General features: G+C 35.8%; 1 long non-coding RNA gene across 1 annotated transcript; it reads left to right on the top strand.

Annotated features, from left to right (window-relative positions):
• The first annotated feature begins 12,029 nt into the window (after positions 1-12,029).
• On the top strand, positions 12,030-64,813 carry LOC129529288 (uncharacterized). The gene is made up of 3 exons (XR_008674756.2): positions 12,030-12,082; positions 61,014-61,119; positions 62,837-64,813. It is a non-coding gene; the product is annotated as an uncharacterized lncRNA (long non-coding RNA).
• Positions 64,814-72,089: the final 7,276 nt, after the last annotated feature.

The following is a 72,089-nucleotide window of genomic DNA, read 5'->3' as shown; positions in this document are numbered from 1 at the left end:
GAATTGAGGCCAACTCCACATATGCCTTTGCCTATGAATGCCACAGCGGGAGAGTTTATTGTCCTCCTTGGCTCTTGCTAGGAAAATAATCTCTTCTCCACCAAGTCTAGCATCAGAACTTGCTGCCATTGCAGAAAAGCCCTTTTCTCTTTTGGTTATTTTCTATCTGACAGTATTAAAAGTCCCCCTGGCTACATCTCTTGTTAATAAAAGTTGTCCATTGATTGCAAGCAAAAAATAAAAAATAAAGAAAGTTCACCAATAATTTGACCTTAATTTTTGAATGAGTTATATATATATGTTTGCATTTACTTTTATATTTAATAGTAACAGCATGCCTATGTTCATTCAACATTCATTAATTCAACAAGTTCATTGAACACCTGCTATGTACCAACCATACTCCTATTTGCAGTGAGACAGGTTTACTTTTCTCCTTATGACAGATAAAGAAACAGAGTCAAGAAATCTCACAGAACTATTTATTCCAGAGCACAGACTACAACCCAAAGTTGGGCCTTGCTTTTTTATCCAGTTCAACGGTCCCCGCCTTTTAATTCGAGTGTCTCAGCCCTTTGCATCTAACATAATTATTGATATCATTGGTTTAAGTTTGCCAGATTGCTATTTGTTTTCTATTTACTCTATTGGTTCTTCATTCCCCAGGCATTTATTCACAATTTTAAAAAACATTGTTCTAGGGATTTGAATACGCATCATTACCTTCTCCTATTTGACCTTAAATTATTATAGTACCACTCCACAGTGTAATTCAACACTTCAGACTTCAACAGTGTAATTTCATCCTCCCATTACTCAATTTTAACATATTTTACTATGTATTGACTCCACACTATGTTATGTTAAGTGTCAATTGTCTTTCAAATAAATTAAGAAAAGGAGTAGTTGCTTACCTACATAATGAACATTTCCAGTGAACTTAATTTTTCCCTGTAGATTGGAGTTGAGGTATACTTCTCACTTACCTTGAAGAACTTCATTTAGTGCTTTCTGTAATGCAGGTATGCTGTTATTTTGAGAAGCTCTTTCTCTGGACACAGGATGAAATTCTCTGATAAAATCTTTTTTCTTTCTTTTTATTGAAAAATATTGTATTCCATCATCTTTCAGTTTCCATAATTTCTGGTGAGATGTTCATGATATCTCTTGTAATTGCTTTATTTTATTTTCTTTTTTCCTCCTTTCAGGCTGTTTTTATGATAGATAGTCTCTTTTTGTTTAACTTCAGAGGTTGGACTACAATATTGCCCATTATAGTTTTCTTTGTAGTTATCCAGATTGCTGGTTGATGTCTTTCTTACATATATGGGTTGATTATTTTTCACCAAGTTTAGAAAAATGTTGGCTGTAATTTCTTTATATTTTTCTGCCCTTTCATCTCTTTTTCTATGACTCCAATTATACATATGTTTACTCATTTGATATGGTACCACAGGTCACTGACACACTGATCATTTTTTTAGTTTTCTGTTGTTGTTTCTCTGTGCTTTTGTTCATAGCATTTATGTTGATCCACCTTCAAATGTACAACCCTTTGTTTAACAATGTTCAAGTTTCTGTTAAGATGTTTAATGAATATTTTTATTTCATTTACTATATTTTTAAATTTCCAAATTTTTGCTTGGCTAATTTTAGAGCTTTGTTTTTTTTTAAACATTCATCTCTTCTCTTGTTATATGCATGTTTTCCCATTAATAACTTAGCATGTTTGTGATGAATATTTTAAATTATTTTTCTGATGGTCTTAATACACAAGTTATATGTGGATTTCCTTCTATTAACTCTCTTAACTCTTGATTATGGGTGATATTTTTCAGCTTGTCCACATTTCCAAGTTTTCCTGTATTCCAGATTTTTACCTGTTTGTATTGTCTTCCCAAAAAATTCAAGCCTTTCTCTCTGTATATTGGGAAAGGTCAGGGAATTCTCATTTAGATTTCTCTCAGGTATGAGTAGAAATGGTGCTTGACTACAATTTTAATTACATTAATTTCACTAATCCGCCACAATTTTCATTGGATTAAGTTCTTAATGCTGCCACTGAGGGACTGAAGTCTGATTTTCTGGGCTTTTGATCTGAGAGGAGTTTCAGATGGTTTTGGTTCAATTTTTTTAGTGAATTCTTTTAAGGATATGAAACCCCTGAATGAGGTGTAAAGTCAGTAATCGTGGTAGTCTTATGTTTTTGCTTTCCTTTCCATTCTAATTTTTAATGTGAACCCAGGTCCTTCTAAATTTGAACTGATATTTTTTCTTTTCTAAGTACATTTGTCTTTTAGTCTTCCTGTGATAATATGTACATTTTTATAAAATTTGCATTTTTAAGCATACATGTGGATTTAATTAAAAGTGAACTAGAATAGTTTCATCTTTTAAAGAAGGCAAAATTTTAAAATACACAAAGATCAATAAAGGTGTCATTATTCAAACTGCCAGAATACTTATTATGTCTAATCATACTGTTGGAAAAGACAACCAGATACATCAAATACAAATAACTTTAGAGTAACAGCAGCAAAAAATTAATTACAATGTACCAAGATAATTACAAATAAAATAATCTATACATAAAAAATCAATCTTATATGAAAAAAATCCACTAAGAAAGACTGATTCAATTCATAAAAATCTAGGAATTTTTGTAATATGTTATTTTGATAATGAACACTCCTCTAAAATTTAGTTACATGAGAGAAGAAAAAAGAATTAACACTAACGGAAATGTATATGGATTATTAAGATTTAGAGAAAGAACCTCACAAATATGAAGAAGAGATGAGTCTTGAATTTTGCACTAAAGTGGATGTGTCACCTCAGTCATTCAGAAAACTAAATCTGTCCTCAAGCTTCTGACTATAGAAGTATACATATTTGCCATGATTCAAAACCAGATGAACTATGAATATCAGTCACCACTTTTAAAATTTATCAAAACATGAGTAAATAAGTAGAAATCCAAAATATAATAATGGAGATTGCTTTCTCAAGATCTATTATAATTGCGAAGTTATTATTTGTCAATATGAGAAAATATAAATATTTACATAAGACCTTATTAACAGTGACTCTGACAATACTTAGCTTTTATACAGTGGATTATATACTGAAATAGGTAGAATGCAGATGAAATCCTTTAGAATGATGATGTTCAAATTGGAGGCTATGCGGTCTTTTTGGGTCAAAGGGCATGTACTGACAATAATATAAGCACAGAGAGAGGTAGTAGCAGTGTCATAATTAAGGGCTTAAACTCAGGAGTCAGACTGCCTGGGTTCAAATAAAGGCCGAATTATTATTTTTATTTTATTTTGTTTTGTTTTATTTTTTGGAGACAGTTTTTCACTCTGTTGCCCAGGCTGGAGTCTACGTAGTGGTGTGATCTCAGCTCACTGCAACCTTCTTCTTCTGGGCTCAAGCAATCCTCCCTCCTCAGCCTCACGAGTAGCTGGAACTACAGGCATGTGCTTCCACACCTGTCTAATATTTTGTATTTTTTCATAGAGTCAGGGTTTTGCCATGTTGCCCAGGCTGGTCTCCAACTCCTGGGCTTAAGTGATCCACCCACCTCAGCCTCTCAAAGTGCTAGGATTATAGGAGTGAGCCACCATGCCCAGGATGTATTATTTAATGAATGTGTGATTTGGGCACATTGCCTATCTGAGCTTCAGTTTCCTCATTTGTAAGATAAAGATCAACCTCACAGAGTTATATTCAAGATTAAATAAGTTAATCTAGTATATGCAAAGCATTAGAAATAATGCCTGCAATACAAGAGGCACTATATGTTAATTATTACTATTATTACTATATTATACCTAAATCCCATATATAGCAAAATACATTATAAAGAAAGTTCTATTGCTTGTATTTTTGGTAAGTTCCAAAATTTCTTTACTCCATGGAAAAATAGAACTATTATGTTTATTCTAGTCAGGTACCTGGAACAGACACAATCTTTTATTAATTTTTAAGGTACTTCTGTAAGAAGTAGGTAAGAATTGTGAGTTCTCCACTTAGACGTCAAACTTATAAAGGGATGAGAAAGTTTCAAAGACCGTATTGTATTATCAATTAAAGAAGCCAATCAGTGATACACATCCTTTGCTTTGAATTTTTACATGTTTCCAAGTAGATACGTAAGACCTATGTTTTTTCGGGTATTTTTAAAATTAACATATTGATCTCAGATGGAGTAAGAAACAAAAAGGCTAAGGAAAGCCCCGTCCTTAAGGGATTATGGGCAGAGAACTGCAAGATGCCTAGAGTCAAAGAAGCTGGAAGCTCTCCTCTAGGGATAAAGAAGTGGGAGGCTGGGACAAGCTAATTCATTCTGTCTTCCCTGATGAAGTTGTTCTCACCACTGCTCTGATAAGGGGAAAGGAAGAAGGGTTTTGTCCAACTTTTATAATTGTTGGTCAAATAAAACATACTCTCCTGGAGAATCTTTAAGCTACCTTCTTGTCTTCTATCAGTTCTTTATCCAAGTCAACGATCAATTTTTCTCAAGTCACCAAAATCCATCAGGGTCTCTAAACTTACAAGTTATCCCAATATACCATCCCTGCCCCCACGCCTCTGCCACCCAAGCCGACTCTTACTAATAGAAGCAAATTCTGGCAAAGCTAACAATGACATTCTTTTTCTTGACAAGAAACTCTGAGAAACCCCTTCCTGACCACCTCCTCAATAAACAGCTATACTAGTTTAAAATGCAACATATATTCTCTCATTTATATTACGTAATAGGGAAAATACGTGAAGTCTTGGGCTACTGTAGCCCAACAGAAAAAGTGGGTTTTAATTTATGGTCCTTCACTTGGAATGTTAAAAAGTATCCCCACCAGCCATGAGCCTGCTTTCTGTATTTCAGTCTTAATAGGTAGATTTGGTATTGGTAGAAGAAAGCCTGCTTTTTCTTTTTCTTTTTTTCTTTTTTTTTTTTTTGAGAAAGGCAAACACAGTACATAGCCTGAGCATGCACATAGAAATTACATCTCATATTTGAAAAGAAAAATCAAAAACACTAATGTTGGCCACATTTACCTAAGCAATGTAAACCATGAAATGGAACTTGAGAATGCACAAAGTTTAATTCGATGGCCATTGATACAGACTACTTTTTTTTTTTTGCCTAATTAGTGTAAATAACTTACAGTCACTCACTATGTGTTAGAGATCTTCCAGACCATTTTGACTCCCTCCGTGTTACTGTATGAAGGAGAGGAAGGGATGGAGAGATCATGAGGGCATCTGAGGGCAGAATATTATTGCGTTCTGTGTTTTCTTCCTCCTTTAATGTAACAGAGTATGTACATGGCTTTCATTTTGAAATTATCAGTACCTGGGAAGGAGAATTGCTCATGTAGATAAAGAAAGGAGTCCTCATTATAGACATGGTTACATATCATACAGAATGCCAGGCAGAGAAACAGTTAAAATCTCAGCAGACTAATAATATTTTACTTTTTTCCACCCCCCCACCCCAACAAAAACTATGATTCGTATGGCAAACATCATGTCAGTCTTCCCATTTGTAACAAAATTTTTGACTATCAGTACAAAGCTCCCCTTCTCCCTCTTGGCCGTTTCCATCCTTAAAAAATACAGCAAGGTCTTCCTTATTTGACGGTCATGAGGTCTCACAAGTCATGAGTGTCACAAGTCTCTTCATCCCTGCTGACTACAAATTCTTGGAAAAGATCTTGGGTTGCTTTCATATATAAAAGGAAAAGTAAAATTCAGATGTGTAAAGAAGAAATGGAAGAACTTGAAGCTGTCTGCATTTGAGATGTGCTTCTCTTTTTCCTGAAGTCAGCTGTCAATAAACAAGGACATCATTTTAAAGTTCTGGGTCTGAATTTTCCATAAGAGTATATAACATATTAAGAAACAGTAGTTGATGCTTTCAAACACTAGTTTAAAACAGAAAAAATGGAATTTGAATACCTAAGATTTTATTTTTTTAAAAAAAAATTGCATTGATGAGTTTTCAGTTAAGTCTACATTTTTGTGAGATACATATTAGTAATGATTAACATGCCCTCAAATATTTTTTAGTACTCCATAACGGTAATGTCCCTTTTAAGTTATTTTCTTCCAAAGTCTACAATAAGGACATTGGCATAGGTAGGGTTCAAACTGGCTTCCGCTTATATCAACCCTCCCACTGAAGAGAAAACTGAAGTCCTGTTTGATAGCTCAAGCTAGATAGAAAGAAATCATTTGTATTTCTTATGCTGGTTTTTTTTCTTTTTTTTTTTTTTTTTTTTTTTTTTTTTTGAGACGCAGTCTCACTCTGTCCCCAGGCTGGAGTATAGTAGCGCAATCTCGGCTCAGTGCAACCTCTGCCTCCCGGGTTCAAGCAATTCCCCTGCCTCAGCCTCCCAAGTAGCTGGGACTACAGGCAAGCACCACCACAACCAGCTAATTTTTTGTATTTTAGTAGAGACAGGGTTTCACCATGTTGGCCAGGATGGTCTCTATCTCCTGACCTTGTGATCCACCCGTCTTGGCCTCCCAAAGTGCTGGGATTACAGGCCTGAGCCACTGCGCCCGGCCTTATGCTGATATTTTATTCCCAATAATGTTCATATTTTATTGGACTTTCTGAACAGAAAGAAATTTAGTTTGTAGGAAACTCCAGTTTATAAAAGAATCTCCCTCTTGTCATTTGTGGCCTACTGAATTGTCACTCCCACCTCCACTCATTCTTTCCTTTTTAATATTAAGAACTAAAATCATAGTTAATTTTGAGTATATTGCAAGCCATACAGAGCCCTGGGGATTCCTCTTATTTATGGATAAAAAACATGTGCCATGCTTGTGGCTGCACTGCGGGACTCATGCAGAGATTTACAAAGGAGTGCTTTGGTCAGCAGACACCACGGCAGAGATGAGGCAATTATCTCCACACCATGTGGGCAGGGACCACATTTCTTTTAAGTGGCTTGAACCACTAAGCTCTTTTTTTGATAACTGTTATGGAAAATAAAGTCCATTTCCCAAGGCCCTGAATGCTCTGGTTTAGAGCATTCTGAAGTGACAGGTCACCCTCTCTGCCCAAGGAGCTCTGATAGAGAATCTTCCAATGAAAAGGTCTTTCCAACATGTGGAAAACATGGAACTCTAGGAGTGGAAACACAACAAAATGGGAGTCAGACACGATAGGCTTAAAGATGAAAAAGAAGGCCAGAAGGTGTAAAATCCGTCTTCTGCAACCTAGATATAAAATTATAATACATATGTACCATACAAGTTACAAAATTTTCTAAGCACAAGATGCCTCAGTGATATTGGCAGAAGTAACCTGTAGCTACCCGCTGTCTTCATGTTACTATGGGATTTAGCTAGCCATCTTATAGAGAAGCATCTCCATAAAATACAATAGTGGTTGGTGATTAAGAATTCAATTCAGGGCTAGACATTTTTGATGACTGACAGCTATAGTCTGAATGTTTGTGACCCACCCAACTCCAAATTCATGTTAAAATTCTAACCCTCAAGGTGAGAATATTAGGAGGTGGGACTTTTGGGAGGTGATAAGGTCATGACATTAGAGTGTTCATAAATGGGATTAGTGCCCTTATAAAAGAGGTTCACTGGAGTTCATTCGCCCCTTCTACCATGTGATGACACAGTCAGAAGGCACCATCTATGAGGCAGGAAGCAAGTTTTCACCAGACACCATATCTGCTGGTGCCTTGATGCTGAGCTTCTCAGTCTTCAGAACTGTGAGAAATTAATTTCTGTTGTTTATAAACCACCCCCTCTGTTTATGTTATAAACACCCCCCCAAAGTGTTATAGCACCTTCAATAGACTAAGACAGTCACTGTGGGCAAGGACTTCACCTCTCTGATTGTCTCTTCCCCTTACATAGGGCTGTTGTCAGAGTAAATGCATCAATATGCATTAGCTGTTAGAAGAGGGTCTAGCATAGAGTAAGTGCTTAAGAACAATACATGTTATGCTATATATAGAACATCTATTATTATGCTTAAAACTTCTACAACTCATTATTGTGATTTTTCTCCATATTTCTTATTTTTATTTTTAATTTAGACATAGTTTCACTCTTGTCGCCCAGGCTGGAGTGCAGTGGTGTGATCTTGGCTCACTGCAACCTCTGCCTCCCTGGTTCAAGCGATTCTCCGGCCTCAGCTTCCTGAGTAGCTGGGATTACAGGTGCCTGCCACCACTCCTGGCTATTTTTTTTTTGTATTTTTAGTAGAGATGGGGTTTCACCATGTTGGACAGGCTGGTCTCGAACTCCTGACTTGAGATGATCCACCTGCCTCGGACTCCCAAAGTGCTGGGATTACAGATGTGAGCCACCGTGTCTGACCATATTTCTTATTATTCCTTTTTTCAGTATCCTTTCTGCATAGGTAAATAAGCTCAATCCCTGAATCTTTCAATAGATTCCAGCAATCTCAACTGCAGAGTACACTGTAGGCCTCTGTAAATACGTATTATTCAACCCCTAAATACATCTTTCCTCTTAGTCTCTGTTTTCAGCTGTTAGTGGTTTAGATGACCTTTTTCACTTTAAGGCTGAAAACCCTGCATCTCATTCCCATGGTTAATGAGCATTTATAATTTAATGCAAGAAGAATTTAGAAACTAGGAACACCTCATGAATATTACAATATGAATTTGGGATTTGAAGTCTAATTACATCATCTTATTTTTATATTGTTGTCTCAAATTATTTTACAGAGGGGAAGGAGAAATAATTTTTAAAGTTTAGACTCCATTTAGAAATTGTGGATTTGGCTTTGGGGATCAAATCTGAACTAATTGATTTGTGTGAACATTTGCCTTTAGTAAATTTCACTTCCAATTAATTTTAAATGATCGCATTTCAAGAATTTTTTAGACATCAAAGAACTTTTTAAAAAACTGATCATTAACACCTTTCAAAACCTTATGCTCTGGCTATGAATAGAGTCAGTATGATTGCTTTAAAGAGAAATACTTAATGAAGTACATTTTGGGTTTTAGAATGAACCTTAATGCCAACGGAGTTTGATCCCTGACAGATGCACTCGTGGCAGGGTTTGCCAACTCTGATTTAAAAACGTCTCATCCTCAAAGAAGTAATCAGAGTTTAATCTTGTCTGTTTCCAGCTCTTCATATCAGAACTGATTTGGGGCCATTGGGGAGGAGATGCTGACCTTCTAACTGTAATCCAATTGCACGCAACTATTCTAAAGAAGATGAAAGCATTTTTCACCCCTTTGTTGTGTAATAAATACAGTCTTTATATTTTGTTGCATTTTAAGTTTGATTTTATAATGATCTGTGAAACAAAATTGTTTTCAATAAACAGACTTAGTTGTTGGTTACTTTCTTAAATATTCTGCATCAATCAAACTTACAAACCATTTTCCAGCACTTAAATATGAGAGATAAATTAAGATAATTGTCTATATAACCCATTTTTTGGCTTATGAAGGATCATTTGAAATAAAAGAGGAGGAAGGAGAAGAAGATGAAGAGGAAGAATGGAAGGTGAGGGAAGGGAAGGAGCAAAAGAGCAACCAATACTTTTTTAGAATATAATAAATGTGTCTTTTTCTTCCCCATTCTCATTCCTTTCCATTATTATTATTTTTTGTTTATTTGCTGACTACTTCACCTGATAGACCTGTAGGGCATTGTGAAATGAAAATGAGTAATTAAAAAAAACAGAATAAAACAATGTTAAAGGATTGCATACATTTATGGAAGCAAAATATTTTTTTAATGCTTCACAAATATGTTCCTTATTTTCAGAAAAGACCAGTCCAGAAAGGTAAATTTAAACTCTCTGGGGAATATGGTCACTTTCATACTCTGTAGGTGACTGATTCCCTCTTTTTTTTTAAATAAAACATTTTAAAATTACTTATTTTGTATTGAAAACTATCTCATTAGTAAAGCTACCCAATGTTTCAACACTACCTTATCTGAGATTTTGAAAAAAAACCCATAGACTATTTATAAATGTCACAAAGATATTCTTTGTTGAAATCTGTTCAACGGTGAGAATACAGTAATATTCCTGCAGAATATTGCTTTGGAGCACAATATTCACATCTCAATATATTTTGCAGTTGTAGTTGAGCATGACAGAAGATTTAGTGGTGTTAGAATATAGCATTGTCTGGTTTATTTTATTCATATCCACGTGTGCCTATGTATGTACGTGTATGAAGAGAAAAGACAGCTGTTTATTATTTTATTTATCTTCATTGTTTCCTATGGGATTTTTCTTCTGCTATTTTGTTCTGATTTTATTGTAGCATGTTAGATTTCTAATATTAGCCATTGTTCTATTGCTAAATCAAATCAAAATACTTAATATTATCAGGATGTGTCTGACTGAAAAATGTTGTAACATATGTTCACATTTGACTGTAAACACTTTTTAGAAGAGGGGCTTTATCTTATTCACCACTATTCTTCGTGATCTGCACAGTGCCTGATACATGGAAAGTATTCAATACATATTTGTTAAATGTGTGGTTGAATGGATTAGGAATATAAATAAGAGTTTGTATACATGCAGCCTATGGCTGGATGAGTTTTATAATGTTTTTAAAAACTGAAACAACTTCTAAAATTCAGGGGGATTTTACATTTAAAAAATCAACTTTCTTGTTTATTTACTTATAATACAAACATCTGGCAACAATGAGCCTTGCATTTCTACAGAACAATAATTGACTGGAGCTGAGAAATGGCTGCTCCTTGGCACATTCTGCAGGTGGCAACAGCTGCTCCCATTGTTGCAGTGTAGGCGTACTGCATTACAATTGGCTGATTTAGTCACTAAATTACCAACCTGACCACCATGGACATTTGGATCTACAATCCCTTGTGTAAATGCATAAAAAGACAATTAACAACAATAGTTACATAACTCCAAAAAAAAATGTAGGTTAAACTATCTAATAGGTCGTTTGATATGAACTAGATTTCAGACATTATAGACAAGGAGCCAACATGGAAAGACTTTGACAGAGTTAAATGTGACTTGAACTAACTCTTTATAATAGATACGATTGGACTAGAATCCCTTATGGAAGCATTTCCAGGCATGGGAAATGACGTGAGCAAAGGCATAGCATTTGGACAAAAGCTTTTCAATAAACATTCCACTGGGGATGCATATTCATTGAGAGATGTCAGGAAAGAAAGGAAAAATGCTCGGCTGTAGTCAGAATGGGAAACTTCATAACGGTCAGCCTTAGGAATGGAAATTTAACACCTCAATAGTGGATGAGTTATAGGAAGGAGAATTATAAAATCATATTTAAAAAAATAAGTTGATTACAAAATTCAGATATGCACACAAATTACTCTTGTGAAGCTCTGGCAATGGTTGAAAAGACAGAAATATGCGGAAACTAAAAAATCGAAAATAGGTTGAACAATTGAGCTGTAATTTTGTTTTCCTCGTTAATTAGTGACTCACATAGTAGACATTTATGTATTCTTCTTATAAATAGAGAAGCGTCTTAGAAGTCTTAATAATGTGTCCTGAGAAGAGCATTGTTTTCAGTCTAGATAACAACAAAAAAGTTAAAACAAAAATAAAAGGTTTACTTTGCTAAATACATATAATCAGCACTTTGAGTTATTGAAAATCTTACACATGGGTGCTAACTTCCAAATTTATTCTTCACCCATACTGTCTTCACCATACTGGAGTTACCAGAGGAAAGATCTGCAGCTACCTCATTTCTTGCCTCTTCAGAAGAAAGAATTCGACTGAGGAGTATAAGGCAGAAGAAGAGACCCAGGTGAGTTTCAGAGCAGGAGTGGAAGTTTATCTAAAAAGGCTTTAGAACAGGAAAGAAAGGAAGATATGCTTGGAAAAGACCCAAGCAGGCATGTGAAGGTTAAGTGTCTGAAGGTCAGGTGTCTCGTTTAACTGTGATTCTAGGACTTTATAGGCTCTCCTGTTTCCCATGATTCTTCCCTTAGGCTGGGCTGCCCGCATGCGCACTGCCCTTCTTACCATTGGGAAGTGACAGCATGCAAGTGAGAGCCTCCCAAGTAACTGGGATTACAGGTGTGTGCCACGCTTGGCTATTTTATTTATTTATTTATTTGGTGTTTTCAGTAGAGACAGGGTTTCACCATGTTGGCCAGACTGGTCTGGAACTTCTGACCTCAAGTAATTCACCCACCTCCGCCTCCCAGAGTGCTGGGATAACAGATGTGAGCCACCGTTCCTGGCCGCCATTTTGTCTCCTAATGCACATGACCAGGAAGTTGCTTCTCTCTGGCATCTCTGTTCAATTAAGACTTTTATGTTTATAGCTGTGGATTATCAGGAGACTGTCTTTCCCTGGCGCCTTTGTGCCGGCTGCTGAATTATTATTTTTGGAGAGACAGTGTGATAATTGTCAAACCATCACTTGACATTCCTAGTGGGTAGGGGAGAAGAGCCTTCTCCTCCCCCTGCTCATGCCTATCTACCTACCTGTAACAATGTATTGGGGAGTATAGACACAGACTACCATAACATTAATGTCAGTTCTTTCACTTATTTGTAGGATACAATAATTGCAGCATTTGTCTCTATTTGATTTTCTACATTTAAAAAATGATGGCACTCTTCTTTAAGTGCTGGGCATGAAATATTTAATATTATGTTCCATTGCTCATATTTACGATTATGGTGAACAAAAACAGAGTATGTGGTAAGGCAGCATTAGATAGATGCAGTTTATCTTGGAGATGTTACTAATAAGCAGGTCCATTCTTCTTACAGAGAAATTATCCATCTTAGGTAATAACACAGCTGTGTTTTAGTAAAACTTGTGGGGGAAAAACACTTAGAAGTGCAGTGGTATCTCAGACATATCATTATTGTAAACAACTCGGTGCAATCTCATTTAATGACACATTATAATCGTCTATAGCTTTGTATCTTTCTGTTGAGGTCTCAACACAATGTCCTGTGCTAAAGTAGAGGCTATGTAAGCTTGGGGACCCCTGTCCTTCAATCCTAATGTTAATATAATACAGTATTACTATCATTACCGTATCTTCATCTCCCTCTCTTTTCAGATCCCTCCCCAGTATAATCTTTTAATCTTCTTTTTTTAATTTGCTTCTATCTGCAATTTTCTATAATTCCAAAATAAGCCTAAGTAGACAACTTTATTCAGAGGGGCTTAGGAAATTACTTTGGATAACATTGCTTAAAAGGAAAAAAATGAAACAAATTCAATTATTTTGAAAAATTATTCCATACTTCTTATTTAAAGCATCTTAAGTATAAGAGAAAGTAAGTGAATGTATATTAGTCAATATCTAAGTTTAAATAGAAAACATTAAAATGGGAAATGTTAAAATAATTGAAATCAATATGATTTAGACCTATGCATTACATAATCTATTAATCTACTTTGAAATAGCCATTTTGTAACATATGGCTTTAATAATATACAGAAAAGTTCTCATGCATAAAACTAGCTGAGAAAATTTGAAATATGTTCTTTTATTCAGTTACTAGAGGAAAGAGAATGTGAGCTTCCTGTACCACAATTTATTTTAGAAGATAAGTGGCACTTGGAGATTTATCACGTAAATGTGTTTAACAAAGATTTCACATTAAACACTCAGATGGAGTAATAGAAGTCTATTAGAAGATGATTATATGTTAATCACCTAAGTTTAAAAATTTTATCAAGTTTAAAATCCATTTCTTATCTAGGCCAATAAATTGCTGTTTTGAAAAGCAGGCCATTCTTCACTTTTTTTTGTTCTCATTACTTTTTTTGTTCTCATTACTTCTTAAAATGTGTCACATCAAGTGCTTCCTCAAAGACTTGGAATTTTTTTTTAAAAAAGATAATGGTTACTTTTCACAAACTTTAAAATAAGTTCAAAGGGCACTGTGATAACATAATAGACTTTTCTATTTGAATGCATTTCATAAAATGTGGTCTTAAATTTACTGGAATTCGCTTATAGTAATGTCAACGAAGCAAAGCCAATTTGATTTATTCAGTAAACATCCATTCAAATTAGACAGAAACATTTGGTAAAGAAAATATATTAAAGATGTATATAAAAATAAGTTGAAAATAAAAACTTTCTCACTTTTTTATAAGACATTTTGTATTTTTGAAAAATTGTGAGAGTATTTTATACTATTTGAATCTGTATGAATGTATACAGAATAATGTGAAAAATTTTAAAGTATACTAATTAGTCACGTTTTCAAAACCAAAGCTTTTCTTTGTGCTCTTTTAAGGTTATGCAGGGGGATAGTTTTTATTCTCTAGTTTTGGTTAAATGGGCTTTATTTCTTTTTGTAACAATCCCCGATTTGAAATAAATGTCCAAGGCCTTCCAGGAAAATATCTCTAAAAGAAAAATCTGAGGAAGGCTTAGACAGCAGATTTCTAACCCTATCTTTTTTTTTTTTTTTTTTTTTTTTTACATAATTTGCTAAGTATTTATGTGGTTTTTCAGGGATGCTCATAAGAAAAAATCTTAATGCTATTTAAAGAAAAGTGAGAAGCATTTACATGGGATTGTGTGTTTTCGTTCTACAAATGGAAAAGCGTAAAAGACAGAAGTTATGTATAAAGCAATGATAATAAATAAAGACATTTTTATTGAGAGCTCTTCTTTGAAGGAATTGTTGTGTAGCTGTTAGTAGAAACATTGTATGGGATGTGAAAGGGTAAACAAAAATAAACATAGGAGAGGAAAATTATCAGAAGAGGAAACAAGATAGACTTCTACAAGAAGAGAGATAAATAATGAAGAGCAAACCAAGAAAGGTAACGAATAAAATCAAAGAGAGAGAGAGGTAAATAATTCACTTTACATGCAAGAATAACAGAATAGATCACCACAAAATAGAAATTAGGATACTTTCTAATATTTAAAAGAGAGGTTGGCAGAGGATGAAAAAGAAACAATGAAAGAAAGGCTGATAGCCAAAGTGGAAGGTTATATGTGTTTTGACCACAAAATAAAAAATCTGAGAATGTGCAGTGCTTATAATTGGGGAGAATATGAGTATCTAGGACAAAAGGCAGGAATAATGAGCAAAACTATTAGGAGGTGTGACAGAATGCTGTTGGGAAAAGACATGTGAGTAAGTAAAAGTGGGCACAAGAGAGTAGATTAGACAGAGATAACCAAAGTATGCTTTCCTTACAGGTTAAATACTGCCAGTTATTACATTTTTAAAGGATTTTAAACAATTTTCCTTTTAAGAAGACAAGAAAAGAGAAATAGAATAGAGTACGCATGCCACAATAGAAAATGCTAGATTAGACAGAGATAACCAAAGTGTGCTTTCCTTACAGGTTAAATACTGCCAGTTATTACATTTTTAAAGGATTTTAAACAATTTTCCTTTTAAGAAGACAAGAAAAGAGAAATAGAATAGAATATGCATGTCACAAAGTCTGTACTTGGCTTACACAGCTTAACATACTATCCGATTCTTTACAAAAAAATGTTTGCCAATCCTTGGACTAGCAGTGAAGGAAGTGGTGTTAAAAGCAGATGAGAAATAAAGTAAGGTTGTCAGGACGTGATTGCAGTTGATGAGTAGTCAGACAATGATTAGATATATGTTGTTCAAATGATTTTTATCTTGTAGGAGAACATTACACTGGCTGTTTTGCCTTTTGAAAATGCAAAAGAAAATGGCTCATGCATACTACACACAGTTGAAAGCAAAGTTTCTTCTAGAATTGAACATTTTTATAAAATAAGTAAATTCTAATTAAATTACCACACTTTCCTCCATAAATACCCTGCACATTAGAAAGGAGGGAAGGAGGGTGTGGTTTTGTTTTTGTTTTTGTTTTGCTAATGTTCCTTTCTTTAGTTTTTAAAATTTTAAACACATTTATTACCTACCTCATTGTTCTGGAAAAATCAATGAACTACACCATGCCATATAGGGCATCTAATTATTCCAAAGTTGACAAGTCTATATATAAAATCAACTCTTCAGATTCCCACATGGATAGGTGTGTGACACAATCCTAAAAGAGCTAGTTATTTGTGATATGTCATTTCTTTCTTATAAAGGTGATTGTACTTGCTTTATATAATCAATCACTTATACATTCTCTGTATTTACTATGAATGGTTCAATTTTGAAAACTAGTCTAAGAAGCTTGGATTAGGGTTGTGGGACACTTATGTTTTTAAAAGCCATGATTTGTAACGGTTGCCAAACTCTACAGTGGTAATACTTCTACTACAACCAATATCAGGCATAGTGCCCCTGAATATAAAGTTGGGAAAAGATTTGCACAATCACTTTTGCAACCCAATAGGAACCAGCCCAGCGCGGTACTGGTTTAAGGTCTTGATACTTTTTAAGCATTGATTTAAAAAATCTGAACCTATTCCTAGAAAGCAGCGGTTTGGTCTTCTTGTTTTTGTCAGAATGGAGTCGTTTCTATGGGATCAATTTGCCCCACCATGATATAGGCTTGAGGCTAACTACGTTGTATGGAGAAATTGAGTTAAAATGTGAAATAGTTTCCAAAAGAAATTTCAGTTTTCTGAGATATTAGATTGGGAGTTGAACTTCAAACACAAATAGCAAGCTTACTACTGGTCTTTTAGACCCTGACAAATGTGATCATTGCACTCAGTTATCAATTCCTGTAAAGTTTCTCTTTGATCTGAATGAATATGCTCATCATAAATATGAATTTTTTATGTTTCATAAATATTCAATATTAAATTGAATAGTTCTCAATATTTACACTCAATTTCACGTGTAGTAGGGGAACAACTTCACAGCAACAAAGGGTTCCAATACATTTATGTTTTCTTAAAATATAAAAATAGATGACAGGCACCATTTTACTGAAATTTGAACAGTTTAAAGTGCCTGTGTTCAAACAAGAACAACATATGATAATAACAGAGCTATTGATATACATGCCGGGTAACATTTTGGAAATCAAAACGATAAGAGAAAAATGAATCTTTGCTGTAGACAGCTGAACAAGTTTCGGATATATGTGATTTCTTGTGCAGAAACCTTGTAATATCATGAAATTTCTGTATTTAAATAAGTTGTTAATAAAAACAGTGGAAGCATTATATGGCATATATATAATAGTTATTTCAAATTATCTTAGTAAAAAAATCCTTTTGCCAATATCACATTATAATGCACATATAAACTTTTACCTCCAATGAGAGAAATTAAAGACATAGTTACTGTCCAGGGATGAAAAATACACTTGACAGGGAATATTACAGTTCCATGGAATAACAAAACTACAAGGAAAGCACTGTATATTTCTGATATTCAAAGATCAGCTCTATTGTTGAGTAGTACATAGTGTAACTAGAAACATAATACAAATTGGGTAGTTGTTCACTGCAAAAGTGACCAATTTTCACTGATATCTTGTATGCCTCAAATGTTCTCAGAAGAGAGAAAACTTATGGTAATTATCTGAGCTACATGTCAGGCCTAACTAATTATTGGAATTACAATACAAAAATTACTTGAGTTATCTATACAGTAGTACCTGATGAAGTACAGAATAATTAGATCAAGGGATTTTTACATATTTATTTGTAAGCTTTCCCTATTGTGCAAATATTTGCAGCCATGTTGACAACTGCAGAATTATCACTAATTAATATTGATCCTGATGCTGATTTTGATGATATTGATGTTCTCTATTCATCATTATGCTCCTCAAAACTGTGGTCTCTCCAAACAGTCAAATTAGGAGATACAATTTTAAAATGGGGTAATACTCTAAAATCACTTTAAAAGCAAATGGCTCAAACTCTGAAACTAGATTGAGTGGAATGCAGAGCCATGTAATTAAATTCACATGTCCAGGGGACTACATTCTGAAAAAAAGGTCAAAAACATTACCTCAAAGAAGCTATTCATTCCTTTTATCAGATTAAATATCTCAACTGAGAAAATGAGCACTGATTTCACCAATGTTAAAATTGTTATGAGGATGTTTCATCTTTCACATTTCTTAGCTCCACTGAAAAGCATAAATGAAGCTTAGTATTTTAAATCTTTTCTCTATTGTCGAAAGTTTGCTGTGTTCTTAATTGAAAGGAGCAAAACTGAACCAATGAATTTGATAGTGAACAAAAGATGAAAAGATGAACCAAACGATGTGTTTCTAAAAATGAATAGGTTGTAACCTTAATCAGTAATCTGTGGACACAAGTTATGGAAACTGAGAAGTATGACCTAGTAGGTCATATGAGATGGTTTTTAAAGCTCAGAATTATGCTAAACTTGTCTTTTCTCTATTAAAAAAATACATAGATTTCTTCAGTTATCAGCCTTTAACATGTGCAATCTTTTTCTGTGACTCTTTCACCTTGAATGGCTTACATTTCTATAGTCTTAGGTGTTTGACTAAGCCTAGCATTATGTTTTTAGTTTGGTCATGTATAGCTCAGATGTACCATAAATAGCCAGGGTTCTCCAGAGAAACAGAATCAACAGGATATAGAAAGATACACAGAAAGAGGTTTATTGGCTGGGCATGTTGGTTCATGCCTGTAATCCCAGCATGTTGGGAGGCCAAGGCGGGTGGATCACAAGGTCAGGAGTTCGAGACCAGCCTGGCCAACATGATGAAACCCCATGTCTACTAAATATAGAAAAAAAAAAAATTAGCCGGCTGTGGTGATGTGCACCTGTAATCCCAGATACTCGGGAGGCTGAGGTAGGAGAAATGCTTGAACCCAGGAGGCGGAGGTTTCAGTTAGCCAAGATTGCACCATTGCGCTCCAGCCTGGGTGACAGGGCGAGACTCTGTCTCAAAAAAAAAAAAAAAAAGAAAGAGATTTATCATGAGGGATTGACTCATGTGTTTATGGATGGTGGCTGAGAAATTCCACTATCTGCCATCTATAAGCTGGAGGCCCAGGAAAGCAAGTGGTGTAGTTCCAGTCCAAATCTCCAGGCCTGAGAACCGGGAGAGCCAGTGGTAGAAGTCCCAGTCCCAGTCTGATAACATAAAAACCAAGGAACACCAATGTCCTTGAACAGGAGTAGATGGATGTCCCAGCATAAGCAGACAGAGTAAATTCCCCCTTCCTCTGCCTCTTTGTTCCCCTCATGGCTCTCAACACTCTGGAGGTTGCTCACCCACAGTAGGGAAGATGATCATCTCTACTCAGTCCGCTAATTCAAATGCTGATCTCTTGTGGAAACACCTTCAATGACACTTAGAAATGATGTTTTACCAGCTATGTGTGCATCCCTTAGCCCAATTTATCACATAAAATTAACCATCACAATAGTAAATGTATGCTCTTGAAATATAAGCTTTACACACTTCATCAATAATATTTTTAAAATAAGAGATTATATCATCACAATGTGATAAAACATTCCAGTTATTTTCCTTTTTTAGTGTGAACGTTTAACAAATTATATTGATTCATATTAGAATGTTATACCTGTCTGAATTTCTCATGGGGGAAGAACCACTTGCTCTTGACATATTGTATTAGGCAGGGCTCTCTTGAGAAAGAGAACTAATAAGAGATAGAGACAGAGACCGAGCTACAGAGATAGAGATAGCTAGCTAGATAAAAATTTTAAGAAATTGGCTCGCACAATTACAGAGATCTGTAAGATGCGTCAGCAAGACAGAGACCCAGGAAGGCTGGTGGTGTAGTTCTAATCCAAAGGCTGGCAGGCTTCAGATTTAGGAATGGCCGATGATTTAGTTCAAGGCTGAAGGCAAGAAAACACTGATACTCCAGTTGAAAGGCAGTCTGGCAGCAGGGATTATCCTTACTTGGAGGAGGGTCAGCCTTTTTGTTCTATGCAGGCTTTCAACTGATTGTATGTGGCCCACTCAGATGAGCAAGAGCAATCTTCTTTATTAAGTTTATCAATGTAAATGGTAATCTCATCTAAAACACACAGACACACCACCCAGAATAATGTTTTACAAATATCTGGGAACTCTGTAATTTTATGTGTCAAGTTGACACTAGAGGCTAAGCCAGTCTAGTTTTTTAGTGTTCTTTGCCTGCTTTTATTCTGGCCATGCTGGCAGCTGATTAGATTGTGCCCACCCAGATTGAGGATGGGTCTGCCTTCCCCAGGCCACTGACTCAAATGTTAATCTCCTTTGCCAACACCCTCATAGTCACACCCAGGGACAATACTTTGCATCCTTCAATCCACTCAAGTTGACACTCAATATTAACTATCACATCTATGTTTTAGACATGCTTTCCCTTTTTGTGTATTTCAAGGAATATGTTTTATCTAAGCTGTCAAATTTATTGGCATGAAGTCTATACTATTCCTGAACCTTTTTGAAACAGATACTAAGACAAAATTAAACATGCAAAACAGTAGAGGGGAAATGCCTGTGAGAGAAAATGTAGTAGGAGCCAGGAGAGCTTGGTTGCTTCTGCTTCCTGCTCCTTAGAATTCAGCTACTATGTAAAGAATGACTACCAGGTGAAAAGCCCATGCTATATGAAGAGTCCTCAGAAGATGAGATGCTACATGGATAAAGAGAGAAGGAGCCCAAGGCACCAGATATGTGCATGAGTGGCAACAATTTGCAAGTGAACACTCTAGTAACCACCATTTGAGTGAGAGGAGAATTGTCAAGCCTAGCCCTTTCTGAGTTCCTTACCCACACAATTGCAAGCAAAATAATGTTGGAAAGAGTAAGGGTAATAGCTAGATAAGCAGCAATAAATAACTGAAGTAGGTGAAGCTAAAGAATAAGAGAAATTTCCAGTTCATCTGCCTAGAGGCCAAACACATCTCACCTCCAAAGTTGGAATATGAAGAGGAAGGTGATGGAGAAGCTGTTACCTCTTTGAATCCATGTTAAAAGTTTGGTAACCTGGAGTCACACCTGGTCACCAGGGCTATGAGCCAGAAAAAAAAAAAAAAAAAAAAGAGCTGGACACAAAGCATAGGAGAATAAAGACAAGCACTGTTGTGTCTGTCTGTCCGTGCATTTCATTATGGTCACCTTCAGAAAGTAATGGCTGCTTGTTTGCTCCTATCTTTCAAATTTTGCATACAATCCTCTTTTGGACAACTCAAACATGGAACCATACAGGGAAGGAGTCCTCGGGAAACATTTTTCCCAACATAAAGAAGGTAAGATTATCTTATTAAGTTCCAAGATAAACAGTCTGCTGGGATTTGGGTTGGAATTATATAATTATACCTAAGATATATTCGGGAGGACTTGCATTGCTAAGACGTGGACTGCTTGCTATGCAATGAACTCTTGCCTAAGACTTGCATATGCCTACTACGCCTGCTCTGCCATGAAGATTTCTGTGATTTTAAATTTTCTTATTAAGGAGCATAGTAATATATTTTTCTCTCTGATCAGTATTTATAGTGGGAATTCCACCTGAAGATTCTAATGTTTGCTCATTTCAAAAACACCCAAAATACTCCTTTTATAATTTTCAAAGTTAGCCTCCTGGCTAATCTCTCCATTCTCTTTTCCTAGAATTTTTCTTAGTACATCTTGGAAACACTAAATTTATTCTTCATTTTTAATCAATCATTCAATAAGCTTTTTAATTTTATTGACAATTTAAAATTGATTCTTTCTATGTTGATATGTAGTTATTTCATGTCTTTTTTTCTTAATTTTTTTTGTTCTCTTATAATGCACACTTTTTGTTCATTGATTATCCTGAATGTGCTTATTTCAAAGTCTACGTCAAACTCTTCCACAAAAGTCACCTTTATCTGGAGTGAATTCATATTTTGAGTTTTCATTTTGTTGGCTGCCATTCTTAGCGATAGATGTTCTTTGGCTCTCAGGGTCATTTTGAGACAGAAGTTTCAGGGTTTCTTCTTTTGCTTTTTCCTTTGGGCTCTCCCTGCCTTCTTGTTTTGGCTTCAGCTCTGTAGTGACATTGGTGATAAAAACAAGTCAGATCAATTCACTGTAGGAGACTCCTTTTTCCTTTTACTTCCCTGAGCCCCGAGGACTCTATAAACTGTGTCTAGCCAACAACATAGTTCCATTTCTTTCAGCCTCAGCTTCCTCTCAGAGGTAACTTAGGCCTCTCTACAACCTGACTTCAGGCCATGGTTTTGTCTCTGGTCTCCGTCTTGCATGAAATACTTGCAAGGGAACACTAACTACAGGAGCATAGGTCTCAACCACAACTACCTGCCTTGGATTTTGGAGCCCACCATGCCCATAGGTTCAGCCCAATTCCTATTTCTATGCATCTTATTGAAGATGCCAAATTGGTTCCTTAAATCTTCTTTGGTTTCATGGAAGAGAACACTTTCAAAAATGTGTCCTTTCTCTGAAATCCAGCATTTTTATTTATTCTGCTGTACTGTTTCTTAGGCATCAGATTACGGTTACATATATTGGATCAATTGAACAATTTGTTGCTGCAGGTCAAAGTCTTCCATTGATTCTTTAATTGGACAGTTTGTTCCTGTAGATACTTATCCTTTTGTATTTTGCTTTGATTTTTTTATATGGTCATTCATTATCAAGCAAAAGGGAGATTTATCTATATGAATGTTTGCCAATAATCAGAATGTGTGTGGGTTACCATAAACACTACTCTTTCTCTACTTGAATATGAATATGTTTTCATATTTCACTGTCTACCAAGCTTTTAAGCAATATGAAACCACTTGTGTGAAATGATATCTGACATAAGTGTTTGGGAAATTACAATATTTGGAATGTATTGTTGATGTCATTTTTTCTATCTTACTCCAAACAACAAATCTTTTCTTTTCAGAATGATGCCTCCTATTCTATTGCAGTCACTCTTTTCCTCCTAATACCTAATTCTTGTTTCTGGAACAGATTATTACAGGAATATGCTGCCTTCAAACTAATGTATGAAGAAAGGAACTATGGTGAGAGGAGAGGAGAAATACTCCGATTCCCACTCACAAAACAGCATCGATGTAGTCATGGTACCCTGACCAATTTTCCTACTCAAAGGAGAAACCAGGGGGAAGAGTAAAATGAGGATGATCGACTCTTGTGTTTTGCATTCACTTTCATTACCTTTAATTAATTGGGCAATGCCTTACCCTTGAATTCATTATAATTCCTCTAAAATCTTAGCAATAAGTGAATATACAACCCTAGTTTATGCTGCTGTGTGGCTAGTGAGGGGAGCTCTTCAGGGATATCTTGAACAGGTCAGGACAGAATATGCCAGGCATCACTAGTCATTTTAAAATGAAAGAACCCACAGGATTAAAGCAGCAATGGACAGAGCTAGTGCACAGTGACTCACGATGTGAACAAGGTATCCTGAGAAGGGCATGCGTATAAAGCACAACAGGGACAGTAAACCAATTGCCTTAATGAGAAGGGAGGCTTCACTGAGCACTTCTATGTGCAGTCTTGTTTTTCTGCTTCTCTAAAAACCTTTCATTCTTTTCTTCCTTAATTGAATTTCTATTTACTTCAACTGGTTCCTCTGACATCTTGTTACACATACTCCTTTGTGAGTAATGAAAAAATCTTTACAACACATCACAAGAATTTCAGCTTTGTATGTTTTTCATGCTTTGGTCTTTCATGGAAGTTTGATGAAACTGCTCAATCTTTCTCATTAATTTAGTCAACATGTTTTATAATAAAAGACTGAGATGAATTGATGGTATTTGTAAGATAACCAATGCACTCTGCACGTGTATATTTTGAGTTTGTTTCTTTCCTTCTCCTTGACCTCCCAATTAAACTTGAAATTGTGTATTCTACCCCAGAATACAATGGTCTCCCTTAACACTTTTTAAATAATTTTATTTCCATTCCTAACTTACGTGCAGAGTAAGCAGTTTGCTATGTTTCCTAGAGAGTTGACAAAACTTGAAATCCTCTAAGTGCTGTCTTTATTTTGGCATTGATTCAAACAAAGGTCTACAGGGGCTGAAACATCAAATGCTTTCTGCCAATCTGCTATCTTTCATGTCACTTAAAAAAGTGGCTTCTAATTTTTTAACTTAATTTCTTCCATTATCTTCTTTGCCCATGTGGTTTTGATCATTTAAAGTTTGTAAAGAAGAATTGAACGTTAGCATCAATGGTGACATTGTGATCATAATGTGGTCTAGGTGAGCTTGTAATGTAGCTAGCAAGCTGAAGCTGCAAGGTAGGCTTACAGCAAACATACCAGGGTTTCTGGCCATTTTATTTTCTTTCTACTTTTGCTACTTATTAAAAAATCTTTCTGAGCTCCCTCAAGCTCTACTGTCTGGGACAATAACTTATGCAAAGACAAGAAATTGGCTTCTATTATAATAATAGGTATTTTAAAAAATTAACTTAAAAAATATCTTTTACCTTGAAATATTTTCTATATGTGTGAACTCAGTGAAAAGTAAAAAAGTTTAAAAACTGATGCGTATCTATTGAGTTAAAACAGAAATGAGATATAGGAGGGGGCGAGTCCCAATGTAGAAAGGAAGTGGGTGGAGAATAGGAATAAATCTCTGCAGTGTCTTTTTCTTGCCTAGGTAGTGAGGTGTCTCAGTTGCAGATTGGAGAAATATAGCACTCACTAACCCCAACTGAGTGGGTATTGCCCTTTTATTATCTCTCCTTTTAATTCCTAGGTTATTGCCCAACTGTGCCAAGAATTGGCATTTAGCCATATTGTGAGGGTATCAAATTTACAGATGCTTCAATGTTTTGCATTCCTTCATGTGAATGCTGTGGAGGAAAGGCCCAGTGTGGAGATACAGAGATGCTTCTTCTCTCCCTGCTTTCACTGCCTACAGTTCCCCTTGCCACACTACCTGTTCCCTGCCTTTCCTTGGAGCCTTTAGCCCCGCTCTTTACTCCTACGAAAAGCGGGGGTGGGGCCAAGAGCGGGGCTTCTTCCACCCTCCTCAATGCTCTTTTGTCTACTTCTTGGCCTGCCTCCTCTCTGAAATGCTCAGAGGCAGTCTCACTTACCCTGAATGGATTTCCTTCTAAGTAAGTAATCCCATCTCCTTTTCAATGGCCTTCAGAAGTTCTTATAATAAGTTACCAAACACACAGAATGTAGACACCTAGGATCTAGTTTTTCTGCTAAAATATAATTTTTTTCCAGCTTTATTGCAGTATAATTGACAGTTAAACAAGGTATATATTTAAAGTATATGACTTGATTTGATATATGTATAATTGTGAAATAATCACCACACTCAAGGTGATTAATATATCCACCACTTCACATAGTTACTGTCTTTGCGGGTGTGTGTGTATAGTTCAAACACTTAAGATCTTTGCTGTTAGCAAATTACAAGTGATACAACACAATATTTTTAACTATAGGCACAGTGCTGTATGTCAGGTTTCAGACTTTACTTCCCCATTATTTCCATACATCCACCCAGCACCCCCTCCCCTACAGCATCTCCCAGGTCCTGGAAACCACCATTCAACTCTCCAGTTTCTAGAAATTTAACTTTTTTCGAATCCACATACAAGCATAATTTCTTCCAGGTTCATCCATGTTGTTGCAGATGGCATGATTTCCCTCTTCTTCCTTTTTTTTGAGATAGTGTCCGGCTTTGTCACCCAGGCTGGAGTTCAGTGACACAATCACAGCTCACTGCAGCCTTGAACTTCTGGGTCCTTCTTTTTAAAGGCTGAATAATATTCCATTATATGCATGGAAGTGATGTATGCCACCCATGTTTTACTTACTTAGAAGGAAAATCCTTCCCTTTATTTCTGGGGACTGGAACACAGAGCAGTAATTCAGCTACAATCATACAAAGAACCGCACTCAAGGAACAGGTGGAGGAACAAGACTGAAGGAAATTGGGTCCCTGGTTCTTCATTTAGCTGAGCTGCTCCTCCTGACCTGGCCTGCCAAACTATCACAACAGAAAAAAAAAATTTATTTAAGCTATTGTGTTTGGAATTTCTCTTATTAAAGCAATTTATTTGTTGTTGTTCTTAGTTCAGAGATGAACTTTTGGTGTAACACCTCAATATTGCAGTGCCCTAGTTAGCAGGAAGAAGAAAAGGTCTAGAAAGTAGAGAGAATGTTACTTAGAATGAACATACCTAGGTTACCATATCAAAAATCATCCCAATATAGCAAACTTGAAAGTAATTGAGGGTGAAGGGAAGGAATTTCTCAAGAGCAGACAATGAGGGTGACACTTATGTGACCAGGAAGAGAAAGAAGTGTTATTCAATCTACCATCTTGCAATAAGGCAACCAGCAGTAGAATTGGCTGCTGCTCACCTACATATGCCCAAATTACTGATCATTTACTTTGCCTCCATGGTTACTTATCCTTTTTAAAAAAAGTTTTGAAATAATTCTAAATACATAAAAAGTTGCAAATAAATGTACATGGAGGTCCTGTGTGCTCTCACTCAGTCTTTTCCAGTGCTAACATCTTAAATAGCTATAGTACAATACTGAAATGAGGAAATAGACATTGGTACAAGCCATAGAGTGAATTCATATTTCACAAGTTATATATACACTCAGTTGTGCATGTATGTATGTGTGTGCCAAGCTCTATGCAATTTTCTGATGTTTAGCTTCATGTAACCAATGCCCCAATCAAGATATTTATCTGCATCTGAAACACCAAATTCCCTTATGTCACCTCTCTATAGATTCATTCACTTTCTCACCTCCCATCTCCAACTCCCAACAAACACTAATCTCTCCATCACTATAATTATCTTACTTCACAAATGTTGCATAAATGGAATTATGTAGTCTGTATCCTTCTGAGATTGGCTTCTTTTAACTCCACAAATTTCCTCAAGGCTTAGCCAAGTTGTTTATGTCAATAGTTTTCTCCTTGTACGTGGCTGAATAATATTACATGATGCAATATCCCATAACTTATGTAACCATTCACCCAATGACAGATGTTTGAATAGTCTTTAGTGTGTGGCTACCACGAATAAAGCTGCTGTGAACACTATTATACAAGTTTCTTTATGAAGATAAGTTGTAATTTCACTTGGATATATGCCCAGGAGTACAACTTCTGGATCATGTAAGTTCATTTTTGTTTTAAAAGCAACTGCCAAACTATTTTCCAGAGTGGCTGTACATTTTACATTCTACTACCAACGTATAAGAGACACACTTTCTCTGCATAATTACCAAAATTTGGTGTGTCACTTTTTTGTTGTTAACTTTAGCCATTTTGATAGATGTGTGGTGATATCACATTGCTTTTCATTTGCACCTTCTTAATGACTAATGTTCTTGAATATTTTTTCATATGCTTGTCATCTGTACATTCTCTTCAGTGAAATGTATTTTCAAGTCTTTTGCCTATGTTCTAATTGTTGAATGTTGAGTTTTGAGAGCTAACTATATATTCTAGATACAAGTCCTTTGTTAGGGACATGATTTGCAAATATTTTATTCCAACCTGTAATGTGTTTTCCGTTATCCTTAAAGAGTCTTTCTGAGAACAAAAGATTTTAATTTTGTTGAAGTCCAGTTGATTTTTTTATTTTTATGAATCTTACTTTTTGTGCCAAGTTTAAGAATTCATTGCCAATTCTAGGTTGCAAAGATTTTGTCCTATTTCTATTCCTAGAAGTTTTATAGTTTTATGTGTTATCTTTAAACCCATGAGACATTTTGAGTTAGTTTTTTATGACATACGAAGCATAGGTTAAGGTTCATGATTTTGCCTATAGATGTCCAGTGCTTTTACACCATTTACTAAAAAGGCTATCACTGTTTCATTGAATTTCTTCTGCTCCTTTGTCAAAAATTAATTGGACATATTTTTGTGGCTCTATTTCTGGGTTCTCTATTCTGTTTCACTGATCTATGAGTCTGTACTTCCACTGGTATCACATTGTTTTTGTTACTGTAGCTGTATAGTAAGCCTTACTATTAGGAAGTGTGATTTCTTCTACTTTATTCTTTTTTTTACAAAAAACAATATTTTGGCTATTTTAGGTCATTTCCCTTTCTGTACACATTTTATAATAATCTTGTCTATGTCTACAAAAATCCTTGCTGAAATTTTGGTAGGAACTGTGTTATACCTATATATGATTTTAAGAATTGATAACTTGTAGACATTCCTTATGAGGCTGAGAAAGTTCCCTCCTATTCCTGCTGCTCTGAGAGTTTTTAGCATAAATCAGTGTTGCATTTGTCAAATGCTTCTCGGGTGTTAATTGATATGATCATATGGATTTTCTAATTTAGCCTGTTGATATGGTGGATTATATTGATTGATTTTCGAGTAATGGGCAAGACTTGAATAACTGGAATAAATTCTGGTTAGTCATAGTATATCATTGATCTTATATATTGTCAGGTTCAATTTACTAAAATGTTGTTGATGATTTTTGCATCTAAGCTCCTGTATGCATTTCTCTCTTTTGCATGTAATGTTTGTCTAGTTTTGGTATCGGGGTGACACTGTCTTCCTAGAATGAGTTAGAGAGTATCCCCTCTTCTTCCATTTTCTGGAAGAAGTTGTGTAAATTTGGTGTCCATTCTTCTTTGGTAAAATTCTCTAGTGGAATCACCTGGAATTTCTTTTCCAGGATCTTGTAAATTACAAATTCAAATTATTTAATCAGTATGGGACTATTCTGGTTATCTTCATCTTGGTCGAGTTTGGTAATTTTTGTTTTTAAAACATTCTTTTATTTCATGTAAGTTGCTGAGTTGATGAATGAAAAGTTGTTCCTAGTATTCCCTTATCAGCCTTATGCAGCTTTGAGGGTTGCAGGATATGTAGAGATATTCCATTTTATTTCCGACAGTGGCAAAATATGTCTTATCTGCTGCTAGTTTTATCAATAACAGTAAAAGTTTATCAATTTTCTTCATTTATTCAAAGTTCCATCTTTTTGTTTGAGTTTATTTTGTTGTTTTTATCCTTTCAACTTTATGAATTTCTTCTCTTTATTCTTTTCTTCCTTCTGCTTCTTTTGGGTTTATTTTGCTCCTCTTGTTTTCTAGTTTCTTATTGATGTGAGACTTTTCCTCTTTTTTAATGTAAGCATTTAGTAACATAGATTTCTGTTTCAGTACTGTTTTAGCTGTATTACATAAATATTGATATGTTATATGACTTTCATTCCTTTTTATGCATTTTTAAACATTTTTTGAGATTTCCTCATTGGCTTGCAGATTATTTAAAAGTATGTTATTTAGTTTTCAAGTATTTGAAGATTTTTAAATTGTCTTTTAGGTGTCTTTTAGGTGTCTTTTATATGACTTTCATTCCTTTTTATGCATTTTTAAACATTTTTTGAGATTTCCTCATTGGCTTGCAGATTATTTAAAAGTATGTTATTTAGTTTTCAAGTATTTGAAGATTTTTAAATTGTCTTTTAGGTGTTGAAATCTACCATGATTCCACTATGTTCAAAGAACATACTGTGTATCATTTCAAGTCTTTTTTATTGCTTAAGACTCAAAATATGCTCCTATCTTGGTAAATGTTATATAAGCAGTTGAAAATATTGTGTATATTTTTGCTGCTGTGTGAAGTGTTCCATAAATGTCAGTCGCAACTTGTTGATTAATGTTGGTCCCCAGTTCTTCAGTATCCTTGCTGACTTTCTTTCTAGTGGTTTTAAAATTGCTAAGAGTTGGTATTAAAGTCTCCAATTACAATTATAGGTTTATCTTTATTTTGAAACTCTCTGGCTTGGTAAATACACATTTGCAATTGCTATATTTTCTTGATGAATAAATTTTTTTAAATCACTATAGTGCAACATTTTGTCCACAGTACTTTTCTTCACTATGAGGCCTACTTTATCTGGTATTATATAGTAACTCCTGATTTCTCTATTAATGTTTGTATGATACATCTATTTTTATCATTTTACATTCAACCTGCTTATGTTTGTTATTTTTAAATTAAGTTTCTTGTAGACAACATACAGTTGTTTTTATCCACCTTATCAATCTCTGCTGTTTTAATTGGTATACTTATACCATTTACATTTAAGGTAATTAATTATTTGTTATATTAGGGCTTATGTTTGCTATGTTATTATGTTTTTTGTTTCTTCCCTCCATTTCTCACCCTTTTGTTTCTTTTCTTTCCTTCCTGTGGGTTCCTTGAACACTATTTTAGTGTTTCACTTTGATTTATTTATGTTTTTTAGTATATTGCTTTATGTAGCTTTCTCAGTGTTTTCCTATGTATAACCATATACACATATCATTATCATGGCCTATTTGTTTCAACATTTTACCACTTTGAGTGAAATGTAAAAACCTTACTTGCATTTAAATCTCTTTATCCTTCTGACCGTTTATATGCAGTTTTCTTAATTATTTCTTCTACATACATTGGGGACCACATAAAGTTTTTGTCTATAAATTTTATGATAAAAGTTATAACTTATTTTAACCATGAAATATGACTAAAGAAATTCTTGAGGAGGATAGTCTATTTACTTTTATTTTTACCTATAGCATTGTTTTTCTTTCTTTTCTGAAATTTCCATTCAGTCTTCTGTTATCACTTGCATTGTATTTGGAGATCTTCCATCAGCCATTCTTTAAAGGAAATGTTGCGGCTTTTGTGTAGTTTGGCTTGTGAGAGGGAATGGCACCCAAGCAGCTTTTTTCACTCTTGTAGCTCAGCAATCAGGAGCGAGAGTTACAGTGTTACAGAATTCCTTTGGTGCTGCTTCCTCAACTGGAAATCTCTGGGGCCACCATGACCTCTGCCTGGGGTGTATTTCGGGCCCACCAGGCTCACTCTGCCCACTCAGCCCAGCAGACTGGGCTCAACTGGTGTCGCAGCCCAGATCCTGCGCTCACCATAGGATCTGTGCTCAACCCATGGCTGGAGTGGGCATGCTGCAAGCAACCTCTGGGTTGGGCACTGGCGTCTAGATGAGAGGATCGTGGTGATGCCTGAAAACTTGGAGATGCCAGCAACCACGTAGCCCCAAGGGGTGTTATGGCTCTCGCCTAGGGATTCCCGAGGTCCAAGCCCCCAAGAAATGCTACAATTCTTGCTTGTTCCTGCCACCTGCAGCTTGGTGAACAGAGGCATGTCATAGCTCGCTTGTTCCCACCACCCGCAGCTTGGCAAACAGGAGCATGTCACAGCTCATTTGGTCCCGATGCCCACAGCTTAGTGAATGGGGAGTTATATTATAGTTCTTTTTGCACCTGACATGTGGCAGGTTCCCGGTTCTTGTACCATGACCAAGAAGAATGAAATACATGGACACCAGAGTGTGAACCAGGCAGAGAAGAATTTTATTGAGTGACAGAAAAGCTCTGGGCACAAGAGGGGACCCAAAGTGGGTAGCTCTCCGCTGTGAGAGGGAGCCCGAAAGCAGGTAGCTTTCAGTCTGTGTGGCTGAGTCCAGGGATTTTTATGGGCTCAGAATGGGGGAGTGCATGCTGGTTGGTCCATGGGCAGGGCCTGGAAAAAGCACCTTTCGATTGGCTAAAAGTTCTCAAGGAAGTTGTCACTCCAATCCTAGACTCTACCCAGACATGGCAGCTCAGTTTTCAGGCTTCAGGCTATCTCTTCTTGAAGGTCAGATTTTACTGGGGACCCATCCCTGTCTGCCTAGGAGTTTGTTGGTCTTCTGCCACTATCAGTAGGTCTGTGTATTAGTTCATTCTCACATTGTTATAAGGAAATACCCAAGACTGGATAAGTGATAAAGGAAAGAGGTTTAATTGACTCACAGTTCTGCATGGCTGGGGAGGCTTCAGAAAGCTTACAATCATGGCAGAAGGCACCTCTTCACAAGGCAGTGGGACAGAGTGAGTGCCAACAGGGGAAATGCCAGATGCTTATAAAACAATCAGATCCCATGAGAACTCACTCATTATCATGAGAAAAGCATGGGGGAAACCGCCCCCATCATTCCATTACCTTCCACTGGGTCCCTCCCATAACACGTGGGGATTATGGGGATTACAATTCAGGATGAAATTTGGGCGGAGACACAGCTAAACCATATCAGTCAGCTACCAAGAAATTCTTAGTTTTCTTTTGCCTGAGACTATATACATTTCCTTTTCACTCCTGAAGGATATTTGCCCTTGATATAGAATTTAGGGTTGACAGTTATTTCCTTTCAGTGCTTGTAAATACTCCATTTTCTTCTCTGGCATCCAGAAATAATTTCTCATCTGGTTTTAGATGAGAAATCTGTTGTTACTGACCGTGGTATTCCTTTGTAAGATATACTTCATTCCTTTGGCTGTTTCTAAAAAATTTTTTGCCTTTAGTTTTCAGAAGTTTAGTTATGATTTGTCTTGGGGTGGATTTTCTTGAATTATACTCTTTGGGGTTCACTCAGCTTCTTGATTCAGTGGGTTAATGTCTCTTACCAATTTGAAGAAAGTTTTAGCCTTTATTTCTCCAAATACCTCTTTATTTCCACACTTCTTCTCTTTCCCTGAAATTTCAGTGATACAAAATATTAGATATTTTGTCATTGCCAATATTCTATTTATTTTTACCATATATTTTATCTCTGTTTCTCAGATTTAATAAATTAGGTTTTTCTTTCTCCAAGTTCTATCAGTCTTCTATCATATCCTGTACTATTGAGTTAATCTGGCAAGTTTTGATTTAGGGTATGATATTTCTCAGTTCCGTAACCTGCATTTGGTTCTTTTTATAACTTTTATTTATTTATTTCCTGAAATATTCTATTTTTCATTTGTCTGTATTTTGTAATTTATTATAAAAATTTATAAATTTATTATAGCAATTCATAATTAATTATTAAAACATTTGTAAATGTAATTTCTTGTTGAATAAATTACATTTGTAAATTTGTAATTTCTTTTTGAAGCATTTTTATAATGATTGCTTTACATTCCTTTTCAGACAATTCCAACATCTGGTTTGTTTTAGTATTAGCGTCAACTGATTGTCTTTTTATTCAAATTGTGATTTTCCTAGTTCTTGATATGACAAATGATTTTTAATTTTGTCCTGAACACTTATTATGCTAGAAGACTCTATTTTTTGTAAATTTTCTATTTTAGAAAGCATTCAGCCTTGTTTAGGTTTAGAGGGTAGGTTTGTGCCTAGTTCTGTGGGATTTAGTTCCCATGAGAGTTCAGTTTTCTGAGCCTTTGCAGTGCCATTCTGGTTTGCTTCATTCTTTTTGCATTGTCTTTCTTCCCACTCAATCCTTGATGGTGCTGAGGGGGACAGAATGTGCTTTCTGGGGCTGTCTGTTCTTTCTGGGCAGTCTTGTGTGGGAAGCAGTAGTTGCTGGGCTTGGATCTTCTTAATCCACAAGTGAGACCAGAAAGTCACATAACTACTGCCAATACCGTGGGCAGATTAAAGTGCCCACCAGTGTCCTAATTGTAGGGCAGAGGCTGGGATAGTCCAGGGCTTTGCTGCTGCTGCTGGTGCCAACGGATAGAATCACCCTTTATTCTCAGAGTAGGAGTTAGGGCTCCCTACTAGGGGTCTGCTGGATTTCCCATCTCCAATTCTTTTGGACAGAAAAAATGGCTTTTCTTGAATTCTTTTGTCTATGGCCATTGGTGGTTCCTGGTTGCGGGCCTCTTCAGTGCCTGGTCTGGAGGTGTATAGGAGATTGAAATAAAACCCAGGGAACTTACTGCAGTATCCTTCCTAAAGTACGGAGGTTTGCTGTCAGTTTGTCTTCTTATTTCCAGATCTCAGAGTCCTTTTATCATTATCTGTTGAACAATTTCCAGGTTGTTAGTCACATTTAAAGGAAAGGAGAAGAAAGAGTGAGTCTCTGCTTTCTTGTTTCTGAACCAGGAGCTCCTTGAGTAGCTGTTAATTTGGTGAACAGAGAGGAAATTTCTGGCGATTGAATTGATCTAAAAAGGGAGCATTTGGGAACCTTGTTATGATTATATACTTTCTGCCCTGAATTGGATTACATTTAAGGTTGAATGAGTCAAACTCTAAGTAGCAAAAGCACCTGGTTATTAAAAGCACTAAGTGATCAAATGGTGGCCATTTTCAGATAAAGGGAAAGGGTCTGGCGGATAATACTTTTCTTGTGTTTATCTTACCTTTCAATTCCCTCTGTGATATAATTCCTCTCAAATATTGTTTCTCAACCAGGGTTAATATGGGGTCAAGTGAACATTTGGCAATGTATGGAGATATTTTTGGTTGTCAAAATAGGCAAATAGATGCCAGAGATGCTCCTACATATCCTACAGTGCACAGGATAGCCCCGTACAACAATGAGTCACTTGGCTTAAAATGGCAATAATGAGAAATCTTGCTTTAAAACTGTAAGAAAAAGGTTAAGAAATCTTGCTTTAAAACTGTGTAAAATGATCCCATAACATTGGTAATTTCTTCATGATTACTATTTGGAAGAATCGTAAACCTCAAGTGTGAGATATGTTTACAGGGACCAGATATGTAATACTATTCCCATTCAGAATCGAAAGGAAACAAATCCTTCTTCAAGGCATTTTGCAAGAGTGATTTACATTGCAGTCAAGTTTCACAAGTACTCTGTAGGCTACAACTGCCATTTTATTATGTAAAGAAGCTTATTACTGAAATGCAACTAAGAAAAGATGACAGGCAGATAAAACATATTTTAATGGATATGTGTTCACTAATGTTTGCTTTTAACTTTTGGCACTGATTAGGTAGCTTTCTATTAACGTCTCAGTAATGATAGTATTAGGGGCCTCCACCTCCAAAATTTAAAGAAATGTACAAAGCAGATGAAAGCACTCTGAGGCTACGGTTCAGTGATAACCAGCCATCTCACAAACCTTTCCCTTAAATGTAATGTAAGTCATTCAGTCTTTAAGAAATTAAACTGCAAAAAAAAAAAAGGACAGTTTAACTTAAAGAAATCCTAATGAGAATTTGCTAACTATAAGATTCATTACCAACATACAAATCCTCATAATAAAAATAATTTCCCTTGCACATTCATAATTTTATTGCTTTGTTGAATAACATTTAAATATTTTAGACTTCATAAAGTTCCGTTCATAGCCATTTAGGTTTATAAGAGCTGCTGTTCATATAAGGGAGAGTAATACAGATGCATCATTTCTATAAAATAATTTTAATTCTTTCATGTCTATAAATAAATTATAAAAATTTACTTCTTTTAAAATTCTTTTTGGAAGAATTACATATGTTTCAACAATGCATTAATGTAATTTGATGGATTCAGCTGTAAGCCTATGAATTTTAGTTCTTTAAAGCAGGAACATTTAGTTTCACCATGTCCCAGTTTCCTTTTTGCTTAAATATAAGAAATGGCAATCAACAAACTTCCGGGGATGATTCACAAAGCACCTTGACATTTTAATGGCGCAGATTGCCATATAGCTTATTATTTGGTAGCACAAGAGCTAAGATGGAAATTAGAATTATGTGAGCACTGAGATAATTCAACATAAATTCCTGATTATGAGGTGCAAAAAAGAAAAAAAAAAGTTTGCTCACCATTAGTGGCATCACCCAGGGCTAGCCTGGCTGACAGCATAGAAGCAATAGCTCACTGCAGTCTGTCCCAGCTAAAACACACGTTCTAAATAAATACTGTGTTTGCTCTGTAAATTTGGCTTCAAGGTCCAACTCCTCTAATGTGCATTACTCCAGCCACCAAAGGCAACCTCAAATTAACATAAACTCTAAGTAAAAATTGTATGCAAGTTCAAAGCAAAGTGTTTTGTATTCACTTCTCCACTGGGTTAATTACTCTTAAGTGTCCGTGACAAATTCTAGAGCCTCTTCCAGCAACACAATAATCTTATCTAATTAAAAAGATGCAAAGTAGTTATGTGGCTATTAATGTGTCCTTTGCAAACTGCCTGGCAGGGTATCTTATGCCCTTGACTAGTACGTCACCCCCTCATGACAGTGGAATGGCACAGAGCATCACTGTTTTAGTCTGTTTAGACTAAGGACTAAATAACAAATATAATCAAGTAAATCAAATAAATAAGCTCTTTTTATTTAAATACAAATTACCTGAGACTGGATAATAGATAAAGAGAAGAAATTTATTTTTCACAGACCTGGAGACTGAGAAGTCAAAGATGAAGGTACTAACAGGTTTGGGTTTCTCCAGAGGGCTGCTGTCTGCTTCCAAGATGGTACCTTGTTGCTATTTCCTCCAAAAGGGAGAAACATTGTGTCCTCACATGGCAAAGGGCAGAAGAACGAGAGCTGACTATTGTGTGAAACCACTTTTATAAGGGCCTTAATCCTATTCACAAGGGAGGAGCCCACATGCCCGAATCACCTCTTAAAGTCCCCACCTTCTAACACTATCACATTGGCCATTAAGTTTCAACACCTGTATTTTGGAGGGGACACCTTCAAACCCTAGCAGTCACCTTAAGACTCTGCTGGGGAAAGAGAAAGGAAAGATAGGTAGATTCTCTTTCCAGCTATCCTCTACACTCACATTCCTCCTTATTACCTTTGCCAATGAGGGTTTAAGGCAGTTGGATCACTGTTATTAGGTTGGTGCAAAAGTAACGGTGGTTTATGCCATTGAACATCATGGTAAAAACCGCTATTACTTTTGCACCTACCTAAAATATTTTCCCATACTTGCCCACTTTATCCCAACCAGAACAGAATGGGAAAGTCAAGTTCATTATAGAGTTTCTATAGCTGCCTCTTCTTTTTAAGGAAAATGATTTTGTTATTTACTGAGGTCAAAGGAGTTACAGAAATTCACAGTAAGGGAAGAACAAATCATTTTCATTTTCACTTGGCTGAAGGGCAAAGCTTATGACTGTTGTTTAAAATTCTGTCCTATCCAATATACATAGCAATCTGTTTGCTACAAAAGCGTTCATTCTTTACTTGATGGCCCACATGGTTACAGACCCCGATAAAATAAGGGGATAAACTGGGATTCCTATGTGTTACCTTAATACCCATTGTACTGCTCACTAGGTATTCCTATGGGCTGCCTAAAATATAAACACCCTTTCAAATGAAATTATCCCTATCCTGATGAATCCATTCACCCCAGGTTCAATGTGAAACAATCTTCGGCAAGTGAAAAAAATTCCCAAATTCAGAGAATGAAAATGAGCTTTATAATAAAAATACTGTTTTTGAGGCCAGAATAGTCACATTAATTATGCAACCAGTGCTACTTTGCTTAAATTACCTCAGCCTACGCATTTGAAGAGGCTTATTAAATAGTTATATCCCCGTATATTTAAAGAAAGAGAGCTTTATTCATTTGATTAAACTATTTTTATTATGTGGGATTGCAGTATAATAATCCTAAGTCTTCCTCTTCTCACATCTCCCTTCTTCTTCTTCCCCTCCCCAGCAAGATACATAGGAAGAAAACTAATATTACTTCAGCCACACAATCTTGCCAAAGCAAACTAAATACATGAAATTTCAGGAGAGCTAAAAAAAAATAGTGTAGGAGAGAATCAGTATAGAATTGCCAACTGCTCCCTCACAAAATTCCTCATAAGTACTTCAGTCTTTGTGTATTTGTTTAAAGCAATTCCGGATACCATTCAAATACTTTCCCCTTGCAGTGTGAATTAATTTTAGCTGACAAAGTATAAGTTTCCACTCATCTCCAATTCTTATCAAGTAAGCAAGTTATACCTTCTTGAAGAAGAAACTGAAGCTACTGTGCATTCTCCTTTGGTAATTTTAATAAAAATAATTAGCTGTATGCCTTGGAACAAGTTCTTTTTGTGAGTCAAGGGCCTTCCTGTCCCTGTAAGGATAGTCACTCCAGTGCTCTGTTACTTGTATTAAAAGCAAAGAAAGTTAAAATCATATGCAAAGCTTAGCTAATATTTGGCTTTCATGAATCATTTTTTTCCAGTGGTATTTTGAAGCTTAGTTATTACAATGTCACAAATTCCCTTGATGATCTTCTCAAGACGTGCCTGTGAGACATTCTCTGGCCTTTGAAGAACTAATTAAAATGGGGAATGAAGATGGCAGATCCTCCTTGGACCTTCCTGGGTATAATCTGACATAGGAGACCAGGAAGTTATGTTAAAATTGGATGCACCCTACAAAGAGGCCAACACACCATCTTGACTATTCCCTATTAGGACACATCGATGTGAGGCTAATGAAACTCAAAGCAAGTGGTCTACTTCTATCGAGCATTTGATTAATCATAGGGTCATGTCAAAAACAATGCTAGTCTTAAGGATAAATATTAAAGCATTGTGTTTGAGGAGTCCACTTCTCTCTGTCTGTGTCTCTCTTTACATATATGAGTGTTTGTATGTGTACATGTATATGTATATATATATATATATATATATATATGAATGTGAATACTTCTGTATTGAAATATATTGTTTCCTACAGGAGCAAAATACCATTGTAGTATGTTAATATTTTAAATATGTCGTATAAGTTTTGAAACATAAATAAGATGATGAATTTTCTAGAATTCTGTATCATCAAAATGTTGACAATAAAATGAGTCCTAGGCATTTTTCTCTAGTGATTAATGAAATACCCTGAGTTAATTCAAGTCCCCTTTTGACATGCTACTCAAGAGACAAATAAGCAATATACTTTTTAAAAATCATAAATTAATTAGTAAATTTTTAGCTTGATGTTCTCCTAGTGATTGGCAGAATTTGGACAATATCAACATTGTAGAATACAAAAATGAATGAATATTTGAGTATAAAGTACATTAGATAATTGTTTTTCAGCAGAGTGTCCTTTGAAATTGTTTTGAGTGCTTAAAGAGCTAATTTTAAAATCAATTAACTTAGCATTTTTTGAGTATACACTATGCATACTAACTCAACATAGGATGAAGGCTAAAAGCATGTATGCCAGCAGGGGTGTGAGGGACTGAGCCTCCAGTTCAGAAGGAAAACTATGTGACAGAAAATCAAGTTAACAAACTGGATTATTCTGGAATCCTTTTTGTAAAAGTTGTCCAGAGAACCCATTACTAAGGTATGTGTTTTGAATTAGACAATTCACTTCCATGTATTTTTCTTCCCAATGTATTAAGTTTTCCTCCCATTTTATTAAGTTGAAATATTACCACGAACACCCATTTACAATTCACCAAGACTCTCCAACTATTAAGTTTGTCACATTTGCTTTATTTTTCTCTTTATCTCTCTCTGTGTCTCTCTCTCTTTACATATATGTGGGTTTGTGCGTGTGTGTATATATATACATACGAATATGAATACTTCCTTATCAAAATATATCATTCCCTACAGAATCAAAGTATCATTGTCATATGTTAGAATATTTGAAATATATATTTGTTTTGAAATGTAGTCAAATTAATTTGTGTAGAATTCTATATCATGAAAATGTTGACAATTTAAATATTCCTAATTGTCTGTCCCAATTTTTTTATATCTATTAACCAGTGCTCATGCATTGCCTTTGGTGGTTATGCTACTTTAGTTGCTTTTAATCTAAAATATTGTTTTACCTTTTTACCTTTTTTGTGGCTGCTTATGTTGAAGGCTGTTATCTTGAAGGTCAAGCCAGTCATTGTTTAGGATTTTTCTTACGTATACCTTGCGATCAGTTTCAGATTTAACATTTGTGCCGGGATCTTTCATAACAGTATTTCTTATTGTGTCACATAGGAAGGCCCATAATGTCATGTTGTCTTATTATTGATAACGCTAATTTTGTTCACTAAAGTGGTGACCACTGGGTCTCTCCATGGAAAAAGCGTATTTACCCCTTTGTAATTGATAAATTATCTCTATAGTAATGTTTTGTGGCCATATGTTATTCTACTCCCTAAAAAGCTTCTGCCAAATGGGTAGCATTTATAGATGATTCTTGAATGTGCCAAATATTTTGGATTGCAAAATAATGATTTTAAAAATAGATCATATCTTGTGTATTTATTAGCTGCTATTCTTTACCACCATGTCTTAATAACTAATAATTGAAAGATGTGTCATCGTAAATCCAATGTGAATAATTTATTTCCACAACTTGAAATAAAATGTATAATAGAGGACTAAAAGGAAGTTTAGAGAACATTTTGCTCATTGTACCTTCCAAAAAGAGTTGTGCATTAGATGGATAAATGACTTTTGTTTTTATGTTTGTCACCGGAGACACAATGAGGAGGAAAGCATGACCCATCCCTCTTCTCTGGATACTCAGATGTATATAGGGACACTTTACCTGTATTATTTTGATTAATCTTCAGAAAAACTCCACAAAATATATGTTATTGTCAAATGCTTACAAATGAGAAAACTGAGGCAAAATGTTTAAGCAACTTGTCCAAGTTCAAACCATTAATAACTAGGAAAGATGTCTCCTAAATATAGTTTATACTTATCTCTTAAACATAACATTATAACGTATGGGTAACAGGGGCTTCTAACTGGTAAGGATTCTTCTAATGCAACAGAAAGGATAATTCCTAAAGATGCAATCCATATGTTGCTGAGTAAGTGACACTAGGTACCTTCTGAAATGAAAAATTTTGCAAGACCATCATTAGTAGCAACAGCAGCATAGCAAACATTTAATGAATGCCTATAATGTACTAGGAATTGTTGTAAGCTCTTTGTTTATCTTAGGAGTCAACTAGAAAATGATAAATGAAAAGCCCCAAAAGTATCAGCTGCGAGATAAACATAGGAATAGAGTAAGGAGTGGTAGAATAAGAAAAAATGTCCATGTAAATGTCTTCAGTTGTACCAAAGAGCAAAGGAACACTTTTATTGGCTGCTGCTGGAGCTCAGCGAGAAGTTTCAGTGGTGTCTTAGTCTTCAGTGGGAGAGGCTTTGAGACTGAGCTAGAGAGAAGTGGCTTACTAGTTACTGTGAATTCCGTGTGTGTACCCAGGTTTGACTGGCCTGGAGGAACTCCCATCATAGCCAGATATGTGAACTAGATGAAACCTACATAGCCACTTCCGCCAAGATTCTTGTTATGCAAATGAGCAAAATCAGAAAAGTTTATAATCTCAAAAGAGGTTGTTTTAACCAGGCTTATCTGTAGGTAGTCATCATATATTACACATGGAAACTTCCGTTTCCATCCTATGTGAAGTCACCGCATCTAAAAATGTGTGTGAATCTGTTGAATAGATTTCGATCCTGTGTTAAGTCATTCCTATTCTGAGAGCTTAGGAGAAAAATCTATCAAGTGTTTTGGAGTACTTTTTTTTTTTTTTTTTTGAGATGGAGTCTTGATCAGTCGTTCAGGCTGGAGTGCAATGGCACGATCTCAGCTCACTGCTACTTCCGCCTCCCGGGATCAAGCGATTCTCCCGCCTCAGTCTCCAGAGTTACTGGGATTACAGGCACCCACCGTCATGCCCGGCTTACTTTTTTTTTTATTTTTATAGAGACGGGGTTTCACCATGTTGGCCAGGCTGGTCTTGAACTCCTGAACTCAGGTGATCCGCCCACCTCAGCCTCCCAAAGTGCTGGGATTACAGGCATGAGCCACAGTGCCCAGCCTGGAGTACTTTTAATATTTGATTTCCATTTTGATTAATCTCAAGTTTATATTTTGTTATAATGAGTAAGATAAGAACACAAGTTTGTTTTTCCAGGTGGCTTCCGGTCGTAGTAATAAAAATGCCATTAATTGGACAGTGCATTTTTTCTTGCTGGTACAAAATATTGCTTTATTACACAGTAACATTCAAATGAATTTGTGCCTATTTCTGTATTTTATGTATATTTCCAATGACTGGTCTGCATCTTTGTAAAAGAGAAGAGCACAATTAATTATGGAATCATAATTATGGAATAATGGTTTAAGCTGCTGCACCCAATCCTCCACAGCCAATTCTCTTATTGACCAAAATATTTCTGGCTTTTAAAAACTTGTTTGGTTTTCCAAATGAACTTTAGATTCAACTTCAATAGTTTTAAAAATACTATGTTGATATTTTTATTGGGACCTTAATTTTTAAAAATATAATTTATTCTCCCATCAAAGAACATAACTTGACCTTTTATTTACCCTTTCTTTGTTTGTGTCTGTCAGTAGAAAAAATATTTTGTTATCTAGATCCTGTTAACATTTTTTGATATGATTATTTCTAAGTATTTTATTGTTGTTTTGCTGTTGTAAGAAGCAAATAGAATTTCTAGTATATTTCCTAATTTGTTGTTGAAGATTTGGGCTATATTGATAATATATTTTAAATAAAGAAGGATATAGTTTTAAAATTAACAATATTGAGAAAAGAATGGTGCCAATTTAACATTGAATGTTAATAACATATGTTCATTAGAAAGGTTTTGTTTGAACATTTTGTTCAATATTTACTAATAAGCTTTTCCATTTGTTTTTAATTTATTCAGCTTTTAATTTACATAGAATAATAACCACATTTTTGTGAAGTTTTGTAACTTTTAAAAAATGCATAGTGTTATGTCACCACCATCAAAATTAAGATGCAGAAAAATTCCATTGTCACTAGAAATTTTTCAAGCTGCCCCTTTGTAGTTATCTCCTCTCCCTACTTGACCTCTAGCAACCATTAACCTGTTTTTGAGCATTAGGTTACTTTTTCAAGAATGTCATATCGACTGAATAATATAGTGAGTGTAGCTTCTCTCACTAAGCATAACACGTTTGACGCTTCTGGGAGTATTAATAGTTCATTCGTTTTTGTTGTGCAGATGTGTTCCTTTGCATGGAGGTGACACAGTTTGTTTATCCACTCAACAGTTGATGCATATTCTAGTTGTTTCCAGTTTTGAGAAATTGTAAATAAAACTACTATAAACACTTATGAACAAGGTTTTGTGTGAACTTCAGTTTTCATTTACCTTGGGTAAATACCTAGAAGTGAAATTGTTGGGTCATACAGTAAATGTATACAGTTGACCCTTGAACAACATGGGGGCTAGAGGTATGACCACTGCACAGTCAAAACTTTGTGTATAACTTTTGACTCCCCCAAAAATGTAACTTCTAATAGCCTACAGTTAACTGGAAGCCTTATCAATAATGTAAACAGTTGATTAACCCATATTTTGTATATTATGTATATTATATATTGTATTCTTACAATAAAGGAAGCTACAGAAAAGAAAATGTTAAGAAAATCATAAAGAAAGAGATAATATATTTACAAATCATTAAGTGGAAGCGGATCATCATAAAGGTCTTCATTCTCACTGTGTTCATATTTGGTAGGCTATTGAGAAGGAGGAAGGGGAGGGATGGTCTGGCTGTTGTAGGGGGCAGAGGCAGAAGAAAATTTCACGTTAGTCAACTCGTGCCATTCAAACCCATAGTGCTCAACGCTCAATTCTGTGTAACTTAATTGAAAACTGCCAAACTATCATTAAAATTTGCTGAATCATTTTGCATTCCCAACAATAAAGAATGAAAGTTTCAGGTTTTCTTTTTATTTGGTTTTCAGCAATTTGATTTTGATATGTGTCTGATTCTGGTATTTTTTAAGTTTACCCCTCTGAGTTTGCTAAGCTTCTCGAATTTACAAATGTGTATCCTTCATCACATTTGAGAAGCTTTCAGACATTTTTATTTAACATTTTTTCAACAATCTTTCTCCTCTTTATCTGAGACACCAATGACATGGCGCTTACTTACAACTTTTTATATTGTTCCACGGTTTCCTAACACTGTTAATTTTTCAGCCTTCTGCCTCTGTTCTTTGGATTAAATAATTTCTATTACTCTGTATTTGTGTTCAATGACTCATCCGTCTGTCACATCCATCCAGCTATTGAGTCTGTACAATGCTTATTTAAAATGTTATATTTTTTAGTTCTAAATTTTTCATGTGGATTTTAAAAAAATACATTTTACTTCTCTACCAGAACTTCTATGTTTTCATTCATTTCAAGGGTGATTACCTTTAAGTCATGGAACACTGTTATAATCACTGTTTTAAAGTCTTTATCTGATAATTCCAGTATTGGCTTCATCCTGGAATTGGCATCTTTTTGTTATCATTACACTTGAGAATTGGTCACATATTCCTGGGACTTTTTTTAAGTTGAGTAATTTTAGACTGTATTTTTAATTTTGAAAATATGAAGTTGCGAGATGCTGGGTCATATTAAAATTGTCCCATAAATGTCTGTTTTGTTTGCTTGTTTGTTGGTTGGTTGGTTGGTTGGTTGGTTTTAGGAGACAATCAATCCAGTTACTTTCAGACCATGTATCTGTCCTGCCTTCTGTGGTTGGTGGTTCTAGTGTTAGTTCAATTTACAAGGTCAATGATAAGCTGTTTTTGTGTCTTCCAGGCATGTGTCACTGAGGAGTTAGTCTGGGCCTTAGGTGTTGGTTTCTATTGTAATTTAGTTCCCAAAGCCTTTTTTTTATGTTAGTTTGGGGCTGTACTACATACATGCAATTCAGGGGTGAGCCTAATGTTTGTGCTTTTTTATACAGAGAATTGGGGGAGCCCCCTCTCCAGCCTGTCTTCTCTGGGATTCTCATCACATGCTTTGGCTTCTAGGAACTCACTTTTCCCCATCGTCTGGAGAGAAATATAGTAGTTCTTTTAGAATTTTAGTCACCTAAGATTCTTCTGTGCATTTCCTTATGACTGGTCACTGTTATCAGGCAAAGCAATGAGAAAAAAGACAGAAAATAATGGGTATTCCATCCTCACTCTTGGACTATGTGAGCCTGTTTTTCAGTCAGTCCTTCAGGCCAAAAACATGGTTTTGTTCTTGCTGTTGTTGTTTTCAGAATTTCAGTTGCCCATTAGAACAGGGTTAGGGGAGAAAAATGAGAAACAAGAAAATTTAATGGGATTCCTTCTACACCCTCCAGCTCGCAGGAATCCCTTTTTCTGGTCCTCTGGTTTCGCATGGAGTTTTTGCTGACTGCAACTCTTGCATAGTTCTATGACTAGAGATACCTCACGTACAAGATAGGAGATAAAAGAGCAGAAAGAAATGGAAAAATTACCCCAAATAGGATATTCTTCAAGTTTTTACTTCCCCTTCCCCATGTGCCTTTTATTGCTTATTTCTCTGAGTCTTCAGATGTTACTTTTAATATTTTGTCCTGAGTTTTTAAGATAATCAGTGAAAGAGATAGGTTATAGTAAAATTACTTCATCTTGGCCAGCATCTAAACCCTCAGCCCATTTTTTAAAAGGTATGGTAAATTTTACACAGTCAATAATAATATATTGCTTATTTCAACATAACAGAGTAAATTCAAATGTCTCACCAAAAAGAAATAATAGGTACATGAGGTGATGAATATGTTTGTTAGCTTTATTTGATCATTCCACATTGTACACATATGTCAAAACATCACACTGTATTTTATCAATATATATGATGATGATTTGTTCATCAAAAATAATGTTGATCAATTAATACATAAAATAAAACAAAAAATAATTTTAGAAAGACAAAGTAAATTTCAGAAGAATTCAAGAGCACAGAAAGATGACAACCAACTAAAAAATAGTTTTCTGTTCCAATTACATAATACAAAGCACTGGAATATTTATTGATTATGGTTTTAACCACTGAGATGATCCAAACCTTCTTTTTCTTTTTCAGAGAGAAAAAACAATTCGGTACCAAACGACTTTTACTTTCTACATTTGTGTTAAAGGGTGATAGCCTTCTTTTTGGGTGAAAATACAAGTTTTACTTTTAATGTTACACAGAAGAATGCAACTTTGTCTAACAAATATCTGGTATTTGAAGTGCATGGCTTTCTCTTTATTCAACAATTTAGAATACATGTACTAAAAGTTCTTCTCAGAATATTCATATATAAATTAATTACAATCTAGATTTTCTCTAACCTTCATTTGAGAAATCAGATATTTAAGAGCTACTCTAATGGTTGTATTAACTATGTATTCTCCTAGATCCTAAAGCTCCATTAATGAATTAGAGTAGATGTGTAGAAGCCAAAGTCTACCTGAGCCATGTTGTCTCAACTGCTGCAAAAAAAGCTTTTACTTTACGTAAAGATATTTGGTACATGCATTATTTATTTGAACAGCATTTGTACCTTTGCTAAAACTAGAGTTGAAAGCATTAGCCTTTGAGTTGTCAAACGTTTCTTTTACATAAACATCACCTTCTTTGCCACGATTAACTTCTTAGGAAAAATTATATCTCAGTAAATGAATATCCTCGATTTCTGTTGTTAGTCAAAATATATATACATATAAATATAAACATATATACATATACATATAAATATATATATAAAACAATGTGTTTCTCTGTCGCCCTAGGTTCCTAAAGAATTATAAGGAAATTGAGTGCGCGATTGTGGTAATCTTTTCGTGTCAGGAACACTTTTACACTTTTACATCTTCGCCTTTTATGACCTCTATTCTGTTTTTGTTTTTGAAATCCACTTTATTGAGTAAAAATTTATACACAATAAAATAAACCCATTTTAAGTGTACACATTGATATTTTATGATAAGTATATAAACCATATAATCACAACCCAGATAGGTGACATTGATATTATCTCTGTAAATCCAAGAAAATTACCAAAGCAAGTCTTAATCACTTGAGGAGGTTTATTTGCCAAAGTTAAGGTCACACACCCAGGAGGCAGGTCTGTGCCTTTCTCCGAAGATGATCTTGAGGGCTTCAGTATTTAAAGGGGAAACAGTGGATACTGAGGGAACAGAAATATTTTTAAAATGTGTCAGTAGACCAAAAGACAAAATAGTTGCACCCTCTGGAGTCTTTGATCAGACTTTCACTGAATATACAATTTTCATGAGAGAGGAGAGTAGAGGAAATAGTCACTCATGCCTTCATCTGGCTCAGTGAATTGGTAATTTTATGTAAGATAACGTAGATAATATGGCAGAGGAAGCAGTCAGATACTCATTTGACTCAGGTGAGCAGAGGGATGACTTTGAGCTCTATCCTTTGTCCCACCCGTGTGAAGGTAAACTATCAATTTATATTGCCAGGGTCAAATTCACAGAAATGCTTTAGGATAAAGATGTTGGAGCCCACAAAGAATTTCCTTGTGGGAAAGTTGTGAGGGATATATGTAGCTTTTTACCTTTGTAGTCATATTATTTAGGAACAAAATGGGAGGCAGGTTTGCATGACCCAGCTTTCACCTTGACTTTACTCTTTGGCTTAGTGAGTTTGGGGTCCCAAGATTTATTTTCCTTTCATATGTCAAAAATTTTCTTTCTGAATCATTGCTTTGAATTATCCCACCTCAGGGGCTAACAATGAACTTTTTAAATTTACTTTTGCCCATTTTAAAATTTGATTTACATAAAAATAGACAGTATGTTTCTTTGTGTCTGGTTTCTTTTGCTTAGAATATTTTCTTCTTCAATTTCAACCACATTACTTTCACTTTTTAAAAGCTAAATGTCTGTAGTTATTCTTAAAAGTCTTCCCTTGTAGGTACAGTGTATTTTTTTTCCTTTGGCTGACATTTATTTATTTATTTATTTATTTATTTATTTATATTACTGGTTTTCAGAAATCTGATAAGATATGTCTTAGGGTGGTTTCCTTTATCTTTATGTTACTTGAGTTCATTAATCTTGATTGTATAGGTTTTTTTTAGAGCTAATTTTTTAAAGAAAACTTTTGTCTATTCCCTCTTTAGAAATTATTCTTTTGACTACACATCACTGGATTCCAATCTTCTGTATGTTCTTGTCCCACAGGTCACATTATGAAGGCTCTGTTAAACATTTCTTTGGGACTTTTTCTCTTCTGTGCTCCAGTTTGGCTGGTTTTTATTGCTTGACTGGAAGTTCATTGATCTTTTCTTGGCCTTTAATCTTCTGTTAATCCCATCTAGTAAAATTTGCATTTCAGATTCTCCTTTAGAAATTACATTTGGTCTCCCCATTTTATTTTTTAAAACAAATTCCATTTCACTTCTTATTATGTCCATTTCACTTCTCATTTTGTCTTTCTTTACATTCTTGGCAGTTTGCCTGTTCTTATCTGATAGTATCATCATTCTTATCATTTCTGGGAATGTTTTATTAGTAATTTTTCTCCTGATTATAAATTATATTTTCTGTTTCTTGGAATACCTAGAAAGTTTTATTCACTTCTGAACATTGTATATGTTAAATTGTTGAATGTCTACATTTTATTTTCTTCCTTCAAAGAATGTTAAATTTGATTTTGGTAAATTGCTTGTTTACCTTGATTATTTTAAAGCTTGTTTTTAAGCTTTATTAAGGTGGAGCTAAAAAATCCTTTCAGGCTAGGTATTACAACCAAGATGTTATGCTTCTGGAATTTCTACTGAATAACCTTGATAATCACTAAAATCACTGCAATCTGGCTGGTCAGAACTCACGCATCGTTGTCCCGTTTAAATTCTGGGATTTGATCAGATTAAGGATCCCTGGTAATTCTTTGTCTGTTCTAACGGAGTTTCACTCCATGCATATGCCGATTAATATCTAGCCACAGACTCAAAGAAACTGAAGTGCTATGTAGATTTCTGAAATGCTCTGTAGATTTCTGTATAGCTCTCTTTTCTGAAGTGCTCTGTAGATTTCTCTATAGCTCTCTTTTCTCTGCTAGTCTGCCTGACAAATCCTAGCAGCATCAGCCCCCCAACACACTAAGTTTTGTCTTCTTTTCTTAGCCAGGATGCATACTTTGTTTGGGCTCTCCTCCTTGCACCCTGATGAAAAAGTGCCCCAGAGCAGAAAGTCAGGGTGATTGTAGTTATTATTCTTTTAGGAATAACAAAATAAAAGCCACTATCGATATTTTAACTTTATAAAGTCTAAGATAATCAGAGGTTGTTTTTCAGGAATAATTTTATTATCCACACCTCAGCATTTATGGCCTTTATCATATCTTTGAATAAGGCAGATACAGTCTAAATGCATCAAGAATAAGAAGACTGAGAACGGTCAAAATCTGGAAGTAGGTACTTCTATCAAATTAAACATCACAGTCGTTTCTACAAGTACATAGTTTTAAGTGATATGGTTTAAAAAGTACCATAAATCGGCAGGTATATTCTTTTGTGATGTGTTTATTTATCACATTATTTCATTAATAACTACATCAGCCTGCCCCCTGCCCCATGCCTACACACACAGAGAGGGATAATCTATAGTTAATATCACCCCAATCTGGAAGAACTCTAGTTCATCACAGTTAAGAAGGAGGTAGGTTTGGTGACGTCTTCAATGGAATTCCCACAGGAAGTTTCATTTTCAGAGATATTTCACATAAATTTTAAGATACTCGTTAAAAACTCTTTGCTGACTCACTAATATTCTTGATAAAGATCCAGTTGTACAAATGGTAATGGGATGCCAATAGTGTTTGTTTAACTAGCTTCTTTTTGTCACTCAGAAATAAGTTTGAATCTGACTTTACCAAAAAGATCTTTTCAGAACTAGTCATTCTCTATAATATCTTTTAAATTAAATTTTAATTGAACAATAGAACTTATTATCCATTTTTTGTTTACTTATTTATGTATAATTGCTACTCCTCAGTCCCCTTTCCATACCAAATGAAATGTGAAATACTGGAAGGCAAATCTTGTTCTTTTATATATCCCTGGCACCCAGAACAGTCCCTGGCAAGAAGAGGGGGCTCAATAACTTTTTTAAAATTATTAAATAGATAAAAGATTCTCGTCAGGGTGATAATACAGGAGATGATTTACATCTCATAGGCTACGTAATGAGGACCAGAGTAATGGCAATAATCTTTCTTTTTGCTACTGTATAATAATCACTACTACCTTTCTATTATCTTTTCAGTAGTCATTGTATGATTACACATGAAAATTAATTATAACAATCAGTTATTGTTTGCTCTCATAAGTGATTATGACATTTCACTTTACAGTTTGGCCAGTGAGAATGATTGGGGTTCAGAAGACTCAGTTGTGGGTCTTAGAATAAGTCCATCTAAGAAATCAGAAAACAGTATTTTGAGTAATGTGGGTTCAGAAAAGAAATCTGAGTACCACCAAGCATGTGCTCTCCTACTGTTCTAACACAAAGAAATGGAGCACAAAGGGAGAAAATGGAGGGCATTAAGGAAGTGACTTTAATATGTGCTGAGAAGCAGGAAGTGAGGAAATATCAAGGAAGTCTCTTTTAACTCACTTGGCTCTATGCAGAATGTCAAGACTGGGATGAGACAAGGCAAGGTGTTGAAGGAAGACTAAGGAAAAAGGGAGAATCATATTTCTCAGAATCGAGCCAACTAAGTTTTTCCAGTTAAGTTTCAAGCCCACAGCAGCCTATTCCTCCAAAGTTGAGCTAGAATAATATGAGATGTTTTATGAACATGGACTTTACAATCAAATGATAACTTGTTCACTTGCTACCTGGATAATTTTGAACCATTACTTTCATTTTTCAAACTGTAATTTCCTCATTCCTAAAATGAAGTGACATCTGCTTCATTAGATTATTAGGAAAATTAAGGATAATCGGTAAGAACTCAGCCCAGATCCTTGTTCTTATGATTATTAACCCTCTCTCAGGCTATAGTCAGCCTCTGAAGCAGCCCTGAGCTAGACCATTTATTTGCATCATACTGGGCAGCAGTGAGGAGTTCAAGCTGCAGAGAACTGGGCATTCTCTGACATTCTTTGAACTAAGTGCTCATTTAAAAACCCTAGAATGATTTTGGCTAAGACCTTCATGCTTTGTATAGAGAAAGTCCGATTTAGAGTGTGAAGTCACACATTAGAGCTCTTTTGTTTTTCAATTATGGATCTGTGCCGTAGTTGCAGAAGTGATATAACTGAAGATCATATAGTAAATACTGCTCATTAAAATAATTTGATATAAAATTGTTTCTCCATAGGATCATTTGAACTTAAGATTTTTAGGCATTGGCAAATCTTGAAAAGAAATCTCTTACCAAGAGATATCATAGAGTGAATATTGAACTGTTTTGGTTTAGCACCAAGATTTTATTGTTCTTAAAGGTTGGATGTAAGTAATTATATTTTTCAAAATATTGTGTTACTTTATTTCTTTTTCATTGGCTACTATTAAAGTGGTTAAAAGGTAGCTTTACTTCATGAAAAAAGTATCCTTTAAGCTAAAAACAGATTTAACTGAATTATTATTTAAATATATTTTGTTAAACAATGGTATAACACTAAACGTTTTCTTGCAGGGAATTTTATGGAAATTGAATTTTATGGAAATTGAATTTTATATTGAAAACCAAGAATGTTTCCTGCATCACAATTTTTTATTTCAAGTTATAGGGAGGAATAATTGACTTTAAATAATCCCATACTTTAAAGGAGAAAAAGAACAACAATTAGTAAAGTCACCTGAATACTTGTTTAAAACGTCAAAATGATATTTCCAGAGAATATAACATCAAAAGTGAAGTTACCACTTTAAAAAAGCACAAAGCACAATTAAAAGAAATGATGCACAGATTAAAAATAATAATAAAAGAGTACTTTCCCTTTATGTTTTGATTATATCTCTTGGCATGAAATAAAGATATTTGGTATCAAAGCTTGGGGGAAAACTATATAGTATGCATGTTAAAGTTGACTTAGGCTGATTACCTAATGTCTAAGCTTTATGATCATTAAAAACACTACCTTACGTGTTCGAATTGCAGCTATAGAAGTTAGTAGCAAATGACAGATTTGGTTAGTGCAACAATTCGGAAGCAATCCATGGGAGTTTTTTGGAGAACATGTCAAAGATGACCTCATCAGGATACATTTGGGAAGCCTGAATTTCCTTGGCCTTGAAACCCTCCCCAGTGAACTATACATGGGAAAGGGAAGGCATAGTTTTAGCCACAAACGTTTTCTCAATAAGGACATCTTCAGTGTTTCTCCAAGTGGGTGTTTCAGCAGGTGTTGATGGAAACATGAATTTTCAGATACATTCAGCAGGGAGAAATGAGATATTTTGACTGAGATATACTATCCTGTCCTGCTTTGTAGCAAAAAGGCAGTGAAGTGTTTCTGCAGGGTCAACTAACAGAAAAGTCATCCGCTAGTAGCAGGGAAGGCATTCGTGCAGCAACATAAAAGTGGACAGAATGTGAATTAGTCTGAAGTCAATGATTACAAAAGAAAAAAAAAACAGCAGTCCACAAAACGGCAAGCCTACGGTCTTGTGTGCATGGTTCATGATACAGAAGGAGATATTACTAAAAATGATGGTTTCAGTACTAGTCAGAGAAAGTACAGAGTTATAAAGGTCTCATGCCAGAGGAGACCACTGCACCTTAATTTACTTTTCTTAAAGAGAACCTGATAATTTCTAAATGGATTTTGAAAATTTCAAGAATGTGCTTCGAAATCACCTTCAATATTTGCAAAAAAACCTCTAATATTGCAAGGGAGATCCTCTCTGGTACAGATATTGTTTGTCAATACATAGCCACTGGTATAGAGCAAGGATCAGTAAGGCAGCTACAGGAAACTTGAACTGTGTGGATGATAGTGCCTGCTTTGGTCACCACCGTAAAAACTCCATCACTGGCTGGTGTTTTCTCCCTTTTAATTTCCTTGGTTTCTCATTTACACCATGTTTTAGTTAGCTCTGGCTGACATAACAAATTATCATAGCCTGGGTGACTTAAACAACAAACATTTATTTCTTAAAGTTCGAGAGCCTGGGAAGTCCAAGATCAAGGTGCCAGCAGATTCAGAGTGTGGTGAGAGCTCTATTTCTGGTTTGAAGACAGCCAGCCGCCTTCTTGCTGTATCCTCACATGGGAGAAAGAGAGACAGATTGTCTCTTTCATGTCTTTTCTTATGAAGGCACTCATAAGGGCTCATTCATGAGGGCTCCCCTTTCATGGGCTAAATGTTTCCAAAAGGCCCCACCTCCAAATACCGTCACATTGGGACTTAATGTTTCAACAAATGAATTTGGGGTCTGAGGACAGAAAACATTCAACCCATAGCACACTGCAGACATTTATTGAACATCTAACATATGCCAAGAGCTACGCTGGGGATTTGAATTTGAAAGATACCTTTCCCTATAGGACATTACAAAGGAAATTGGTAGAAAACGAAGTCATATTATAGCTCTCAAGAAGACAATACATTGTTAATTACTGACATAAGATGTAGAGAAAAAAACTGTTTAAAAAAGGAATGTCGTCTTGTAGTGAAATTGTGGTTTTACAGTTGATCCTATTTATTGCTTGTACTTAAGGAGCTTATTTACTATTCTAGTCTTTAATTATAATATTAGGGAAGTAAGCAAGATAGAGTCAAGAATGTTTCCTTGTTTTCTAGATCCTTAACACAATTAGTAAGGTAGCCTGTTCTTTCATTTGAGGAAACTCAAATCTCTTATAAAGCCTGATCTTTTATAATGTGGCATGTAACGTAGCTTTTGATTTGGTTTTGGTAGCATAGATCTAATTCAGAAGAATATTACTGAAATATGAGGGGGATAAACTGTTCTCTTTTAAAAAGACACTGCCAAGGTGATTTGTGTAATTGAAATTCTATCTTTAGAAGTACAGTTGTGCCATAAAATTCAGGCTAGCAGCCAGACTGTCAAAATTCTTACTAGTTTCATGAAAAAGAAGGTTTGCCCAATTCTTCACTGGTTCTCACACAAATAAAGCTGTTTTGGGAGACAGAGAATAAGAAATAGAAGATCTTTTATTTCAAAGCCCCTGTAAAAGACAAACAGAGGAAGAATGGTCAAATACAATACATAAAGACCAATACGGTAAAACAATCTGCTGTTATTTTATAAATGTTGGAAGATTTTTATGAGATATTTTGGATTGCTTTATTTAGAAATCAATTTTTAAAATCTTTAAGAAATATAAACTAATTTATTATAATTGGATTTTTATTTGTGACTTTGACAGCTTTAATGACTCTATATTATGGGTATGATTTTATACACAAGATCTTTCTAAAAAGCATATTGAAGTTCTTTCCTTTGCCAAGTACAATTTGATTGTAAAGTGTCCAAGTCTTTTTATTTACTTTTTTTTTTTTTTTTTTTTTTTGGCCCATTCAATGCTTAATGCCATTTCTAGGAAAGAAAGAAAGCTTACAGATACAGAGTTTGCTGAATGGGCAATGAAAACAGTCTTTTTGAATTTTGACACATTTTTGCCTTAAAATATTTTAAGATAAAAACAAGGTGAGTTTAACTCTCAGTTATGTATTTTAATAATTATTTTTAGTGTGTTATAAAGTCAGGATTTTTTTCAGTTCTTTTAAAATAGAAGAATCAGAAGAACTAAAAACAGACCAATCTTAGTAGAATATTATATTTCATTTGGGAAAATTAATTTGCTACTAATTATGCTATAGGTTGAATCATTTCTCCAATAAAAAGATATGTTAAAGTCCTAAGCCTTTATAAAAAGGGTCATTACAGATGCAATTACTTGCATTAAGATGAGGACATACTGGAGCACGGTGGACCCTTAATCCAGTATGATTGATGTTTTATCAGAAGAGGGGAGACATTCATGTTAAGATGCAGATGACACACACAGGAAACAGGCAAGTACAGGGTAGAAGAGGGCAGTTCCTCAGCAAAAGCCCCAACCCCAAGCCTGGAAACCCACGGCCCTAAATAGGAATAGACATTCCTATTTAGGCGGATTGGTGCAGCAGAGAAGGAGAGAAGGGAAGGAATGTCTGAACGTCAAGAGAAGCGCAGCTGGGGATAGTCCAAGAGGAGATCAGCCACTGGATGGCCAAATTTCAGGGGAAGATCATCTTCCCATTCCATCCCTTTCCCAGCTCCCCATCCATCTCTCTGAGAGCCACCTTCACCACTCAATAAAACCTCTGCATTCACTGTCCTTCAAGTCCGTGTGTGACCTGATTCTTCCTGGATGCCGGACAAGAACCTGGGTACTAAGAAGGCACTGAGCTGGTTAACACAAGTCGTCTGCAGATGGCAGAAATAAAAGAGCACTATTGGGAGTTGCAGGCACCCACCCTTAGATGCCACCGTGGGGTTGGAGCCCAAAAAGTGCTTGCCCAGGCTCCTGCACCCGCCCGTCTGTGTGCTTCCCCTCCCATAAGGGGTTTGAGCATGCGCAGCGGCTGAGCAGATGAGCCACACCCGTGTCACATGTCCTGCGAGGGGGTCAGGGAACTTTCTTGTGGCACAAAGACACTCAGACAGAAGGAGACAGCTGTGAAGATGGGGGCAGAGATTGGAATTAGGCTGCCCCAAGCCGAAGAATGCCTGGGACTAGCAGAAGCTTGATGACAAAGGGCAGATCTTTCCCTACAGGCTCTGGAGGGAGCATGGCTCTGCTCGCACCTTAATTTTGGACTTCTAGCCTCCAGAACAATGAGAGAATACATTTCTGTTATTTTAAGCCACCCAGTTTGAGATAAATGACAGCAGCCTTAGGAAACTGATACAATGGCTATGGCAAACTTCCAAATTTTATTAATACAACTATTCAAGAAGCTATTTTTGGAGATCTGACATAACAGTCCAAGAACATACAGCCACCAGGTGTTGTTTCCTCTACCACCTTCAAGCAACTGTATGACTGGGATCCTTCTTTATCAAATAAGCAATTGTATGTCTATTCTTTGATTTTCTTTTGCGTTAGATGCAATCATACACATTTTTTCTTCCTTTACCTTTCTCTATACTTTTCTCCCTTTTCTGCTACTATCATTATTATCTCCATTGTCAAAAATGAGTTTCATTTTTGTCAATTTTACATTAGACTGATAATTCCAAAACCATATGGTCATCATGATATTAGATGAAATTGATGGCAGATATAAGGATGTTAATTTCTCATCCTTACCACCAGAGTATTTGTGTTTGAATCCATAAACATGGAAATTATGTAGGTATAATCATTGCACTTTTGAGATTTAAAGCTCATCTTAAATTACTTTCAAAGCAATAAGATTTCCATTTGGTAGGGGGGGAAAAATAAAAACCTTTATGCTGTTTTCTCAAATGTCTGCTACCAACAGTTCAACAATGTATTTAATGAGCTGTTCCATTATGCCCAGACTGGAAGCACGCATTAATCAACTCTGTGCTCCCTAACCTCCTTTGCTTGGTGAGGAGAATAAAGTTTCTTTGAGATAATTGCTGTGGCTTCAGGGGATAAAAACATCCCTGCCTATTGAGTAATGCATTAGCTAATATAAAGAACAAAGAGACCCCAAAATAAACGGTTTAAAGAAAACATCAGTTTTTTTTGTTTGCTTGTTTGTTTTCTGATGCTACATATAAATTCTACAATAAGCCAGATACTTTCACAGGAGACTCCCGCAGTCTATGCAATCCTTTAGGGCCCAGTTTCTTTGCATATTTTTACTTTTTCACCTCCTTGAGCATTGTCCTTATCTGAAGGTTCAAAGCTATGCTCCATAAAAGGGGCAGAAGGACATGGAATAACATATGTTCAATTTTCTAAGACTCAGGAGCAGAATTAGTACCCACCATTTCTGTTCACATTCCACTGGCAAGAATTTAGTTAAATGGTCAAACATAGCTTCAAGCGGCACTAAAAAATATAGTCTTTCTCCGGGTAGCTGTATTCTAGTTACAACTCTTATCACAGAGGAAGGTGACAAAGGACTTCAATGAACAGTAGCGGTCTCTTCCAAAAAGATGCTATTAATATAAACTGGAATATGTGTTTGCTTCCAGTTAACATAGGATGTTGAACCTACAAAGTCATTTAAACAATTCTCAGTTATTAATATTTGCATTAAAGATGTCATGCTATTCTTTGTAGACACATTTAAGCATTCTTTAACCACTTTCAAAACAAAATTATATATTCAATTTTAAGATTAAATTAATTTTTATTTGAATGGATGCTGAAAAACAGTATGACAGATACATTATGTATCATTTTATAAATTTGCTGAAAGGACCAAAACAAGAAATTCAAAGCCATGTCTGTGAATTTCCCAGAATGCCTCTTCTGAAATCAATAGAGAATGTTTAGGACTGCAAGAGAGAGAAGTTCTGTAATAATAGCTATCTTCTTGCCCCACACTGGCTAAGATGGAGAAAGGGTTTGGGAGAAAAGAGGCGGAAGAAAGAAAGAGAGAGAGAGAGGCAATCTCACGTTCAAAATAAATTTATTAAAAAGTGGAAAGGTACAAGAGCAACAGGGAATCTAGAAAAACAAATTTAAAGGCTGTATAAAAAAATTTAATTTTTGGTGTAATAATTTCTTTATTTCCTCTCTTCACTCAGTGAATCTCCTTTTCAGTCCTAAAAATTAGAACCACTTTGGGTCAGTACATACGTTCTTTTCATGGTCCTTCAGTGTCCATGATTTTTATTCTCTCTTAGCTTAATAAAGCAGTTATTAGTAAGCATTGTAGATTAGAGCACCTATTATTTTGATGTTATTTCATTAGAGGAACTACTTCCTAAAATGTGTTTCATGCTCTATGTACATTTTGAAAATAAAATGAAATAGGATCGATTCAAAATTTGTTGGCTGTTGCTTTATGTGTGTGTTTTCTTGAGAATTATATTTCTAACGGTTCGCCAAGATGTCACAAAAGGAGATCTGGAAATTGTTTTGCTCTAAAAGGATTAGAATTGCGTTTATGGTAGGTGCATTCCTCTGAGGCAAGGCAGAAAAAAATAAAAGCCATCATTTGGGCTTCCAAGTTCTCTCCTTGTATTTTCAGAGATCTCATATGAACTATTTCTCTGAGGCGTCATGGTATGTGAAACCATTTTCTGAGGTAAAATGAAAATACCCAAACTGTGGTCATAATAGGGCACTGAGGGACTTCAGGAAACTTAATCATCAAAGAGATTCAATTATGTTCTTTACACTGCATTTACTAAGACAAGGAAGAAGACTGTATTATTCCAGAAAATAAAGTTAACTGTACAATAGCAAACAAAAAAACAATGTTTCAGAATAACTCTTAACCTAAAAGTTAAGTTTGTCAGCACATCCTGTGGAAAAGTGTCTCCAGGCAGATCCCCTAAATCCTTCAGGTGTGATTTTAAATGGTTTGCACCTGAATTTCTTTGCCTGGGTGCTTCCTCTGGTCTCTTGAGCCCTTTCTGTTTACAGACTTAGCAGGCTGGAAGTGCCTAACTAGCCTCTGGGTGTAGCCCTCACTAGTAAGTATCCTGGCAGCCTCTCTCACATAATGGAACTTCCAAGCTGTGTTCTGTGCTTTTCTGAATCCCCTTGAGAGATTAAGCTGCTTTTGTCCACAGTGGTGACTTGCTTGATAGCACACCATATCACCAGCCCACTTAACTTCACTCCTCTGCTTTCCTACTGATATGTCCTGGGATCCCACACTACTTATATTTCAATCCTTAACTGGGTCCTGTAGGAATGGAAACTAAGACCAGCCCCAGCCATTGAAAATCACAATACAGCAATGTTTATTGTTCTGTTCCATAAAGAGCTCTATTTTCCTTAGCCCTGCATTGGCCTAGAATAATCATATACAATGATTAAACTATTGAGAGGAAAAGGTCCTTAAAAGGCATTGTATTAGTTCATTATCACACTGCTGATAAAGACATACCCAAGACTGAGCAATTTACAAAAGAAAGAGGTATAACTGGACTCACAGTTCCGCGTGGCTCGGGAGGCCTCACAATCATGGTGGAAGGCAAGGAGGAGCACGTCACATCTTACATGGATGGTGGCAGGCAAAGAGAGAGTGTGTGCAGGGAAACTCCCTTTTTTTAAACCATCAAATCTCATGAGATCCATTCACTATTACCAGAACAGCACAGGAAATACCTGCCTTCATGATTCAATCATCTCCCATCAGGTCCCTCCCACAACATGTAGGAATTATAGCAGCTACGGGATGAGATTTGGGTGGGGACACAGAGCCAAATCATATCAGGCATCTAACTCCCTTTACACATTTTATAGATGAGGAAACTGAGTCAGAGAGATAACTTGTCTTTCTTGAAGCCATGTGGCCCTGTTGTGAAGAACATGGGCTCAAGCAAGTTAGATTCCGTGGTTTGAATCCTGGCCCCAACAACTCATAAGCACTTATTAGCATATCTACTTAGCATTAGACAAGTGTGGAAGTAGGAAATGTAATTAAAGCATACAAAATAAGGAAGGAAATTTTTCTCGATCTCAAGTAAAATAAAACTGGATTAGCATAAGGCAGACAATCATAAAAAGAGAAGAGTTTTATATAGAGAGAGAAAAATACACAGATTGTTGATAATAGTGCACAAAAACAAACCTAAACACTAGAACATTAGATTCTGAGGAGCACAGTCTTGTGAATTAAAAGACCTGATTTGAATCCTAGCTTTGGCTCTTATTGGCTACTAATTTTTGTCAGTTTGCTTAACTTTCCTGTAACTCCAACTAGTCATCTGAAAAAGGTGAGTAACGATTATAGTACCTCACAGGATTTCTGTGAAGATTTAAAGAGATAATGCATATAAAGTAACTGGTACATATTAAATTCAATAAAAATTAACTTTCAATATTATTATTGGCACAGTGGTAGTGATAAATTCCGAGTCCAAAACTCTCCTACCCTACCATGCTCTCCATCCCAAGACAGTAGTGGCACCACACACGAGTGGTGATAACTAACATTTAAATCCATATCTAAGCTGTAATTACCACAATAAATTAAAAACTTCCCTCTTTTCATTAGTATGCTAAAAATAATTTCTCTTTAATCATTTTTTTGTCATTTAACATGTGGTACAATACAATTTATTTATAGCATTTTTTTTCCTTTTTGACACAGTGTAGAACTGTTTTATGTGGTGTTTCTTCTGCTTAATAAACTGAGCACCTTAATCTTAAGTTTATGTTCAATTAAGAGAATCAAAGCTGAAAAACCTGATGTGCAATTGCAATGCATAATTTACAATTTAAATTCACCATGTTCAGAATGTGATCATGATAAAACTTTTCTTCCTTAATAAAAAATGTCAATAAGCATTGTTGGTCAAAGGGTACAAAGTTTCAGATAGACAGCAGGAATACATTTTGAGATCTATTGCACAGTAGGGTGACTGGAGTCAATCATAATGTATTATATATTTCAAAATAACTAAGTACATTTTGATTGTCTCACCATAAAAATGATAAGCAAATGAGGTGATGGATATGTTAATTTGCTCAATTTAATTATTTCAAATTATATGCATAAATCAACACATCACATGGTACCCCATAAATATATATAATTATGATTTATCAATTTAAAAGAATATTAATAAAAACAATAATAAATTAGAAATAAATGTGAACTGGTGGGAGATTAATATACACTGTTACACCCATATGGGATGATGCCATGTGGCCATTAAATCACTCAGGGGAATAATATTTGATATGAAAAGTGTTCTGGATAAATTTCTAAGTAGAAAAATGTGCTACAAAATATTTTGAACAGGGCGACCATCGTCTTGAAAAATGTCTGACCTGGAGAAAGACTAGAAGAAAATATCAACAGTGGTTATTCTTACCTGGCAGGGTTTTGGGTAATTTCCCTCTGTTCTTTTCTGTGTTTCCAAATTTTCTGAATTGCTAGCATATTCATTTTAGTAACTATTTAAATATATACTTTAATTTTAAAAATGTCAATAAGTAGGTAAGCAGTAATGAACAAAAATAAATTGTAGAGCTATATCTATTCTTTACTCCTGGACTTGAATAATATTCTTGGTTCCTTACATTCATATTTGTTTTTAAAGTATCAGTTTTTTAACTTTCACTAAATGTTGTGAACATACTTCTCAAGCAAAATTTTGTAATTGAGACAAGGGAAGTTTAGAATGTTTCCTCTAATTGATCTTCCATACTCTTTTAATTAGAACAGGCTCAAGAGGGACATAAAAATAAAATTATTGATTCATCCGAAATTAAAAATTCCTTATTGTGTTCTCGTCAAGAAATGTAACATAACTCTTGTTAACAATGATTTTCTAATTTTAATTACATTAAATTCTGCCTTCCTAAATTCCTGCTGTCATTCTAATTAAAGGGACATTTATCATTTTCTATGCAGTGGTCCTATTTTGGTACACTTGAACCATCTCCACATAATTTTTCAAAAGTTTTTTGCACTTTCAAGTTGGTGATGTTATTCTCTGCTAACAGATTAATAAAATACTTAAAATGCCTTGCAGATGCTGTAGAAGACATATGTACTTTCTATGACACGTAATCCAATGGAGAAAACTTTTAGATGTACATTGTTACTGAAAAAAAAAAAAAACAACACACACAACACAGGTTAGTGCAACTAAGTGTTAATGTTTTAAAAATTCCCTGTGAACAGGTACTAAATTTCAAACATGTTCTCAGAAGGTGCAACATCACATGGGGATAAACACTATCAGGAACTTTTTCAGTAGTTTTTGCCCCTTCTTTGTGGCTAGGATATCACAAATTTTGTTCAATTTCTTATGAGTGCCCACTTTTTAAACTTGAGGATGTCATTGTGAGGATAACAGACTGGATATCCCACAGGACTGTGATTGCAAGTCTTCATTCAATTAATATATTTTAAGCAATTGGCATTAGCAAAATGTAAAATGTAAAAACAGGACATGTAATAAACGAATACAAACTAAGAAAAAAAAGGTCCCTGCTGTCAAGCAAAATCAAACTGGGTTAATATAAGATGAACAATCAGAAACAGACGTGTTTTATAGAGAGCAAGAAAATATAGAGAGAAACAACAGTTCACAAACACAAACCTAAACACGAGAACAGACATTCATTCATTGATACCTTCACAGCTTTACTTAAAAAAATACTTTTTGGGCACCTGACCTAGTCAAACCATAGGGTGGGTATTGGGAATACTAAGACTAATAAGCTTTGATTAGCAGAATAAGGATATAATATGTATGGAATTAACTTAGCATGATGAAGCATATGGTAAGTGTAAGCCAGAGACCAGAAATAAAATTAATTGATTTAGGGAATCTATAAGAGAGTTTTCTTCAACCTACGAAGTCCAGGGAAATTTTGTGAAAATAATTGTGATTTGAAAAATAATTAGCTAATGTCTAAATATAATTGTTTTCAGTCAAGAAACATGTATTTGCTACCTAATATAAATAACCTAAGTTATGGCATTACAATTAAACACACACACACACACACTCACACACACACATCCTGGCTAACATGGTGAAACCCCGTCTCTACTAAAAATATACAAAAATTAGCCGGGCATGGTGTCGGGCGCCTGTAGTCCCAACTACTCGGGAGGCTGAGGCAGGAGAATGGCGTGAACCCGGGAGGCGGAGCTTGCAGTGAGCTGAGATCGCGCCACTGCACTCCAGCCTGGGCGACAGAGCGAGACTCCGTCTCAAAAAGAAAAACAAACAAACAAACAAGAAGCAACAAAATCATGTCCCTGAAACGCTCAGTATCAAATAATAGAGGAGACTAATATATAATTAACAAGAATATGACATGCTTAATAATAAAATTGAGATATAAGTGTGGCATTATGCAATGAAACTACCCAAGGCCAAGACTGGCTTCCGAGCTTCATGTCTAAGAGGATGAAAGCTGCAAAGTTTTCACATTTCAGAAGATGGTGGTTAGAGAAGAAAAGTTTCTCTTTGATTTATTTTTAAGAAAAGGAAAGGAAATAAATATTGTTATAGAGAGCTGAAACTTGGGGCAAGAGATAGATGCAAGGGTGATTTTAAAGACATATTAATATATAACATGCAATGTAACTTATTTCCTCTGTCTTTCCAAGGAGACTTCCAGAAAAATCTACAATGTTTTTCAAAATTATTGTCCGATTTGAATTTTTTTCCAGATGCCATGACATGTGTGTGGTGAGATAGGCTTCAGGTATGTGCTGGGTGAAAGTCATAGCCCTCAAGTGTCCAGAAACATTCAGGTGACAGTGTCCCAAATACATTTCAAGTCCAAAATCAAATGTTATCAGTTCCCTAATGTTGACTGTCCTTCTGTGTTCCAGCCTAGGACACTGACGCAGACAGATGACCTAAGCCCGGAGCCTGCCCATGATCTTCGACATCTCCTTTCTCCTCACCAGATCCAAACCAGTAAAGCTGCTTCCAGACAGCTTAACACCATGTGTCTCTTCTGACTCTATTCACTGCTATTCGTACATGTGATCATATCCCCATCAATTTATTCTAGAATTACTGCCTTAGTCTCTTATCTCTATAACCCCAACCCCATCTTCCTCTCCAATCTGTTTTCCATACTGCAACAATAGTGAATTTATCAAAACATAAATTTGATCACACCAGATTTTGAAGAGCTGATGGGGGTAATAACCAAACCAGCAAGGTAGAAGAGCCTGGAGACTATGGATAGAAAGTTACAAACAGAAGGATCTTAAACAACATTGATCTCAGCTCTTTCATTTAACAGAGGAAAAGTTTGGGGCACAACAGTTCAACAAAAAAGATTTCTCTGGAGGGATACAAAGGCATAGAACAAAGACATCTCATTATATCCTTGTTTTTTTTTTTTTTTTTTTTTTTGTTTTTTTTTTTTGAGACAGAGTATCGCTCTGTCATCCAGGCTGAAGTGCAGCGGCGTGATCTTGGCTCACTGCAATCTCTGCCTCCAGGACTCAAGCGATTCTCCTGCCTCAGCCTCCCCAGTAGCTGGGATTACAGGTGTGCACCACCACACCTGGCTAATTTTTGTATTTTTTTTAGTAAAGATGGAGTCTCACCATGTTGGCCAGGCTGGTTTCGAACCCTAGGCCTCAGGTGATCTGCCCACCTTGACCTCCCGAAGTCCTGGGATTACAGGTGTGAGCCACCTCACCTGGCTGGGTTTCTTTCCATTAATTCATATCCACTGGTCTCTGGAACTGTGCTGTCACTCTTCTCTTCCAACCTATGAAAAAAAATTCCCTTATTTTATTATTGTTTTCAAATTAGCAGAGGAGATATTAAATTGGCTTGGGAAAAATAACACAGATAAACATGATTTAAATATTAGGCTCCCCAAATGAGCTCGCAGCATCCAGAGAGAAGAACCATCTTGTACATTCTGAAAATAGAACAGTAGAAATAATTTACTAAGTTTCTGATCACATGTGGACATGAACTAGCTGATAGCTTTAACCATCATATACACAAGAGACAGTGATAGAGAACAGTTTATATTAATTCTATACAAACCAAACCACTTTTATCTTCCTAAAGAATGGGTTAATAGACACTAAAGTAGCATCTTGATCTGCTATCTTTTGGGCTTATCTGCAGAAAAGTTATAGGCACTAAGAAGCCAAACTCCATGACACAGATTTCACTGGTACTGCACCACTTATGTCACCTGCATCTTTTTTAGGGACGTTGGCCGCAAAGTACCTGCTCAGTGGAGGACCAGAGCATGAAATAGGCTTTTAGTCACTTTATGGTTAAAAAGAAAAGAGAGAGAAAAAAAGTATCACATTTCATGATGTCAGATGGAGAAGAAACACTGTAGGAAGATCCTCCCAGACAGAAAGAAATTCAGAAAAAGAGTCAAGGTGCAAAGAAGAATGTGATTTCCCAAAAGGCAAAAGGAGCTTTGTAAACTTTGTTTTGAAAAATCTCTCAGAGGACTTTGAGTCAATGTCTTATTTTATCCAAATTGGCTTTCACTTCTGTCACTATTATTAGAGCTGTTGAGTTTTGCCTGGAAGTGTTGTAGATCCTGTGGTTCCCACGTTTTCTCAAAAACAGAATCACCTGAAAATATTTCTGTGGTTGAGAAGTGCAGTGAATTTAGCTGGCTGTTTGAACACTTCTCTAATGTCATCGGCTTTTTGTTCTACCTTCCTGCTGGTTCTCATCACTCTTCTAATTCCAAATGTGGTTAAGAGAAAGAAAGGCAAAATAAAAGTCTATTTTCAAGCCAAATAACACCACCCATGACTAACTATATACTGTATTTGTGACTTTGGACATTTTTATCATTGCCAACTCCTTTGCCCACAAATTGCTACTACTAAATAAGAAACATCTCTTTTATATTCATATAGCCTAAATTAAACACATTGTTATCTATAATATGTACGTCTTACTGAATATTTGGAGATTCTCTCTTTTTTATTCTCTTCTTTTCTCTCTTTTCTTTTGTTGGAGGAAAATGGATGATAATAGTAAGTAAATAACAGCAATTTTCTTTTGGAGATTTTCATGCTACATCTCCCTAAAGCCATACGTGTAGACTGAGTATGGCTTGAAAATCAAATATGAATGAGGCAGGAATACCTAAAATTATAAGGTAGGACAAGGTTTCAGGAGTGTGACAGCGTGACAGAGGGAAATGGAAAACCAAGATTGTACTACCATGAACAAACAAAAAGGCTAAATTACTTGATATTTTTAGTCCTACTTTATCTATAAATAATGTACGTATGTGATTTAAATAAGCTATTAATGATCTTAAGTTTTTGGTTCATTTAAAAAAACACATACATCATCTTAATTCCCCAGAAGGGACAGTCATCATATCTTGTTCAGAATGGAACGAACATTTGGTAAATGCACAGATTGATAAATAAAACTCTAAGTTGGGAACCAGCATAGCACAGTTGGTGAAGAGAGCAGAGTAAATCTGCTTTGTGACTTACAACAAAAATATTGAAGTCTCTTAGTCACTCAGTTTCCTCTCATGTCAACTAGCAAAAGTGTAATCTATTTCAAAAATTGTCTTGGCTGCTGGTTAAGGCTTGTGATGATATAACACAGATCTTATCTCTCAGATTTTATATCATTTGTGGTAGGGGGCTGAGCAAAAGGGTAAAGTCACATGTATCTGGATCTATATCTTGTTTCAATTATTTTATTCTTAATATTAGCATAACTATATAAGGCTATAAAGAGGAGCTGCTCTGATTCTGTAGCCACAGGCAGAAATGTAAGTGACATTATCAAGGTGACTTTCAGAGACCAAAGTTGGGGCCAGAGTACGTACTCAGATACTCCTTTGCCTACAGCTGGGTAGATTTCCATCTTTACTGCTGTCTTGGGTATGACAGCATGTCATGGAGGATTTTCTGTGGCATTGCTGGAGACTGTAAGCCACATTTTAACATTCTTTACTCTTCTATGGTGTGCACCAGATAGGAGCATATGGTTCCAAATGTCTGTGGCAGTCGGGTAGAGGACACAATAAAAAAAAGTTTTTTTATGTTGAGAATATAAAAAAGAGAGACAAATAATGCAATGAATTGGCCACTGGAAAGAAGGCAGCTTCAATGTTTTAAATTGCCTATTATGGTTGTTACAGAAGAAAAACAGAGAGAGTTAAAACATTGATAATGTCTACTGCTGTGAGGGGAAAAACTGTTCTCATTGATTATTGTAGAACTATTCAATGAGAAAAAAATCAATATTACTCTAAGATTGTCAAGTCATTTTACAGAATACAGGTACTTTGTAATAATATTTTACAAAAGATTGTCTTTTTTAGGATTTAAAAAGATAGAGAGTCAGTTGATAAACTAGTCTGGTTTCCTGTGTGAATTTTCAGCTCAATAATTTTACTGTGGTGGAAGGAAATTTGTTTACCTTGCCCTGGGATAAATATCCACCTAACCGGGCTCTTACTTGTTTTCTTCTCATTATGTAGCAAGCTTTTGGAGACCAGTTCATTTGCCCCAAATGTCTGAGCTGCACAGAAGTAATGCATTTCCATTTTTAAACACTTGGGATTTAGTGGGTTTTTTTGTTTTTATTTTTTAATGACTGAGGTCACGTACTCACCTATTCACAGGCAATTAGTCCACAGATTTGGAGATACTTTTAAAATTTACTGGCCATGGGCAAACTCAGGCCACTTTAATCAAGTGATATCTTATAATATGCATTACTTCTTAAAGAAGGAGATACATTTAATTCGTAAAGTAGGAAACAGTTTGCCTTAAAGAAAGAGATTATCAAATGCAATTCTTGTGACCTACGTTGCTGTGACCAGGACATTAAGAATAAGATTAATTACCCAGTCTTCAAAAATTGTAATTATCTAACAATTATGAGCTAGCTAAAAAAAGAACAGTGTAGGTGAAAAGTATAAAAAGGTTGAGAAATATCTAGGGTCTCCTCAGAAGCAGACACGCAGACGAGGATTTGAGTGTTGTTAGTTAATTTGAGAGACAATTCCAGGAAAGAATAGTAGAGGAGTAAGGATATGGGAAAAGGAAGGAGAGGAAGCCAATAAAGATGCACCGACAAGCAAGTGATCACTCAGGCAACTGGAACTGAATCCCTTTGGGAAACCGGAAAAAGTATAGAACATACCTTGGAGTTTTCCCAATGGGTATTACTTCCAGTGACATTGTCTCTCTAGCACTAAACGCAAACTGCCAAAGTCAAAAAAAAAGGAAGGAAGGATGGGAGGAAGGATGGGAAGAGGGAAGGAGGGAAGGAAGGAAGGAAGGAAAGAAGGAGGAAGGGAGAGAGGGAAGGAGGGAGGGAGGGAAGGAGGGAAGGAGGGAGAGAGGTAAGGAGGGAGGGAGGTAAGGAGGGAGGGAAGTAAGGAGGGAGGGAGGGAAGGAGGGAGAGAGGGAGGCAGGGAAGAAAGAAAGAAAAGAGTCCTTAGGCAGAAAGTCCCAGCTGTATTCAGGAGGCCATGTTCACATATAGTGGAAACTGCTGAGAACATATGGATGGGGCATTGAGAGCATCTGCTAAAGCAATGTATTTATTTTAAAATTTAATTAATTTATTTATTTTTAAAGAGATAGGATCTCATTCTGTCACCCTCATAGCTCACTGCAACCTCAGACTCCTGGACTCAAACAATCCTCCTGCCTCAGCCTCCTGAGTGGCTGGGACTAAAGGCATGCACCACTACTCATGGCTAAGTTTTTAAAAACATTTTTTTTAGAGATGGAGTCTCTGCCTAGGCTTGTCTCAAATGCCTGACCTCTAATGATTCTTTCACCTCAGTCTCCCAGGTAGCTCGGACTACAGGCAGGCACCACCACGCGTGGCTAATTAAAAAAAAAAAATTGTTTTTAGAGAAGTCTCACTATGATGCCAGGCTGGTCTCAATCTCCCAACCGCTAGTGATCCTCCCACTTCAGCCTCCCAGGTAGTTGGGACTATAGGTGTAAGCCATCATGCTTGTCTTGCTATAACAATTTATATTAAAAGTTATAAAATAAGTGCTTCTGGGTAAGGGTGGAGGATCGAACACTTTTCCCCCAGAAATCTCACAAAAAAGACAAAGTACAAGGAATGGGAAGATAATCAGAGAAGTGGAAACTTTCTTGGCCAACTGAAGAATTCTATATCTTAAAGTAGTACTGCCGAAAGGCAAGAATCAAGCTAATTTTCAGAGTAGAAAACTCATTGCTCAGAACTAGAAGCCTGGATCACATCAGGACCTGCAGCAAACAGAGAACTAGTATGAAAGGGCTTGCTGGAAAGCTCTTTAGGACACAATTGACTTCACGCTACTGGATAACATCCTCTCCCTATAACTCTCACATGAAAGTGGGGCCATAGTCTCATAGAGTTGATGTTTGCCAGCTCTTTCTTTCACTCGACTCCCAGAGGGCACCAGAAGAATCATCTCTTGGGAATATAATCAGCCCAAGAAAAAACTCTTAAACATACTCTCAAACACATATATACTGACATCGGAGTTTTCCTGATGTCACTCCAGGTCCCTCTTTAGAAAATCTTAGAACCCCCTAAGTCCTGCTTATTGCATTCAGATCTTACAATCCACATTCCAGTTCCCTTTCCTTAAACATGAGCACACAACAAAGGGTTAAAGGACATTTAAGGAAGTTTTTCACCTTGAAAGTTGGAGACTAAAATACATGGGAAAAAAAAGGAACTTAAAAGCAAGAGACTATTTGGAGGAAAAGTCTCCCAATAATATCCTTAGAGAGTTAAAAAATAATGTTGCACCTATAAAACAAAAATAACACATTAAAAAAGTCAGATGAAAAATAACTCAAAAACACAAGAGCATAAATGAAAAAAATCATAAAAGAATTGAACAATAAAGTTGAGAAAATATTCCAGAAAGTTATACAAGTTGACAAAGAGAGGAATTAACACAATACATACAACACCGGAATAAATTGAATTTTAGAGAGAGCTATTTTAAGCACCTTTACTCAGGACGTTACTCAAGCATGTTCTGAGAGAAGGAGAGAGATAGAGATAGAAATAAAGACAGAGAGACATGGAGGCAAAAAGAAGGACGAGAAGGAGTAGAAGAGGGAGAAGAAGGAGAAAAAGAAGGAGACAAGAACAAGAGGGGGGAGATGGGGATAGGACAGCAAAGTAAACTATAAACCCTGAACAGTGATTGAAGCTAAAATTGTTGTATTTTAAAAAGAGGAGAGACTGGGCGTGGTAGTTCATGCCTATAGTCCGAGCACTTTGGGAGGCTGAAGTGGGAGGATCATTTGATCCCAGGCATTCAAGACCAGCCTGGGCAACATGGTGAAACCCCATCTCCATAAGAATATAAAAATTAGCCAGGCATAGCGTTATGTACCTGTAGTCCCAGCTACTCAGGGGGCCGAGGAGGGAGGATCACTTCAGCCCCGGAGGTCCAGGCTGCAGTGAACAATGATTGTGCCACTACACTCTAGCCTGGGTGACAGAGTGAGACCCTATCTCAAAAAAAAAAAAAAAAAAAAAAAAAGAGGAGAAAGAGAAAATCAATTTAATCAGATGAAGGTGTTAAAGAGTAAAATCATGTCAATATTATCTATTGACATAATGGAAGTCAGTAGATAATACCTCAAATTGATGAAGTCAACAAACACTATTTATGTATACGACGGAGAAACAGAAATATAAGATGCATAAATAGTGGACAAAATAGCTGAAACAGTTGGAGAGCAGGAGCTGGAGGAAGAGGGAGAAGTGGTACTGCTTCAGTGTGTTTTTATTTAGTACTATTTAACTTTTAAAATGATATGCATGTATTGCTTTGATAAATAAAATATAATAATTTAAAAAACAGATGACATTTGCTGTATGAGATTACGAGGAGAGAAATTAAACCAGATGTAATAATTAGAAATTTGGCTAATTTGTACGATTTAAATATGAAGGGGTTTAATGTGTTTTGTTGTCAGGAGACTTAAATTGAAATTCCATAAGGAAGAGTGGGCTGAATAAAAATTAGAACGTCGTAACGGTTGTGAGCTTCAATTTTAGCTTTTTTAAGGCAATTTCTAGCTCTCTAACTTTAAGTTTTCTGTGCACTTATTTAATCATTCCCTGAAATAATTTGAGCTTATAAGATTGCTGAAAATAATGATTAATGAAACACTATGTAAAAGCAAACTTTCATCAAACATTGACTACATTAGTGAAACACAGGAGACATACCATGTTATACCTCCCTGCCTGAACTGAGATTTCTTTGTTATATCTTACGGAATTCTTGACATTCTAAGCATTCAGATCTAATCAGTCTGTGAATACGAATTGAGCTCCTACTATGTGTCAGAAGTCAGGAGTGGCTCTGGACGTGCACAGAGCCACAGCATCGTATGCACGCACAAGCCCAGCTCTCCTGGTTCTTGAAATCTAAAGGAGAGAGAGTAACATTAAACAAACGAATAAATAGTTAACATTAAAGATAAGTGGTGAGGAGGAAAAGTACAGCATGCCAAGAAGGAATAAACTGGGTTGACTTATTTTTCACTGTGGACCCAAGGAAAGCCTCTCTGAGAAATGCGATACTCAGGAATAAATAATCCTTAACCAGGTAACCTGTGAGACAAAGGATGCTTAAGGACTGAGAGCGGTTTAGGGAAATGTGCTGTCATGAGGAGTTGGGCATGACTGGGGAACAGAAGAGGACCAGTGGCCCTGAAGCCAAATGAGAAGGAAGAATTCTGGAGAAGTAGAGTGGGGAGGAACACCAGAAGCAAAAGCAAGGAGAAGCTGGTATTGTGGCCCAGGCTGGTGGGGAACTCCTCCTTGTGAAGCATGTAACTGGGTGGATGAATGATGGCAAATGAGTACAGGTGGAAAAGATGCATCTGGCTCCAAGGTTTTACATCAGTTTTAGAAGAAATTCTAAAATCCTCAGGGAGGCCTGTAAGGATCCCTAGGGACCTGGAATCTGCCCACGTTTCCCATCTCATCTGGTGCTACAGTCTGTCCAGCTCACAGCAGCCAAATACGCTTTAAGACCTTTTCTATCACTGGGAACTGCTTTCCGTAATAGAGCCTTCTCTCTGCCTGGAATGTTCTTCTCGTCCCCCTTGCAGTCACTCCCAAGTTCCCTTTAAGGCAATGTGTACAGGTTCCTTCCTCTGAGCAGTCTTTCCTGAGCTCCTAATAGAAGCCAAGTTCCACTTTCAAAATCTCTTCTCACATCTATTAGCTTTTCTTCATGGAAACTACATTCTGTCCCTGTGCCTCAGTGTCCTTTTTTTGTAAAAGGGAAGAACTAATATGAGTAACCATCTCAAAGGTCATGGGGACTTGGGACTGCAGGGCACTAAAAGTAGTGCCTGGTATATAGTAAGGGCTCTGTAAACATTAGCTATTATTTGAAGGAAGCTGGGCCCAAAAGAATATGTTTTATATTCACGCTAAGTCTCAAAACAGGCTTTTTATTTTTGAGACAGAGCCTTGCTCTGTCACCCAGGCCGGAGTGCAGTGGCACGATCTTGGCTCACTGCAACCTCCACCTCCTGGGTTCAAGCAATTCTCCTGCCTCAGCTTCCAGAGTAACTGGGATTACCAGGCACGTGCCACCACGCCCAGGTAATTTTTGTATTTTTAGTAGAGACAGGGTTTCACCATGTTGGCCAGGCTAGTCTCGAACTCCTGACCTCAAGCGATCCACCCACCAGGCATGAGCCACCATGCCCGGCCTATTTGCAGGACTATTTACATGATCATAAGCCCCATGAAGGCAAGAACAATACCTACTGACTGGGCCTCTGATACCTAATGTAGTCCCTGAAACAAACCATAACAAATTAAAACCTAAACTTCATGCTGTCACTTCTCTATTCAAAGCTTTCAGTGACTCCCATTTCATCCAGAAGAAAAGTCAGTCGTTACGCCAGCCCACAAGTCCTTAGCAGATGCCTGCACCTGCTGCCTCTGTAATTTCACCTTTGCTACTCCTGTGTCACTCATGACTTTCCAACCACAGGGGAATTAATTGGAGTTGGTGGTTTTGCTACATTGTAAATGTACTACATGGAATTAAATTGTTTGTTTTGAAAAGGTTAATTGCATGTTATGTGGATTTAATCT

This window comes from Gorilla gorilla, chromosome 22 (genome assembly GCF_029281585.2).
Source record: "Gorilla gorilla gorilla isolate KB3781 chromosome 22, NHGRI_mGorGor1-v2.1_pri, whole genome shotgun sequence".
Taxonomy (NCBI): domain Eukaryota; kingdom Metazoa; phylum Chordata; class Mammalia; order Primates; family Hominidae; genus Gorilla; species Gorilla gorilla.
Note: the sequence above shows the minus strand (reverse complement) of the source record. Positions and strands in the feature narration are given on the sequence as shown.